This window comes from Pleurodeles waltl, chromosome 3_1 (assembly GCF_031143425.1).
Source record: "Pleurodeles waltl isolate 20211129_DDA chromosome 3_1, aPleWal1.hap1.20221129, whole genome shotgun sequence".
Classification (NCBI taxonomy): Eukaryota; Metazoa; Chordata; class Amphibia; order Caudata; family Salamandridae; genus Pleurodeles; species Pleurodeles waltl.
The window spans coordinates 1,184,065,319-1,184,137,407 of record NC_090440.1 but is presented as its reverse complement, the minus strand read 5'-3'; positions in this window follow the sequence as shown (position 1 = coordinate 1,184,137,407).

The following is a 72,089-nucleotide window of genomic DNA, read 5'->3' as shown; positions in this document are numbered from 1 at the left end:
TCTGTATTGGCTGTCAGTCTAGATTGTGGCCCTCAGTATCGCAGAAACATGGCACGCTCTAGTAAGAGCTACCACTTCTGCTACTTGAGCAGAATATACACCTCAAAGCCAATAAGCTTCTAATGTACCTCTGATTGTGCATACAGCATATCCTGCTCTCAATGTCCCTGTACCATCTCTGAGACATGAGCCATCAATGAAGACAATTTGGTCATTTTCTTCCAATCGAGTATCTCTTATATCAGGCCTTGGTTTTGTACACAGATCAGTTAACTCAAGACAGTCATGCTCAATGTCTTCCTCCTTTTCAATTTCAACAGTATCACTCTGAAGTAATGTTGCCAGGTTCAACACTGTACAACTTTTCAATGTTACATTTGGAGCACCTAGTATGCTCGTCTCATACCTTGTCAGTCTTGCACCAATCAAATACTGTGTTTTCGTCCTTTGCCAGTAAAATCTCAACAGAGTGAGGAACCATTACCGTCAAAGGGTAGCCCATCACTACTCCCTCACATTGTAGAAGGCTTTGACCAACTGTAGCAACAGCGTGCAGACAGCCTGGTAAAGTTGCCGCAACTGGGTCCAAGGTAGCTGAAAAATAAGCTACTGGGCGATAAACACCTCCATGGACCTGTGTCAAGACAGACAAAGAACAAGCATCACGTTCATGACAAAACAATGTGAATGGCTTTGTGTAATCAGACATTCCTAACACTGGAGCTCTGCACAAACTCTCTCTCAACTCAGTGAACGCTTTCATCTGATCCTCATATAAAGATATGGGATCTGTAACATCTTTGTGTGTCAGCTGCTGCAATGGTTTGGCAATCTCAGCAAAATTTGGAATCCACTGTCGACAATAACCTACCATTCCCAGAAACATTCTGACATCTCTCTGTGAAGGCGGAGGACTTCTCTGCAGTATCACTGTAATCCTTTCTCTGGAGATTCTCCTTGACCCTTTTTCAATCTGGTGTCCCAAGTATTTCACTGACTTCTGACAATACTGCAATTTCAAAGGTGACACTTTATGTCCAAATTTTCCCAAATGATTCTTGCACTCGTCCCTTGTCCTGGATGCAATCAACAAATCATCAACGTACTGCACTAGAGTCGATTTGTACAGTAGTTCCAATGACTCCAAGTTCTATTTCAAGATCTGACTGAACAGAGATGGTGACTCCGTATACCCTTGTGGAAGCCTGCACCAGCTGTAGACTCTTTCTAGGAATTTGAAACTAAAAAGAAACTGACTATCCTCATGAAGAGGCACAGAAAAGAAAGCTTGTGACAAGTCAACCCCTGTGAACCACTACAGGCCAACACTTGACCACCATGTCATTCACTTTTCGCAAGTCTTGCACAATGCGTACTTTCCCATGCGGGTTCTTCAAGCCCATTATCGGTGAATTACATGGACTGCTCGACACTTCTTTCAAAACCCCTTGTTTTAGAAAATCTCCAATAATCTGCGCCACTTTCATCAGAACATCCTGTGCCATGTTATACTGTGGAAGCTGCGGGAACACTACATTTGCCATCAAAGTAATCTTAATCGGTTCCACTCCCTTGATCAGGCCCACTTCTTTACCTGTCAGGTCCCACATGTTCTCATGTACTGTTCCCTGCAAGTCTGCATGCAATTCCTTCACAGTAAACATCGGGAAAAACTCAATCAATGGATACTCTTTGTTAACGTTTTCAGTCTCAGTTTCAGGTGCCTGTTCTTCCTCATCATCACTATTCATCTGAACCTCTATTCCTGCAGTCGAACAACTAATTGAATACCTGGTCTTGCACAACAAATCCCTTCCCAGTAGAGATACTGGACTTGAGTGACAGACTACAAACGTATGCAATCCCTGGATTTGCCAATCTCAACCAGTACTAGGTCTGTGATCGGATTTGTCAATTGTCTGTTTGCTACTTCCACAACCTGAACTGTTCTGCCTGAAAGAGGTAAATTCAGAACTTCTGCACTTCTCACTGTAGAGCGTGTAGCTCCTGTGTCCACTAAGAATGAGACTCGGTGACCCATCACCTTTCCCTTCACAAAAGGTCCTCTCTGATCTACGTCTAAGGATGCTGCAAGCATACATGGTTCTTTATCCAAACTAATACTCATCCATTCATCGTTTATTTCATTCTCACTATGTAATGGGAATTGGTGCACTGTGTCATTACTTCTATCTTGTCTCTGAGCTGTGACCTGCGGAGTAAGGATAATCTGTTACTGTTCCATCAGGGCTTGAGGTATCTGTATTTTCTGTCTAGGTATCATAGGAACCTGCTGCTGTATTGGTTGCAACTGTGTCACTTGTGCACGTGGCACTTGCACCTGCTGTATGGGTTGAAAATATTGCACTTGATTTTGCAAGTTCGGATTAAGTGCTCTCATTCTAGGGACTTTCACAGTTTGAAATGTATTGACATCACCACTTTGCTGAATAACACCATCCTGCACCATCAACGGACACTCCCGCTTCCAGTGTCCCACGTTTCCGCACAGATGACACAGTAACATCTTTTTCATCCCTTGCACATCATTCTGAACCACTACAGTACTCAAATCCGGACCGCGATTCATATTGACTCCTCGACCCCTACCTCTAATCTGAGGTTGGAACATGACAGTTCCCTGCTGCTGCGGTATCTGTTGCACTAAAGCTCCTTGCAATCCTGTCTGAGCTGCCTTACCTTGCATCACCATCGCCTTCTCCTTCAACTTTTTCTGCTTCAAGTCAAACTCATCACTACAGTATTTTCCATACTGCAATACCTCATCAATCGGCTTCGCTTGCCAGCAAATCAAATGACTCTTAATCATCTGCCCTATTTCAGGTCTCAATCCTTCGACGAACATAAACACTAAGTGCAACATGTCTTTCGGCTCAATTGCTTCTTTACGACTATACTCTTTGAATGCTTTCAGCAATCTCTCATAGTAGGTATGTATCGACTCTCATCTCCTGCACTGTCCTGTCAATCCGCTGCCAGTCAATGTTTTTAGGCAAGATTCTCGTCTTCGGGAACTCAATCACCTCATAATAATGTTTCATCACTTCAGGTGAGGGTGCACCTGTAACTCTATCCCTTTCCGGTTCACTCGTCGGCCAATCCACTGCTCTCTTACTTTCAACCCACAAGTCAGCTGGAACCACTATTTCCAACAAGGTATTCAAGTCTTCCCACAGACATTTAGGAAGCTTCACAAATCTATCTGTCTGCTGGTACCACTCAACCGGTTTCTCTCTCAGTTTTGGGTAATCATTGGTGAATAACAGAATATCACTCCTGTGCCAGGGAACATGAACAAACTGCCCTCCTGGAATTTCCCTCATCGGTAAAAGTTTTACTGGATCCTTTTCTTTCAGAACATTTTCAGACCCTTCTTGTGAATCTCATTTCCGTTTATCCTTCTTCTTTGCCCATGTGCCTTCCCACTTCTCTAATGCTCTCCAAATCTGAGCACTCTTGAATAATTCTTTAAGGCGCGTCTTCATCTCTGCTGGCCTCATGTGTTCAAAATCTTTTGCCTCGAAGTCTAACCTGTAGCTTCGTTTCAAGTGCTTTGTTTTCTCAATTTCTATGTCATGTTTATCTGCTAGATCTGCCAATTTCTGATGTATCTTGCCCACTTCTCTCGTGATTCTCAGACACAAGTATCTCAGCTCTTCTTCCATATAGGATTCTAACCTATTCACTCCCATTGTTCCCTCGACTAGCTCGGTTATTTCGGTACCCAGCCTTACACGATTTATCTGCTCTACGCCCTTGGAAGTGTTTCGAGGAGTGTTCTAACTAACCAACCACTCGTTCAATTGCTGTGCTGTCAATCCCTGTAATGAGATGTTACTCACATTCGGCAAAGTCACCTGCTGTACTACTGCACCTGGAGTCTGCGGTGTCAAAAGCTTCAAGCTCTGACTTGCACTCGCGCCATTTAACGCATCTGGAAGCGCAACAAGTGGACTCAGATCCATTAATGGTCTAGGTCCAACAAAGGTCTGCCCCATAGATGATATCACCTGCCGATGATCACTCACCCCCCTCCTCACAAGGCTCTTTGACATTTCACCCTGTTCTCCTGCAATCATTTTCTTTTGCGCAAACAATGGTACCACTGGACCAACAGTAATTGGCAGCAATGTTGCATCTGGTGCTGCTCTGACACTCTCATTTTGTGGAAGAGTTACTCCCATAGTCTGATTCCTCACTGGTGTCACATCTGACTGTGTCCCTGTCATTGGTGTGAACTTCGGCAAACCTTGTGGCTGTAACTGAGGCAACGATATTGTAGTCGGCTCAGTCTGAACTAAAATTGGCCTCGGAACTGCTTGCTCCAAAGGCACTACTAAGTTCGAAGTTGTCTCAAGAACTGGTACCTCTGAATAAATCCTCTGTATCAATGGTGGGTGCATCTGCGCTTAAACCACCAAAGTAGTCACTGCATTAGGAGTACTCTGCACTACCCCTTGTACCTTCCCATTATTTGTCTGCACTGGTCCCACTGTTTCCGTTACTTGTGCAGGAGTAGTCAGAACAGAACTAGTACTTGGACCCCCGGAGGTTGGTCCCTCAATATCTGTGTGATAAGATCCTCAACATCTGAATCTTCTCCGTCGACATAAGTATTTTTCTTCTTCTTATCTCCTGAACCCTTATCCCTCTTGTCATCATCCTCTTTTTCTTCTCACTCATCTTCCTCTGCAACAGCAGGAAACAGCCTAACACCCTGCAACGTTGTCATTCTCCAATTCTTCTGTTCCCAATCCCACCTTGCTTCTGCCATGGAATTTTCTACCTTCCTTATCCTCCTTTGGAACTTCATTTCTTGCTGTTGTCTGGCTACCAGTTTCCAAACCGCTAAGGCCTCAAACTCTGCTGGTCTTGGAAGTGGCTTTGTTTCATATAATATCATTCGCAACTGACCAAAAATTCTCAACTTAAAAGTTCCATGCTCTGGAAATGCTAAGGCTCCCTGTTTCTCTGTCAACTTGCACCACTGCTTTAACCAAAGACATGGCGCAACACCACGCTCCTCCATCACAATAAATCCCAGTGAATTTTCCGGTGGGGTAGGTTCCCCACCGGTCGCCTTAATGTAGGACACACCGTTCATGGCACTTCTGGACGCTTTGAAAAACTTAATCTTGCTATCTTTTGTGTATTTGATTCAATAAGGAAATTACTTTTACTCCCAAGATTCCTTTCACCCGCTTACTCAATCAATTGCCTCTTACGGACGGCTGCCAATCCACTTGTGACTCTTCTTACTAACCAACCTATCCCAGCGCGGCTAACTCTGACGTCACACTCATACACTGCAGCTGACAAAGTCTTGCAGCTTGTCCTCCTAATCTTCAATTCACACGAAACTAATGCAAAAATATTGTGAGCACTAACCATAAACCAATAAGCAAAAACAAATCTGCTGGTTTACTACAGGGAAGGTACACAATCGCTTCAGAGACCTTACGGATTTTCACTGGTGGCCCTTTCGCTCATGCAGCTATTCTTCTTTCTCAGTCTCCCACATTCGCAAGCAAAATTCGACCCATGAATTTCACTCTCAACTGATCAATGGGTCTGTCCTGGTGCACATAGGACTCGCCAAATCTCACTCCAAAAATGTATTTTACTCGCTTAACTCACACATCGACTTGTTGACCACACCCGATCAACCTACTAAACCAGGCAGATTACAACATATAACCAAGTGTCTCCTGCACTTAATATATTCTGGAGTCTTTAGACCATGCAGGGTCCGTACACCACCAACAACCACGTGGACAATTGTTTAGCACAAAGCGCCACACGTATATGAAGTTCAATGACTTCCCTACTTTCATACTGTGGAGTATGCACACACCTACTAAACCTCAACTGGAGTGCGCAAACTCCGTACTTCCCTCACATACGTCACAATTCACCTTCGATTTGAATAAGCCTTTGCAAGCACAACCTACCGCTTTCACACTATCACAAAAATGCCGAGAACATACCCATCTTTCCTAGCGGTATCCAGGATCTGGGAAAGTCACTTCTGGGCTTAAGGGGACATCATCTTTGCTACCATTGCCATTTCAGAAAAACAAAATTCAAACCTCATAAAAATGAACAACTAACCCTAACTTAAACTACAACCATAACCATTTATCACCACATAACTAGTTCTCTAAGGGAACTAACCATCAAGCTGCTACCAAAAACTGATAGCGCGCCTGGTCCTTAGTAAGTAAACGTACAAGGGGACGCGCCTAGGCCGATGAACTTTTTGGATCCATGGAGTATCCTAGCTATGTAGTAATCGATGAACATCAATTATCAATGTAATTAATTAACAACCACTAAGAGAATCTTTAAGCATGAGACAATATATCAACATTTCTTGAATAACCACAGCTGAATTATGGGTTTTATCAATTGTATTCCCTATTAGATACAATACTAAGGCATGAGGTTAATTCAAACTTTATTCAATCAGCTCAGAATTAGTTCATTAATGACCACCAATAACATAACCTAATAAGAACTTGAGAAAACATATGCTCTAATGCTTCAGCATAAGCTAACAAGGATGAATATAACAGCATTAATAGCAGAGTTCAGCAATCAATTCGTCAAACATTTGTCACTGTCAACGTCACCAAAGGAAAACCCTACCTAACCCAAATTAGCATTTAGCATGTGGGACTTAATGCGAAAAAAAAATTGAAAATGAATTTGGAAAATATCTAGCTAAGAGGAAAATTATTAAACAGTGCAGTTGGTACCTAGAAAGAAAAGGCACAAAAGTTAATCAGTCACATTGTCATAGCTATCTATCGACGAAATGGATCAGCAACCAAGTCAGTCTTCCTCTTCAGGTGTCAGCAGCGCATCAGGCTCTCAAGAGCATGAGCCCAAATGACAGATTCTCAAATCGCGTCTTCTGGCATTAGCGTTTCACCCCTCACATCTGAAGTTTTAGCCCCTTGTCATGACTTTTGATTAGAGTTTTCCAGTCCATCCCCCTAATTCCTAAGTGGTCAGTCAATCAGCACTTGTGACTCTAACCTATAATATTAATTTTACAAATCTATGAATTCTAATATTTTCCCATCCCCAATTCGTTGATTGGTTCACTGTACGATTTCCTCATCATCTGGCTCATCAGGTATCAAAAATGTTGCATCTTCTCCAGTCAGTGCTTCTATTGTTCGAGCCCTGGGAAAGTACATTGATTCTGCCTTACACCAAACTTGTTACATATCCTAGTCCCTCATCTCCTGTTCCTCGGTACATTGCAGAAAATTCTAGCTAAGCAGATTTTATTAACGTATGCAGTTCAGGGAGAGTTCAACGCACCATCTTCTCTGCAGTGCTCCAGAAATTCAACCTCTGTATGAGGCCTGGAAAACTAGGCCACAAGTTTGGCTAAGTTAACTCTACAATATAATGCAAAACAGATTATACATCTTAATATGACATACTACTACATTATTAATATCCATTTTCATTATTTCACACATTTTTTGTCCTTTTAGTATAAGTTCGTATAAGTGGCTTCCATTCCCCGTGGGCACACTTTCAAACATGCACATTAATTTTTCTCTATGATTAATTTCTCTAAGAACTTTTATAAACCATAACATATAAGCATTTATTACTAATTTCTAGTTAGCAAATCTGGATCAACATGTGTGTGATGTTTTTGTTGGCTGCTGCTGAGGCTGCATTTCTGTGTGTGGTGGAAGCTTGCATGCCTTCTGCCGGTCTTTAGGTAGAGACACTGCATTTGAATGGGGGTGCAGTAGGGGCTAGAGGACCAGTAGATCATTTAAATATGGCCCCACGCTTCAGTTCACAACAAGTGTATCAGGGATTCATTCATAGAGTATCATCAGGCAGAGTTGAGGTGCACTGGCAGAGCTGAATGAAGGTTTTATTAATGGATTAGGAAATTATGCTTAAAGTGAGGGGTGGGGTGCACAGAGAGTGTTTGGGTCAAAGTACTATATTTGCTGGATTGCTCGTTTGAGCGGTTCCTGCATTTCCTGGTCAAAGCACAGAAAGATCATGGTGAGGAGTGATGGAAGTCAGACCTGAGATGAATCGGTATGGCTGTCTCCTAGACCAAGACGTGTTAGCAATGGTGCCACATGTTGGGATTGGAGAGCAGTGACAGCCAGCTATGTAGCTTAGCTGTGTTTCATTGCATGAAGCTGCCTGCCTCATCGACCACCATCCATTGCAAGAAGAGCCTGACAATTTACATACATGGCCTAAGAATGGTCTTTCTGCTAGGGGGAAAGGGAGCACCCAAAAGGCAAAAATCATACAACAGAGCTGCTGGGGTCTTTGCTGACTGTGACTAATATTTTGTTTCATACTGAAAAGGAACGAATCATTTGGCAGTCAGGTGACTAATGTGTGGAAAAAGGTAAGGCACAATGTTTGATACGTGAGTGCGAGCGATTTGTGGAAGAACAGCTGTGTAGGGGACTTAGCGAGTTGGCTGTCAGGTGTGCTGGAAATAAACGAGTGCAGTGGAGAGATTTGGTAATGTGGAGAAAGAATGGGGACATGGGATTTGGGGTATTTATAGGGAGTATGTTCAGTAAGGTAGAAGCTAAAAGATATCCTTATTACTTTTGACAATCAGTGTCTGTGTCAGCTCTAGGTTCAGAACTGCAGGGATATAAGGCGTCAGAGAGGTAGAGCATCACATTTTTCAGGCACGGATTTTTAAAAATCTCACAGCGATCAGTGATTATTTTGTATCCGGACAGTGACTCGCAGTACATTCTCTGATACGCGTTGCTAAGTATGAAACATGTTGGCTACAAAAGCAACATGAAACTGCGTAAAGAATGAGACCTTTGTTCTGCCGCGCATTCCTAGCGCTGCACCTCTCCATACTGTAAAAACTTCAGACGAGCCTTTCGGTACTTTGCGCCCCTGCCAAAAGCAGACAACAGAGTGCGATTTTGACACCAAGCACAGGCAGCGCTGCCAGAGGAAAAAATATCCAGGCAACTCCAAACCTGTTCTTGTTGCTGCTAAAAAAAACGGCCTCACTACCCTGAAGCAAACACTTGTGCTTCTATCTCTTGTTATAAAAGTCACAGTTTTTCAATTTGTTGGATTTTTTTCTGAGGCTGGGACTAGAAGAGAAGATCAGTCGTAGGGAAAATTCAGTTTTCTACCAAATGCATTAGATTCTTGAAGGTTTCCAGCTTCAATGTCTTTTAAACCCGTTCCCGATTCACCTTTACCATCTCGATATGTGAACATACGCTTATATTTGAGTGGCCTCTATCTTCTTTCAGTTCGTCTGGCAGATGGACTCGTTTGGGGTTGCTTATGTTCATGTTTGGAGGCGACTTGCCCTCAGAGCCCGGCTAGGGAACCAAAAGCTGCTTAGCCAAAATGCTCAAACTTCCGCACGCCCTTCGCCTCTTCGGGCAACCTCTCTTTCCATCCCTTCTTACATACACTCCCTCTCTTCTCCTCTCTGTGCTTCTTCATCTTTGATCACTTTCTCTGTATCTTCCCCTCCCTCCCTCTCTTTCTTTTGAAGCCTCCCCAGGTTCTGCTGTAATTAACCTCAGGGAGCTGGGAAAAGTGTCAGAGGCACCAGAAGGCGATCATGGCTTTCAAAACCGGCCTTCAAGGGCTCCAACCGATCTGGGAAAGAACCATGGAATAAAATGCCCGCCGAGCCCTGCAATTTAGGCTGTACTGTTTATATTGGAGCAGGTCAAGACTAATTTGTATATAGCTGGTCGATGTTTAGAGTGGAATAGTAGGTGGAAAAATGATGGGCTGGAAAGCAGTCCCATGTGATCATCAGTTGCTGAGATAATTCAAGCGTTACTCTTATCACTTTGTTGCAATTGGCACCATATGTGTGACAGGTATGCCCATTTGTGGGTCTTGTTCTCACAGTGCCACAGGCCTCAACCTATGCCTCTCTGACAAGGCCTATGTAGGCTGAAACCTTTCTTTTTCTGCTCCTGTCTGCAAGGGGAGCAGACCTAAGAGTTAAGGGTGGACTGTTTCTTCTAAAGCAGTGCCAAGGCAGATTTGCATATGGTGGGTCTCTGTCTACTGTGGCACAGTGGGTGAAAAAATGAGAACTAAAAAGTGGCCCGAGGTGACAGTCATTGGCTGACATAATTCCTTGCATCACTTTGTTATTTGTTGCAGCGGGTGCCTAAGTGTGACAGCTATTTCCAGAGATAGGTCCGTGCTCACTGTGACATAGGACTCAAGCTGCACCTTATTGACAAGGTCTAAGTAGGCTTAAACCAATCTCGGGGTTGCTGGGGATTACTTGTGTTCATGTCTGGAGGGGTCCTGACCTGTCATTGCAAACTGGGCTAAGACTTTATCGAGAGACAAAGTGGATGAAAAACAATGTAATGAAATGCAGCACTAACTGGCTGGCAACTGAGATTAGTTAAAGCATTACAAATTGATTTCTGAGCTAGTTCCTTGATTGCTTTATAATTGAAGAAATAATATCTCAAATGGCAGGTAATATTCACAAAGATGACATGGTATGCTACAGGGGAGGAACCTTTTTTTCTGGCTTTCTTTCAGTGTAGATAATATCGTCATTAGGATACTGTCAGAATCGGCCATTGGGGTGTAGACAAGGACTGGTGGCAGGGAAGACAAAGCAGTCTGGAGCTCCAAATGGTAGGACTGAAGCTCAGTAAGCTACTCACCCACAGTTGCTGTTACAGATTCTGACTGCTAATACCCATATATTGGATATACATGCAAAGGCAGGGTCTATAGAGCTATCCCCTATGATGATGTTATAAAAGCAGGGAGTGCACTGTGACTGCTGATTTTGTAAATGATGCCATTGTTCAAGGGAAACAAGGCTGGTGAGATCTTATAACCCAAACATTAGGGAAACATGAAGGCCACTATTTGAAAGAGCTGTGTGTGTTAAAACCCTCTTGGACCTGACATCCTTGGCATGGTTTTCCCCCAACTGTTTGCCTTAAAGTCTACCTGTTTTTGCTGAGGTCGTTTTTGCTAGCCTTAGGACTTTGCACACTTTACCACTGCTAACCAGTGCAAAAGTGCTCGTGCTCTCTTCTTTAAACATGGTAGGATTGGGTTACACCCAATTGGCATATTTCATGTACTTGTAAGTCCCCGATAAAATGGTATTACTCATACCCAGGGCCTATAAATTAAATGCTACTGGTGCGCCTGCAGCACTGAATGTGCCACCCACTTACACAGCCATTTTAAACATGACTAAAGCCTACCATTTCAGTCCTTGTGTGCACTTTTAACATATCATTTTGACCTGGAGAAATGGACCTTTTGCCAGGCCAAATCCTTTCATTTAATACATATCTCACCCCTAGAGTAGACTCTAAACAACCCACAGGGCAAGGTGCAGTGTATTTAAAAGGTTTGAAACGTAGTTTTCACTTCAAAAATATGAATTTGATACACTGCTCACATGATCCGACATCTGCTGTACTTTGCAGGTTTTAATAAAACAAGATCAATAATGAGGAAAGTTGATATGCATGGTGTCCAGTGCCATACCAGAACACCTTATAAAAGTTAACTTTACATTGAGGTGTTCATTGTTGTAATTAACCATTAATAGATGTAACAATGTGGCCGAAATAGAATAAAAATACTAACAGGTGTGCACAATTTGTGTAATTTACTTTGGCCTAATTCCTGGAAATTTTAGAAAAAATATGGAAAAGATACATAATCAAGCAAAATTGGCAATTGACACTATATTTTAGCACAAAATCAGGTGTGGCATTAAAGTGGCGCAATGGGGAGAAAGAGCAAAACGTCTTTAACAATTCTTTATGTGCAGGGAGATATCCCTTCCTGCACATAAACCATCATCCCTGCAACGCAGACACCCTTGCACCATGGTGCAAGAGTAACTGCATTGGGCCTAGGCAGCAGTTTGTGGGCCAGCGCAGAAGAAAGTACAGGGATGCTTCACATTTCTGTAAATACAACTCATACCTGCACAGCTCGTCTCAGCAAGCTGGCTTGTTATGCCACGCTGCGTCATTTCCTTGTGCCCTAAATGCTTAGATGTAATTTTAATAGGTTGGATAGAATGATTACTTTTTTGACAGAAGACAAATTAATTTACATGTGATAGTCAGTCTTTTCAAAGCTGCAGCTATTTCAACAAGACTGTCAGATTTTAGAATAATTACATAGATTTTGCGTCTGCTTTATGGTCTCCTGTATTGTTACTACAGTACTTACTAGTGCAACACATAGCTAACGAATGTGAACTGTATTAAATTATTCCTCAGGGCTGTTTTTAATTAAAAAAACAGCTGCATATTTGCCGAAGCATCTGCTTTTCCGTGCCACGCAATCTAGTCGACATTACCACATAATTTGGTTATCCACTGCTGTGTAATCCTAGTGGCCCTGCCCACACCACACCCAAACATCGTAGAAAAGAAACTGGAAGTGAAAGTAATCTATCCAAAATGATAACTTGCGGTTTTCACTATAGCATTAATTCTCTGTGTTTTTCTCATCGACATCCATCATATGTGGCTGCTCCTAGGTCTCTTAAGCCTCTCCTGCCTCGCAATGTGACTTTTGTTATGTGTCTAACATTTCCCCTGAACATGTGTAGTTCACAACAATCCCTGTGCCACGCTATTCGATTTCAGTTGCTCCAGCTTGATTGGCACTCCAAAGAGCAGGCTTTTGCTCACTTTTGTGAGCATTGTGTCAGATTTCTACTTTGTGTCATTGTTTAGCCATCTCATCCAAAGTCGAATAGTCCTGTCCAATTGTTGTCAGGGAGGAAGGCATCCTGCCACCACGTAGGTCGCCCTACATCCCTCATCTGGGATGGACAGGGATCAGGATAATTGCCTGCTGGTTATTTCCCGAAGCTCTCCTCCACCTGCAGCTTATCTCTGTCCAGGGGCGTAGCTTTGTCAGTAAGGTTAGCGGGAGTGTGAGCTTCAGAGTTTCCACAATTACACTGGCATATACTTTAAAAATACATTATATGGGGCATGGGACATGGGGCATGGCGCATGAGAGGGGCTTAAGATCAGCGGAAAGGGAGAGGGATGCACATTGATAGGGATACCAAGTGAGAGAAAACATTATTTGGAAACTTACCAACACTTTTGAAGATTTTCAAAACAGGGAAATGGAGAGTGTGTGTGTGCTTTTTTGTTTGTGTGTTTGTACAAATTCGTGGTGAAATCCGACAGACACCTCATCATACCGATTTAAATCACCTGTATTCAACTATTTATCAGAAAAAAATATATATATTTCGGTGGAGTGCAACATCCCTAACATCCCCTAGAAACTACGCCCCTGTCTCTCTCTTTTGAGAGGGTTCAGGCCCACTGCACCTTAAGTGTGTTTTTGGGGATAGTTTGCATCTTCTCCATTAACCATGTCCTGGGCTCATAAGTCTCCCTTCACACTCGTGACATGGTAGGGGTTTTGATCACCTTGAAATACAATGCCAAATATAGCAAGTTTTCATTATTTGTAGGGCTTCAGTAACTGGTTTCATAATTTTTCACTTCAGTAGTGTCCCTTGCCTGAGGTCCTTTAATAAGATTACTCTTCCCTTTGGAAGACAACTGGTACCATGCTTCGCTCAATATTTCCTACATATGGCAGCATGAAGGCGTTAGTCAAATGCCCATGGGTCGTTTATCATGTAAGGGCCTTCTGGAACCCAGGCTGTCTGCCCTTTCAATATGAACCACCTCTCCATACTACAAGTGAAGGATTTTGCACATAAAAATTGTGAATATTCAACCACATTGCTTTCCTCTGATCACATTAATGTTGTTCTTTATTATGCGAGATGCACAAGGAGAGCAACATTTTTGAGGTTTTTGAGGTTTTTATTCCTTGGCTTGGTCCTGCCCCCTTTCTGTTCCCTGACAGGTATTAGTGATTAGTGAGGAGATAACATCTGTATATCTTTTCCTTACGTTGTCCAGTTCTGTTTACCGGTCCTAGCGCTGCTCCTTTTACAGAGTGGTTTCAACAAGGGTTTCAGATCCACTTTAGACAGAAGAGTATCCTTTTTCTTGGCTGCATTATTATTATAAAGTCCAATACACAGTACTTATCTTTAAGTTCCAGACTTTATTTTCATCTCCACTGCTCTGCCCTTCATACAGCCTTCTTGTTCACCTTCACCTCAGAACTCCTCTGGTCAATCAGCATTCTATTCCACCCTCCAGTCTCCAACTGTCTGAATGTTCCATGTTCCATCTCCCACACAGGGGAGCAGAGCATACCAATTCTAAAATCTAAATTACTTATACCTTCTACATTCCACTACTATTTTAAATGCCAACTACCTTACATTATAATTTCCTAATTGTTGGACCTGGCTTTTTGACAGGGTCATCCCCAAACTTTTTGCCTTCCTCCTTTTCTTTTTCTGACCTCATTTTTGCTGGTTTTTAGACTCTGCACACTTTACCACTGCTAACCAGTGCTAAAGTGCATATGCTCTCTCCCTTAAAACATGGTAACCTTGAATCATACCTGATTGGACTATTAATTTACTTATAAGTCCCTAGTAAGGTGCACTTTATGTGCATAGGGCTGGTAAATTAAATGCTACTAGTGGGCCAGCAGCACTGGTTGTGCCACCCACTTAAGTAGCCCCTTTTCATTATCTCAGGCCTGCCATTGCAAGGCCTGTGTGTGCAGTTTCACTGCCACCTCGACTTGGCATTTAACAGTACTTGCCAAGCCTAGAACTCCCCTTTTTCTACATATAAGTCACCCTTAATGTGTGCCCTAGGTAACCCCTAGAGCAGGGTGCTGTGTAGGTAAAAGGCAGGACATGTACCTGGGTAGTTATATGTCCTGGTAGTGTAAAACTCCTAAATTCGTTTTTACACTACTGTGAGGCCTGCTCCCTTCATAGGCTAACATTGGGGCTGCCCTCATACACTGTTGAAGTGGCAGCTGCTGATCTGAAAGGAGCAGGAAGGTCATATTTAGTATGGCCAGAATGGTAATACAAAATCCTGCTGACTGGTGAAGTCGGATTTAATATTACTATTCTAGAAATGCCACTTTTAGAAAGTGAGCATTTCTTTGCACTTAAATCCTTATGTGCCTTACAATCCACGTCTGGCTGGGCTTGGTTGACAGCTCCTTGTGCATTCACTCAGACACACCCCAAACACAGGGTACTCAGCCTCACTTGCATACATCTGCATTTTGAATGGGTCTTCCTGGGCTGGGAGGGTGGAGGGCCTGCTCTCACACAAAGGACTGCCACACCCCCTACTGGGACCCTGGCAGACAGGATTGAACTGAAAGGGGACCTGGTGCACTTCTTAGCCACTCTTTGAAGTCTTCCCCACTTCAAAGGCACATTTGGGTATAAAACAGGGCCTCTGCCCTACCTCATCAGACACTTGCTGGAGAAGAAACCTGAACCAGAAACTACATCCTGCCAAGAAGAACTGCCTGGCTGCTCAAAGGACTCACCTGTCTGCTTTCTACAAAGGATTGCTGCCTTGCTGTTGCCCTGCTGCCTTGCTGAACTCTTGTCTGGCTGTGAAAGTGCTCTCCAAGGGCTTGGATAGAGCTTGCCTCCTGTTCCTTGAAGTCTCAGGACCAAAAAGACTTCTCTCTTTTACTTGGACTCTCCGTGCGCCGAAAATTTCGACGCACAGCTTGTTTTGCGGCGAGAAAAACGCCGCACTCCGACGCTGACCGACGCGACGCTCTGGGGACGATCGAAAATCCGACGCACGGCTTCGCAAGGATAACGCCGCCCGACCTCTAGAGGAGAAATCGACGCAACGCCTGCCGTGAGGTCGTAATTTCAACGCGCAGCCCCGCAGACCGACGTCTAGAGGAGAAATCGACGCGACGCCCGCCGTGAGATCGTAATTTCGACGCGCAGCCCCGCAGACCGACGCGCAGCCGGAGAACAAGCAGGAAAATCCACGCACAGACCCGGGACATCTGGTAATCCCCGCGATCCACAGAAAGAGACTGTCCGCGTGCCGGAAAACGACGCACGACTTCCCCGCGTGTAAAATAACGACGCGAGTCCGTGTGTGCTGGGGAGAAATCGACGCACACACCCTTTTTCCACACACCTCTTCCTTTGTAGCCCTCTGAGGAGATTTTTCCACGCTGAACCAGGTACTTGTGCTTGAAAGAGACTGTGTTTATATTCTAAAGACTTTAAGACACTTCATATCACTTTTCTGTGATATTTCTACAATTTTCCATTGCAACTTTATACTTTTTGACCTACAATTATCCTGATAAATATTATATATTTTTCTAAACACTGTGTGGTGTATTTTTGTGGTGCTATATGGTGGTATTGTATGATTTATTGCACAAATACTTTACACATTGCCTTCTAAGTTAAGCCTGACTGCTCGTGCCAAGCTACCAGAGGGTGGGCACAGGATAATCTTGGATTGTGTGTGACTTACCCTGACTAGAGTGAGGGCTTTTGCTTGGACAGGGGGTAACCTGACACTAATGTATTATAAAACTATATTACAACAATTATCTTACTTTAAACAATAGTCTTTGGGTGTCATCAAGACTGCTGTGAGTCACTGTTATGCAGAGGGGGTACACAGTCGCCCCGACCAGAGTTTCCCTCTACACACTGTACGAGTGGGCTTCAGATTCTCGGGTCTCCCATGTAGGCAAGAGCAGCGTTATCAACCTTTTCCAAGCAAATCAAGCTCTTCTCATCATTAGTGATACACACTTATATTCTGTTAAAATATTGCAGGTTGGCAAGGTGAAGAGGGCAGGGTGCATGCCTGCTGACCATGTAAAGAATGGTAGATGCTGCCCCTCTGCAGAAGGGAATTCCTCCATCTAGATACACTGGTCTCCTCTGTAGTCCATTTTCATCCACTTTAAAAAAGCTCTCCTACTCTGATTGTTATGTGATCCACTCCTCACGGAGTGGGTGGCCATGGAGGGTGGGGAGGGAGAGGGTTGGGGAATTCCTCTCTGGACTCAGGGAATCATCTTCGCATGCTCCAGATGTCACGTTTAAATGATTTTGGGCAGTCCCTTCTCTTCTGCTGCACAGTTAACCATGGTCAGCATCCTCTGGTGCCCATCAGAATGTTCACCTCTTCCCAGCTTTAATTTCACACCCTGAGGGGTGACACTATTCCACCTTTGTACAGGTGGTCGTCTTCTTTTATGGTGGGAGTTGGCTGGTCGACGTTTTAAAGCATGGGCAAAGTGGGCAATTGATAAGGGCCCCTGCGATTCCAATGATCCCCATGGTAAAGTGATTGGAACAGTCCACGTCCGGCCATAATAACGATTTGTATGGGAAACATTTTTTTTATTTTTATTTACAGCTTGGTATGTATAACAGAAAATTAATCCCTCACTAAAAGTAGCCTTATGGGAGATACATCATTTGTCAATCCTGATTACTACAGATTCCTTGGGAATCCATATTTGTTAGGTAGATAAATAACGCTTATTACATGTTTTCCCAGTTCAAATGTAAATGCATGGTTATGGTGCTTTCAACAGCAAAATTCGCAGGACTACAGGTTTATCAGAAAGGTTTTTTATGTGTTAAATTTTGGCAGATTTCAAAATCTAACTGTTAGGGTAAGACTTTATCATACATGGTAATTGCCAGATGTGGTAAACTTTTGGAAGCTTCCAATTTTGACACCAGCACAAACAGATCTTGGGCAGTAATTTACTGGATTCATTGTAACACTTGCTCGAGAGTGTATACCTGGCCTGGTCAGATTTAATGTTCATGCTCTCAAACAGTTTGTGTTAATTATATTTAAAAAACCTCTCTCTGCATTTCACCTCACTTCTTCTATCTCACTCCTCTAGTTACTTCTGTATCTCACTCCATACCTAGCTCTACATATCAACGTGCTTCTCTTCCTGTCTCAACTCGCCTATGTCTAACTCTATCTCAAAATACTACTCTGTATTCCATCTCTTTGCCTCTTTCATGATCATGACTCCCTCTTTTCCACCTATTTCACATGTAGCTCAACCTCTTCTCATTCTTTAACTCAGCGCTCTACCTCTTTCTTTATCTCGCTGCACCCCTGTCGCCCCTCTCTCTACCTCACCCCTCTTTCATTTACCTCCCCCTTTCTCATTTCTCTACCTCACATCTCTCTTAGTACATCTACGTCTAGCCCACCACTTCCACTTAATACCTAGGCTCTGAATTTAACTTATTACCTGTTTGCCACTTCTCTTCTTCCCCTGCTCATTCTACCTTTGTTCGCTAGTTTTTATGTCTCTAAATACCTTGGCTATTTCTCTCGATCTCTATCTCTTTATCTCTTTTTCTCTTTTATTAACTCTCTCTCTCTTTCTTTCTCTCTCTCCCTCACACACACACACACACATGCAGGCACACACACACCCCCACACCCCCACACACACTCACACACAGTGGTCTCTATAAATCTTTCTCGATGTCAATTCCCATCTCCTCCCCAACATCTTTTTACTTCTCCCTTTGTGTATCTTTCTGTAGCTTGACTCTCAGTCTCTGTCTCCATCTACTTCACAGTCCTCTCTCTATTATACCTTTGTATCACTCTAACTCTGCATCAGCTTCGATTCTTTCTTTACTTCACCTTTGTCACTCCACTTCTTTTCGATCTAAACGTCTTATCTCATCCTACCCTTCACCTCTCTTTCTATGCAGCTCTCTCCCTCATGACTTAACTGACCTTCCTTTCTATACTTTTTCTCATCTTGCCCTCCCTACTTTATAGCTCTCTAACTTGTGTCGCTCTTTTCCTCCCAATACCTTGAGTCTTTCTACTTGTTAACCAATTGCTCTCTTTGCCTTTATCTCGTTTTCTACTCCACCCACTTCCACATTTCATTTTACCTATCCCTGGTTCTTTCTACCTCATTTTAAACCCTTCCTCTCACTACCTATCCCTTTACCTACCTTTCCTCTTTTTACTTAGCTGTATCATTTCTTCATGCTACTTCACCCTTTCTGCCTGTTCCTTATGTCTCTCTACACTTCACCAATCTTGTGATCATACACATTGCTTCCTCCCTTTTCCTTCGATTTTACCTCTCTCTCCATACCATTCTCTCTACACTTCACTTCCATTCCTCTTGCTCAAAAGAGTTGGCTGTATATATCTAGCCAAAGATTTTAAGGCTTAGAAAGCAGAGTAGAGGGACAAGGCCAAGAAAGAGAAATGAAAGAACTATATTAGATTTCACCTAATGTAATGGGTATAATCCTCATAGCAGTACTTTAATATTCACGGATGTAGCAAGAATGTCAGTATTGAAGGGAGATTTATTAATGATTATGAATATTAGTCAACAATTTCAAGCAGCATGTGCTTATGTCTTATTTTAGTAATATGCACTGTACTACTAAACAGCCACTAAGTCACCTTTTCTGAGTCTTTGCTACACTTGGGGAAAGAGGTCCTTTAGACACTGAATTCCACATGAAAGGTTTTTAAACTCTACAAAATCTGGATTAAAGTGTTTCAGTAACCCATTCAGATTGCCATGGTGTTCACAGACCGGTCAGCCACCGGGACAGCCAGGAAAATCAGTCTGTGAACCACTGCTGCTCAGGGGCACCTCACGCATGTCTTTTTGCAATCAGTGCAATGCTTGGATGGCAAGAGTCAGAGTTGCATTGTCCATGTCATTGCCTGGTATAAACGTGCAGCAGGACGCACGATCTTCGTACACACCCCTCCCTCTTTGCGGTCATTAACTCCAACACACATGATGTTGCATCACCATGAGGCGGATGGCTCTCAATTCTTTCTTGATCACATTAAGTCTGAGCTCAGTGCTATTCATCAACTTGAATATTTCCCACCTGGTTATCTTTAGCAAGTGGGCGTTTGGTTTTGTCTGCAAAGTGAAGAAGTGGATGGACCCCAACGTTGATACTTGTGCATCAGAGGATAGTCTGAATTCTTCTGGAATGTCCTACTACTGAGCCACACCAAAATAATCAGCAGTTCTTTTTTCACAAGCCTGATGCAACAGATTTGTCTTCTTCCTTAGCGGTGTTGGCACAGCTCTGACAGGTTTTATCTGAGAATGACCAGGGTTGCGGTGTTATGGAGACAAAGGAGCAGAGGCCACGCCATCTGGGAAGCAAGCTGAATGTAGACAAACTTGCCGCATTGCCAGTAAACATCCATCAGTGTGGAGGTGTCCCATTGCATGTATGGATTGTGCAGGATTGGGCCACAGATTTCATTCATTCCCAGTGGAACTGTTCTTCTGCCTCTGAAACATAAGGAATGCAGTGTGAGTTTCCATATGATTAGGGGTTTTCCCTTCCCTTTTATCCTGGTATATCTATCTCAGAATCCCAGATTTCCTGACAAGGGGTCTCTATGCTGCCATTGAACCCTCTGCTATGAGACTCATTTCTGTTTGTATCATCGAGGTGGATGGCCCTACATTGGAATTCCATGTCAGGGCCCATTTGTTATCAAAGAAGACAGTACCAGATACGTCAAGGGCCACTCTGTGACCACAGATGGAAGTGGGAGCAGACATGTTTGTGCATTGGTTTTCTGGTTTTGCTACCTGTAAAAATCTCTTTCTAGAAAGTCTTGTGGCCAAACTGTATCATCCCCTATTGGGCCCTTCCCTTATATCCGATCTAGCTCGGGTTGGATATCGCTAGACTCGGTGTAAAGGTACAGTGCAGTGGTGTTGGTCTCGTATTGGGTCAGATTTACTTTTGCTCTATGGGGTTCTACTCTGTTGGGTTGTATCTTGGCCCTAATCCTACATAGGTATAGGTGAAGAAGTCATTTCGCTTTGTCAGGGGCTACTTGTTGGGACAAATAAAGCCTGTCTGCACCTATTGCTTGTGGTATCAGCGAGCAGATGTAACATGACCCTGCTGATATCTTGGAAACCACAGCGTCTATGTGCTGATACCATGTGTTTTGTAAAAGGGAACTGTGTAGTGCGTGTGGATTGCTAGTGTAAGGTGTTGTAATTATAGGTGACATGGGAAAGATCCCTACACAAGTGCGGTGACAATTTCGGAATAGATTCCATTAAATGAGGCTACTCTTTGGCAATGAATGGAGGCGGCAGCGCCCCTAGTAAACAGAGAGTACACAAATGCGCAATAATACATAACTCTGTGAACATTGCAGGTCTTGAAATTACTTTAGGGGAGATGCTTGTAGTCCTCTGGTGATGAGAGTTTGGTTATGACAGTTTGAAAAGTTTTTCAGAGCAGTTAGTAGTTCTGGATCCTGTTGGGAGTATTGATGTAGCTACTGAAAAGGTGGTGATCTGCTGTAGAGGTTGTGCACCTGGTGGCTTGATTGCAGACCTGTTGAATAAGGTTTGCTTTGTTATTTGAAAAAGAAACATTGCATCTTTGCATGTATAATCACCAATTATTTTTTAGGGGTTCCTGTGCTTTTCTTGGAGGGGGGGTGTTTCTTCCACACTTCATTCATATCTTTTTTCAGTGGGGCACCGGAGGAAGTTCCCGGAGGAAGGCCCCACTCGGGGTACCTATCTTGGAAAAAAATGGGTTATCGTTCATGAGCATATTAATTTTATGGGTTGTTGGGCCTGACTAGGTGTACTGTGGTAAAGCTTTTCTACATGTCTACTTTTTATGGGGTGATTTTGGAGAATGTGGATGCTTTTAGTCATTAACTAGCCCCCTGTGGACATCGCCAGCTCTCCAGTTTTCTAGTGTGCATGGGATGTCATCAGTGCACCTGGTGTCCTTTGACCCACATGTGCGCCGAGGTTACATGTATACTCCTCTAGTCCCAGCATGTGTTATGCATTGTGACCCTCCCTAGTGGGGGCAGGTGTTGTCACTGTGCCTTTTTTCTGGAGGCCTCTTTTGAACTTCTTTTTTATTTGGTCCCTTCCCTAGATCCTCACATGTTCTTTGATTTGTAATTGTCATGAACTGGACAGGACCGGAGAGTTGTTCTTCAGCCCGCATGTGCGTCTGAATTGCAGTGTCCGATACTGTGACTATTGCTTCCTTCCCACGGTGTGTGTAAGGCCTTGTGTTCACTGATTGCTAGGCCTGATGCGGGGATGGGCATATCTCTGCGTTCTACTCTGCTTGGAGCTGTGACTGGCCTTTTCAGATTCCCCTTTCCCTGGCACCCCCTCTCCTCAGAGGAAAAGGAAGAAGGAAAATATTGCTACATGGGGAGCCCACTGCAAGGCCAAGAACTTGTTAACTTTTGCCCAAATGACGGTAACGGACTGTGACGACTGGTTGTTCTGGTGGACCCTATACCTCTTCTACTGGCTCAGTGGCAAGTGGTGCTTCGCAATCTGTCAGATTTCATGCATGTGCTGTGGAGGTTAGGTTATGGGGTCTTCACAATCCAAAGCAGACAGGATACCTGGCTCCCGACATTGAAGGACAGCTCTGTTTTGGAACTAAAAGGGGGCTTCCTTTTGGCTAGAGGTAGCTAACTTTCTGTGGGCCCTATTGCTCTTGGGACTACACAACAAACAGAAATTTCAGTTCCAGCTGGGTGCCTGAGAATGAGGACCTTCTGGCTTGGTGATTGGAATTTGTCCCATGAACTTGTGGGTGCAAGGACCTGGGGTGCCTGCTTTTAAGCACTGGTTGGGGAGCCGCCTTGCCCCCTCATCAGACCGCTCTCCCCCTGGGGTGTGGCCAGCCAACCCCGCCCTGGAGGATCAGCAGCAGAATGGGGCCTATGCTCCCTCCGGCACCCTGAATGGTGGACTCTAGTGAGGATACCCGATCGACAGAACACGTACAACAGCCCTGAACTTCCTGAATGCAAGTAAAAGTTTGAATCTCTAATGTTGGCTCATTTGTCTTTCTTTTGAGGTTTAGTACACTGAATTTTGAGGTGTGAGTGAAATGGATGCTTCGCCTTGGGGGTTTTAACTTACTGCACATTTGGGTTCTGCATTTGGGTGAAGGCACTACTTCCCCCAAACAGTTAGCCCTTCCTGCCATTGTTGTAGCCCGGGTCCTTGTTGGGCTAGTTTCCCTGCCTGTTGTTGTTATTGCCATTGTTTGTCCAACTCCCTAATACCTGTGTAAGGTACATATGTGTTTCCCTGGGATTGGTATTGTGGATAGGAATTGTGTGGGGCCTGGCCCTGGCTCGTCGACCTCTGTTCATGTTATGCCTTTAACCAGCAACTGTCGGTCATGTGGCCCATTCCGTGGCAAAAGTAACATTCTATAAGGGCTGGCTACTGCCAACCTCCCTGGTTTCTGCCGTTTTTTGCTAGGTTAAAACCCTATGGTGTTTTTTGGTAGACCTCCCTTCAGAAATTGTGACATTTGCATGCTCGATGGCAATGCGGCCTCCTCAAGGGAAGTCTTTTTCAATTGTGTTGGACCAGCTTAGTGGGTGTCTCTCTGTGCTTGCTCCTGTCAGTCCCTGTCCTTCGCTTGTTTTTTTTCTTATAGTGTAATATGTGAGATTGTATCTCCCACCTAGATTTTTATGTCTAGCCCCACTACACTGTCCAGGGTGTGGTGTCTAGCCCCACTACACTATCCAATCCACTTTGTATTCGGTGGGCAGTCCCTTTTTGGGGATTTTGTAAAAGTATGCGACCTGAGAACCTGTACTGGTCCATGGCTGTCCTGTCTCTTGTCCCGTCATTCTCTCATCCTATCCAAAAATCGGTTATGGTCTCCCCAGGTTTCATGGTTTCTGGCATTAGCCCTCCTACATCTGAGCAGTCAAGGAACATTTCCCCCAAAGCCACCCATATTTGGTGTCTCTACGAATCAAATGTGACCCTGTCATGTTTGGTGTTTGTTTGCTTGATTGCTGTGATGCAGGCTTGGGTGAACACCGTGCTAGTCTGTTCTCCAATAGGGCAGACTTTTGACATTGCTTATCACTAGATTTATTCCTGTGGTGTTCTTCTCAAAGCATGAGATCCATTTCCCTGCCCCACCCAACAACGGTGGCAACTTGGTCCTTATCCCTTCTTCATCGATCTGAGCCCATGGCACATGGGTAGTCCATGGCGTTTCTTTCTGCAGTAGCAGGTACATTTTGGCTGTGGGTGTCTCCACTGGTTTCTCCCTAACATAGCATTTGCATCTTCTTAGACATTCCTGCATGTAGTTAAAGTTCCACTTGGGATCTTCCCCTCTGTGCCAGATGCAGTCTTTCGCAACAGCTATGTCCTCTGGTTCGAAGGATTCTTCCTCCAGCCAGGGTCTATCCTACTGGTCACTTCCTTTTGTCCCTTGAACTAGCAGGTGACAGAATGGTTGTGCAAAGATCTCACCTTTCTCTTGGGCTACTCTCTCTCTTGGGGTTAGTTTGTCTGTCCTGAGTGTTGGAGAGGAGCAGCAGACATCTTTGTTGCTGCTCCCCTCGTGCACACACAAAGGTGCTATCTTGGTTCTCCTGAGTGTAAGCTGAGTTTGTACCAGGCCACCCTGGTCTCTTATATCCTGTTTAACCCTTCTCCTACACTGGTGATTTGACAAAGCATGGATACAAGCCCAAAGCCTTTCCCCTAGTTCTGCCTTGGACTGTTCTTGAACAGTGCTTTATGTCTACCCTCCTCAGGTGGTGGGCACACTGCTCTACTTTCTCATTGTGTTTCCAGGGTGTGAGCTCTCTTTCCCTCTCTCCGTAGCTCGCGCCTTTCCTCTAAATGCCACCTAGATTGCCTCCTTCATTCTGAGCTATGCGCTGTTCTGTTTTGTTGGGCTTGCCCTCAAACTTGTTTTCTGTTGTTATTTCAGCTACCTGAGCAAACCCCTTTGCTCTCTACTCGTCATCGGATCCCAGAGAACTGGAAGCTAGTTGTATCACTGTCCAGAACCACTATGAATCTTCCTTTCACTCAGATGTGTTCACCAGAACCAGTGGGAGGGCGTGTTCTCCCTGCTGCTGAGGTTCGGTGGGCTGAACACTACAGATGGGGGTGTCGAACTTAGTGGAGCTAGAGTACTGGCCTGGGGTGGTGCTGGAAATGTTTGGGCCAGTTGGCCTGTCAGTCTGTCATACCTGGATCTAATGATTTGCTGTTCAGTAGGGGATCCTCCAGTTCCCTCGACCAACAGATTGGTGTTACCTAATGTGGGAATAGCAGGCATCGGCGAGAGCACCTCCATTCCTGCATATAGCGGTGGAGGTGTAGACACCTTGCTTGCTGACTGTGGGTTGGGTTTATCGGTCTGGGCCTCTTTGAAGATGGCCCATAATTCTAGTAGTGCTTCTCTTCTGGCCTTCTTTTGCCCTTGGTCCGTATGTGTGTCCTCGTATTCGATTGCATTAGTGGCAATGTGTTGGAAAATGTCCCTCTCTGAAGGGCCACCCCAAACATTTTGCCTTCCTCCTTCTCTTCGTCGGACCTCATTTGTGTTGGCTTTAAGACTCTGGGCACTTAACCACTGCTAAAGTGCATGTGCTCTCTCCTTAAAACATGATTACATTGGCTCATGCCCAATTGGCATATTTAATTTAGTAGTAAGACCATAGTAAAGTGAAGTACATGTGCCCTAGGCCTGTAAATTAAATGCTACTAGGGGGCCTGCAGCAATTATTGTGCCACCCACATAGGTAGCCCCTTAACCATGTCTCAGGTCTGCCATTGCACGGCCTGTGTGTGCAGTTTCACTGCAACTTGGCATTTAAAACTACTTGTCAAGACTTTAACTACTCTTTTATTACATATACGTCACCCCTAAGGTAGGCCCTAGGTAGCCCATAAGACAGGGTGCTATGTAAATAAAAAAGCATGACATGTACTGGTAAGTTTTACATGTCTTGGTAATTAAAAAACTCCCAAAGTCATTGTTCAGTATTGTGAAACCTGCTCCTCTGAAAGGCCAGCATTGGAAATTCCTTTACATACCTTTAAGTGGTAATTTCTGATCTGAGAGGAGCAACATTGTCATGTTTGGTATAGTTGGAATGGTAGTGAGAAATACTGTTTACTGGTGAAGATGGAATTAATGTTACTATTTTTGAAATGCCACTTTTAGAAAGTAGGTGTTTCTCTGCACTTACTGTCCTCTGTGCCTTACAGCCTGTCTCCTATCCACATCTGGTCTGTGCTGGTTGACAGCTCCCCTCCCTTTGTCCATTCCACCCAGACAGCCATAAACACAGGACGCTCAGCTGCATCTGCAATCATTTGCATACTGATGGGTCTTCTTGGGCAAGAAAGGTGGAGGGGACTCTCACTTACACTTCAAATTCTACTAGCCTGACTTCACACAAAGGACTGATAACCCCCCACATATCTCCTGGCAGGCAGGACTGGGTAGAAAGGGAAACTGGTGCACTTCAAAACCACCCTTTAAAGTTTCCTCCATTTGAAAGTCACATTTGGGTATATATACTGGGTCTGTGGCCCCCTCAAATCAGACATTTCTTGACCTACAACTGGACTCTGCCAGAGGGACTACTATGCTGCCCAAAGAACTCATCTGGACTGCTTTGCTGGTAGGACTGCTCTCCTGCTTGTTGCCCTGCCGCCTACTGGTCCCTCACTCTGCTGGAAGGATTCTGCCTTCCCCCACAACTGTTCTCTAGGGCCTTGGACTGAGCTTGCCTCCTGTTGTGAAGTCTCAGGGCCATCAAAGACTTCACCAAAGAGAGAAAATCCAGTGCATTGGAAAGTCGACGCAACGCCTGCAAAAAGTGGCACAGCACCTGCCTTGCGCCGGACAAACTGATGCATCACCTACTGGATCGACGCAGCGCCTGCTTCATCCTACCAGCACATTTTAGATGTGCCACGCAACGTCCCTGGGTGTCAAAATATCCCTGCATCGCAGTGAGGAGTCAAGGCTGTGCTCCCGGATATAGACACATCACCTTGCAGCATGAAATAAACAAGGCATCGCCTTTGCTGTGAACCGATGCATTGCTTTATTTTTCGACACATCTCCTCTTCTGCGGCCCCTCAGCATTGTTCTGTTTGATGCATTCCAGGTACTATGGGGGTCATTTTGACCTTGGCGGACGGCGGAGGCCGTCCGCCAAGGTACCGCCGCTGAATGACCGCACCGCGGTCAAAAGACCGCAGCGGCCATTCAGACATTTCCTCTGGGCCGGCGGGCGCTCTCCAAAAGAGCGCCCGCCGGCCCAGAGGAAATGCCCCTGCAACGAGGACGCCGGCTCAGAATTGAGCCGGCGTAGTTGCAGGGGTGCGACGGGTGCAGTTGCACCCGTCGCGTATTTCAGTGTCTGCTTAGCAGACACTGAAATACTTTGCGGGGCCCTCTTACGGGGCCCCGCGGCACCCCCTACCGCCATCCTGTTCCTGGCGGGAGACCCGCCAGGAACAGGATGGCGGTAGGGGGTGTCAGAATCCCCATGGCTGCGGAGCGCGCTCCACAGCCATGGAGGATTCACAAGGGCAGTGGTAAACCGGCGGGAGACCGCCGGTTTACCCTTTCTGGCCGCGGCTGAACCGCCGCAGTCAGAATGCCCTCGGGAGCACCGCCAGCCTGTTGGCGGTGCTCCCGTGGTCGGTGACCCTGGCGGTCACCGGCCGCCAGGGTCAGAATGACCCCCTATGTGTTAAAAGAATACAATAATTGATTCTAGTGGGATAAGACTCATTTAAACCTCTAAAAAGTGATATCTTGACTTGACATTTTTGTTACTTTTAGTCTAATTATATTCAGATAATTATTATGTATTTTCCTACACTGGTGTGGAGTATGTTTTGTGGTGGTTTCACTGTATTACTGTATAAGTTACTGTACACATATGTTACACATTGCCTTCTAAGCTAGGTCTGCCTGCTCTGTGCCAAGCTACCACAGGGTGAGCACAGAATAAGTTGGGTTGTGTTGTGACTAGGGTGGGGGCCCCTACTTGCACAGGGTTCGTATCTCTGCCAACTAGAGACCCAATTTCTAACACAAAGGATCCCTCCTTTGGGCAGGGAAATGTGTGTGCCTTAGTGTGTGTGTGCAATTCGTGACTAAGCTGGTTAAATTTTTTAGCCTGTGTGGGGAACCTGTTTTGTATGTGCTTTAGTGGCGAATCCATGATTGGTTGCGGCAGTCTTTTAGGAGATTGATACACGTCTTAGCTTTTTTGGTTCTAGAAAATCTTAAGTTATAAATGTCTAGCTTTCTCTGGCTTTAGGCAATCGTTCGCTTTACTCTGGTAGTGGGGAAATATATACATGGGGATTGTTAATTCTTTTCTAGTAGTGGGGAAATATATACATACACAGGGAATGATAATTCTAAGTAATTTACTATGAGCTCAAAGTTACTTATAGATGCATCAACAGGAACATTTCACAAAAACAAAATAGCAATGTATATAAAGGGTCACAACCTGGAAGGAAGTGCAATTGATAATTTCAAATGTCATGAAATTTGGCATTAAAATGGCAAACTTTACATTGGTATTAAACAGCGATTGTGAGAAATAGCAACACCTTCATATAACGTTTGAGTCATCGACAAAACAGAACACTTAAGACGAAACACATTTGAATTAAAATTACCAGCTCTGGATATCACAAAATACGTACATTTTCAATTATTATAAAGAAAAAAAAACTGGCAGCCTTATCTTTTACCTAACGTTCGATGGAACTGAGAAATCCTTTTAGACTAGAAAATAAGATTGAGATGTCGCCGTATATCACACCCAGAGCCCATGCAAACCATCTGTGTCAAGGTCAGTGATCCAAGCAATAGTCACCTCTCAAAAACTTTGGCCGTATATCTCACCCAGGGCTATGCGTTCCATCTGTGTCATGCCCAGGGGGTCCAAGCGAGAAAACAATATTCAAAACAACATTCACCTTTCCTAGCGTGCTATTGAAAAAAGGTGACATCCGTGGATTACGTTTTTTCCTAGCTTTCCACAAGCCAAATGCTGGGACTAAGGCTCTGATGTAGTCTCTTACCCTTCTGATGGTAGCTTAAGGAAGAATCTTTGCCCGAAGAGTCAGTAGAACTTCCAATCAATTGCAGTGTCTGCTCACCTTTCTTTGTTACACAAATGTGAATCCATCTAGGCAGGGTCCCCTTCCTTTGGTCACAGTCGGGTTCAAGGAACCAATCAGCTACTGGCGAGCTCGCCAAAATGTTGTTGAAATATGAATTTATCTTGAAAAAATTAAAGACAAGAGGTGTTTGGCAAAACAGAAACCGTTTGTTTAATTAGACATTATGGCTGGGAGAGCAGTTACAGAAACGGGGTCCGAGTACTGTCTCTCAATGTACAAGTGTTCTGAGCGGTGTTTTGTATATTTCTCTGAGTACCATAAAACAATTTAAACGTTCCTTTCTTGGTCAAGGATGTGAGCAGTTGATTTGGCATTAGAAATAAGGTCCTGATAACAAATGCAGGTGGGCCCTGCCCTTGCCTGGACAATAAGGGTCAGAGGTAACATATCCAGATGTCTGGCCTGAGGGGCACGTGATCACGGTATGTTACTGTGCATGCTGTGTTCTGATTGGCTGAGTGTTCCTAACTGCATGTGGCATCTGACTATATGGTGTCTGGGAATGTGCGCACCCCTCCAGCCATGTTGGCTTTATTGGGGCCAATTTCCTGGGACCATTGTTTTGTTGCTTTGCCTATCTGTGGGACTGATCTTAAGTTTCCTGTTCACACCATTTTGCAGTGTTACCAGTAGTTTTTCCCCGCTCATTCTTTAAGTCCCTACAGTGTATACTGACTGATTTACTATGGGGAAGGGACCGACGTCACATGGCGTTGACCACGACACAATACACACAGACAAAGGGGGCTTAGGTATGCCTAACTTCGAATTGTATTACGCTGCCGCCCAGTTGCAGTGGCCCATTAGCTGGATAGGGGAACATTCTACAGCAGGGAAGAAAGTGCTGATGGATACACTTGCCCCGACACTACTGTTGGCCTGGTTATTGGAAAGAGCATGCTTCACACCCCGGGGTAACATTATACTAGATACTGCTAAAACATGCTGGCTGCATTACGTACACGGTAAGGGCCCTAATATGCCATACTCGCCTTCAATTCCACTATAACACCTGCCTAGAGCCCGTGACCTGATGGTGCACCACAACATGGCCCCCTGGGGGGAGGTGGGTCTTGAGAAAGTGGGCGACTTCTACTCAGAAGCTACACTACTGACATTTAACGAACTAGTAGGAACTACAGGGATACATGCAGGCACCTTCCTGACATACTGTATGATACAACACTTACTGCGTCTTACTTGGGCCTCAGGGGATGATGAACCGCAAACGTCACAGATTCTCATGCTGATCTTATCCATTAAGGGCACCAAAAAAGTGATTACACAGATATACAACATGCTAGTATCGGAGGCCTGTCTGACTCTGGAATACACACGATCTCGCAGGAATGCAGTGCTCCCTACTACCCTGTCGCAGACAGCCTGGAAAGCTGCACTTTCCTCCGTTAAATGTGTCTCACGTAACTCTAGACTCCTCTACACCCAATTCAATTACTTACACCACACTTTCTTATCTCCCTCCCGCATAAAACGCATGTTCACCACATCGGACCCCACATGTCCTCGATGCGCGAAACCGCTAGCAGACTTTTACCATTTGGTTTGGGATTGCCCACTGTTGGTGGAGGCATGGCGACACATCACCGGTACAATCGTGGAAATTATCGATCATGCCCTGACGCGGTGCCCAGAGTCCTGCCTGCTGGGACTGCGTTTTCGCGCCAAGGGAGACAAACAACTCCATAGATTTATTGATCTGGCTTTCATAATGTTTAAACACCTTATAGCAACTCATTGGAAGGCCTCACACCCTCCAACACATACCAAGTGGCTACGTGACCTGCTCCAGTGGTCCCAGGTGGAGGCACAAACCCTACGGCTCCTACAATCTAGGGGGCTGTCAGACGGAGGATATGAAATTTGGGACGCTTTCATTGTACACATTGAAGCCAAAAATGATACACGCCCTCCCTGAATGCTTCGAGGTCACTACCACCTCCTCTGGAATAGGCACGTGGCCCCCCCCTGCACCAAGGACCACCATGCACTGCTGGAGTGACTGAGCTTGCTTCCGCGGTGGTACTCCACCGTAGCTGGCGCGCCCACGTATATGTTGCCACCTGGTTTCCCACACTGGCCCTGGTCGCATTCGCTGAGTGCTGCATCGCCCCATTAGTTTTGATCTCTGGCGCGGCTGGGCCCCTCTGAGGCTTAAGGACATACACGCTAACCCACTATAGCACATCAGATTCTGTTATTTGGGATGGTGCCCCACCTATGTACTTTGTAGTCTGTAATTTCTACCGGACTACTAACTCTTGATATGTGGCATGGTTAAATGTTGTATTCGTTTTGCTTTTGCTTGAAATTTTCTTTATCTTTTTGTCTTTGTTTCACATCTATTGAAGTCTATGGTTATCTCAATTTGCTTGATTGCACCAAAATTAATAAAGAGATATCTGAAAAAAAAAGTTTCCTGTTCACACGTTTGTTTGCTGGCTATGTTCTGCCCTACCTGTGACCTGTCATTCGATAATCTCAGATCTAGGTCTCAGAGTCTGCCTGACCACATACTTTGGAGTCGGTTTGATGGAATGTTCATGACAGATGAATTCGCTAATAGCAATGCAATTTTGTTCTTATCTGCGAACGTATCATGGTGTACATCAACATGCTTCTCCGAGGGAAGGTAGACACAGGAGGGTGAATGCAGGTTCAGAACTCAAAATATGTTCAGCAGCAGCAATAAATAAGTATCAGGTCAAATACTTGCTTTTCTGAAAAAAATATATTTATATATAAACACCAAGTAAAATACAACATTAACAAACAATACACACCGTGCCCTGAGGTCAGGGCCCCGATGTTTCATAGAGGGGTCCTTCAGTCCCCACTTCCTTCTCTCTAGCTGCAGCGGTTACTCCCCATTCACTATACGTGACAATTAGGTTAAGCCCCTTTTGTAGTCCGAGTCTCAGGAGTGTCACTTTGACTCTTTATAAAGCTCAAAAGTGTTCCAGAGTCAAAGCGCTATCAATCAATCAATCTTACCTGCACCAGCAGGATCTGAGCGTCAGGAATCTCTGAGCATGCCCCCCTTTGCGGACGCTGCAGCTCCTCTCCTCATGTTACTTCAGGGATCCCTGGGTTTCCCATATGGAACCAATTGTCTTCCATGTTTAGTGCCCTTTACAGACACACATAAACCTAGCACTCACATTGTGAAAAACACCATCTTTCTTGTACTGTACTATTCACAGGCACACATACACCCAGCTGATGCATATAATATACTCACACTTCACAGCACTGCATTATTTGTGTATTGTACCACACAAATGCACGCGTACACCCAGCACGCATACTACACATGCACTGTCCAGCACACTGCACAAAACTGATGTAGGCTAGATGTGAGGCCTCAGTTTAATGACACAGACATAAAGGACTGATTCACTCCTACTGATCACTACACGGTATGTTGCAACCAGCTTAACTCCCTGAAAACACAGTAGCCTTTTTCAGCTAGGAGGATAGCAATTTGGGTGTCCCTAACGGTCCAAAATGACCACAATATGTGAGACAGGCCTATGTCATGCTGCACATGCATGGTCCGTATCCACCTGAGGCAATAAAAACCAGCAGCAGGGATCCAGACATCATTCTAGTCAATCAGAGCAGGGGTGCACGTCAAGGGATCTCTTCATCCCAACAAAGTGCAAAATGAAATGGCGTTGTCAGTGCTGTTTTAAGCCTTCACATGTTAGTAGTATAAGGGGGTACCTTCCATCAAACCCTTTGACAGGTGCCACACCCCATGATGACATAGGCAATGACGTGGGTGCCCTGCCCTGAGGTTGTCAATCAATCACCATGCCTGTCATGTGTCTGTGAGATTGATAGCCCTAAGAGCCTGCGCCTGGTGTTTGTGTGTGCCCCGACATGTTCAGGCTGTCAAAGGGTTGTGAAAAATTACAACCCTAACAGCTTGCGCAGTGTGTGGATCTATCAAGGTAAGGCTGGCTGTTTTAAGGTGTGTGTAAAATTAAAGTCCTAATGTTTTGCGCACTGTGTGAGTCTAACAGTGGCTTGTTGGGGCATGTTCTGGGCTGTGCTGTCTGTCTCAGCTGAGCAAAGGATATGTGTGATTAGGCAGGGTGTCTCATGGCTGCCTAACATGGAGGTGGGGACTGGCTATGGGAGTTTAAAAAAACAGAAGTGGGCAGTTTAAAAGGACCCAAGAAAACAAAATGCACAAACCTGTCAAAGCTTCCAGCCATGTGTCGTAGAATGAGTGAAACAGAGTTAGGAAAGGGCAGTCATAAACAATTGTGCATTGTCAAATCACCCTGCAAACAGCTGCAACAAACAGAATGCAGGAGGAATTTGTAAATCAGACCCTACATGTCAGAGACATTCTGAAGCTGTCAAGCTGGCAACTTTTAAAATGAATGGTCCCCTTTGAAAGCCTAGTGTAAACAGATGCAACCAACACAATGCCAGAGGGAGCTTTAAATTGGAGACTATGGCCCTCATTGCGACCCTGGCTGTCGGTGATAAAGTGGCGGTAATACCGCCAACAGGCTGACAGTAACTACCGCCAAACTATGACCATGGCAGCATGATCTCCAAAAGACAGCCAATGTATCACATGACCACCATGGTGGAAACAAAAGGCACCACGGTGGTAGCCGCCAAAGTCAAAGTTCCGCCCACCATATTATGACTACACAATCCGCCACCTTTTCCGGGATGGTACCAACGACATAAAAAGCCTAGCGGAAACACTGCATAGAAGTGAAAGGACTAACCATTGGAGACACAGGGAAGAACCACGCCGCCATGGAACCAGAACTGCAAGTGTTCCCGATGATATCTGCTCCACCACGAACACCAACTCCGGCGAAGACGACGACGGTGGGTACAGTCACCTAGCACACAAGGGAGGGGGGAGGAAAACGAGAGTGACACACTCACGTACCATGCACACCTCAGACACACACACCATACACACAACCAGCTGCCCAAGAAAACAAGTTAATCCCTGTAAATCAGCTGAATAATGCAAGGACAACAGGAATCTACTAAAGTGACTGCAATACACAGTATAAATAATAATGTTGCCAATGTTACAGATATGTGCAAATTTACAAAAAAGGGACACTGCCCAGTCCTCAGTTCGCATGGGCCACATGGCCACGGGGCAAAGTCCAAGGCCCCACTTGTTACCTGCATCAATACAGAGAGAACACTGCAGGGGCATCAGTTGGCAAATAGGCAGACACCTCGGGGGCGGGGGGCTCCTCAGCCGGAGGCAGAAACAAAACCACTGGTCCTGGAGGGAGCAACATGCCCTGTGCTTTGTCCTGAGGAGTGATAGGCCACAGTCTCTCGAGTGGGTGTCTTCTCTACTGGTTCTGGAGGGGGCAACATGCCCTGTGCTTTTTCCTGGGAAGTGATAGGCCACAGTCTCTCGAGTGGGTGTCTTCCACACTGGTTCTGGAGGGGGCAACATGACCTCTACTTGGTCCTGGGGATTGATAGGCCACGGTCTCTTGAGTGGGTGTCTTCCTCACTGGTTCTGGAGGGGGCAACATGACCTGTGCTTTGTCCTGGGGAGTGATAGGTCACAGTCTCTCAAGTGGGTGCCTTCCCTACTGGTTTTGGAGGGGACAGGCCACACAGCAGCTCATGGAGGTAGGATCACATTGCGTCCGCTGTGGGTTCCAGCTGCACTGTGGTGGTGGTGGTGGTAGTGGGAGGCTCCTGCACAGCTCCTGCACCCTCCGATGGCTGCACTGTAGTGGTGGTGGTGGTGGGAGGCTCTTGCTCAGCCCCTGCACCCTCCGATGGCTGCACTGTGGTGATGGTGGTGGTGGTAGTGGAAGGCCCCTGCACAGCCCCTGCACCTTGCGATGTCTGCACAACCACGATTGGTGGTGGGGGTGTAGGAAGTTGGGGTCCCTCCTGAGGTGTTGGATCTCCACCAGCCGAGTCGGGGTCGCCGGGTGCAGTGTTGCAAGTCTCACGCTTCTTGCGGGGAGCTTGCAGGGTTCTTTAAAGCTGCTGGAAACAAAGTTGCAGCTTTTCTTGGAGCAGGTCCGCTGTCCTCGGGAGTTTCTTGTCTTTTCGAAGCAGGGGCAGTCCTCAGAGGATGTCGAGGTCGCTGGTCCCTTTTGGAAGGCGTCGCTGGAGCAGGATCTTTGGAAGGCAGGAGACAGGCCGGTGAGTTTCTGGAGCCAAGGCAGTTGTCGTCTTCTGGTCTTCCGCTGCAGGGGTGTTCAGCTGGGCAGTCCTTCTTCTTGTAGTTGCAGGAATCTAATTTTCTAGGGTTCAGGGTAGCCCTTAAATACTAAATTTAAGGGCGTGTTTAGGTCTGGGGGGTTAGTAGCCAATGGCTACTAGCCCTGAGGGTGGGTACACCCTCTTTGTGCCTCCTCCCAAGGGGAGGGGGTCACAATCCTAACCCTATTGGGGGAATCCTCCATCTGCAAGATGGAGGATCTCTAAAAGTCAGAGTCACCTCAGCTCAGGACACCTTAGGGGCTGTCCTGACTGGCCAGTGACTCCTCCTTGTTTTTCTCATTATTTTCTCCGGCCTTGCCGCCAAAAGTGGGGCCTGGCCGGAGGGGGCGGGCAACTCCACTAGCTGGAGTGTCCTGCTGGGTTGGCACAAAGGAGGTGAGCCTTTGAGGCTCACCGCCAGGTGTGACAATTCCTGCCTGGGGGAGGTGTTAGCATCTTCACCCAGTGCAGGCTTTGTTACTGGCCTCAGAGTGACAAAGGCACTCTCCCCATGGGGCCAGCAACATGTCTCGGTTTGTGGCAGGCTGCTAAAACTAGTCAGCCTACACAGATAGTCGGTTAAGTTTCAGGAGGCACCTCTAAGGTGCCCTCTGGGGTGTATTTTACAATAAAATGTACACTGGCATCAGTGTGCATTTATTGTGCTGAGAAGTTTGATACCAAACTTCCCAGTTTTCAGTGTAGCCATTATGGTGCTGTGGAGTTCGTGCTTGACAAACTCCCAGACCATATACTCTTAGGGCTACCCTGCACTTACAATGTCTAAGGTTTTGTTTAGACACTGTAGGGGTACCATGCTCATGCACTGGTACCCTCACCTATGGTATAGTGCACCCTGCCTTAGGGCTGTAAGGCCTGCTAGAGGGGTGTCTTACCTATACTGCATAGGCAGTGAGAGGCTGGCATGGCACCCTGAGGGGAGTGCCATGTCGACTTACTCGTTTTGTCCTCACTAGCACACACAGGCTGGCAAGCAGGGTGTCTGTGCTGAGTGAGAGGTCTCCAGGGTGGCATAAGACATGCTGCAGCCCTTAGAGACCTTCCTTGGCATCAGGGCCCTTGGTACTAGAAGTACCAGTTACAAGGGACTTATCTGGATGCCAGGGTCTGCCAATTGTGGATACAAAAGTACAGGTTAGGGAAAGAACACTGGTGCTGGGGCCTGGTTAGCAGGCCTCAGCACACTTTCAATTGTAAACATAGCATCAGCAAAGGCAAAAAGTCAGGGGGCAACCATGCCAAGGAGGCATTTCCTTACACAACCCCCCCCCCAAACGAAAGAGGATGAGACTAACCTTTCCCAAGAGAGTCTTCATTTTCTAAGTGGAAGAACCTGGAAAGGCCATCTGCATTGGCATGGGCAGTCCCAGGTCTGTGTTCCACTATAAAGTCCATTCCCTGTAGGGAGATGGACCACCTCAACAGTTTAGGATTTTCACCTTTCATATGCATCAGCCATTTGAGAGGTCTGTGGTCAGTTTGAACTAGGAAGTGAGTCCCAAAGAGGTATGGTCTCAGCTTCTTCAGGGACCAAACCACAGCAAAGGCCTCCCTCTCAATGGCACTCCAACGCTGCTCCCTGGGGAGTAACCTCCTGCTAATGAAAGCAACAGGCTGGTCAAGGCCATCATCATTTGTTTGGGACAAAACTGCCCCTATCCCATGTTCAGAGGCATCAGTCTGCACAATGAACTGCTTAGAATAATCTGGAGCTTTTAGAACTGGTGCTGAGCACATTGCTTGTTTCAGGGTGTCAAAGGCCTGTTGGCATTCCACAGTCCAGTTCACTTTCTTGGGCATTTTCTTGGAGGTGAGTTCAGTGAGGGCTGTCACAATGGATCCATATCCCTTCACAAACCTCCTGTAATACCCAGTCAAGCCAAGGAATGCCCTGACTTGAGTCTGGGTTTTTGGAGCTACCCAGTCCAGAATAGTCTGGATCTTGGGTTGGAGTGGCTGAACTTGGCCTCCACCTACAAGGTGTCCCAAGTAAACCACAGTTCCCTGCCCTATCTGGCATTTGGATGCCTTGATAGAGAGGCCTGCAGATTGCAGAGCCTTCAAAACCTTCTTCAGGTGGACCAGGTGATCCTGCCAGGTGGAGCTAAAGACAGCAATATCATCAAGATAAGCTGTGCTAAAGGACTCCAAGCCAGCAAGGACTTGATTCACCAACCTTTGGAAGGTGGCAGGGGCATTCTTTAAACCAAAGGGCATAACAGTAAACTGATAATGCCCATCAGGTGTGGAGAATGCTGTTTTCTCTTTTGCTCCAGGTGCCATTTTTATTTGCCAGTACCCTGCTGTCAAGTCAAAGGTACTTAAGAATTTGGCAGCACCTAATTTGTCTATGAGCTCATCAGCTCTTGGAATTGGATGAGCATCTGTCTTGGTGACAGAATTGAGCCCTCTGTAGTCCACACAAAACCTCATCTCTTTCTTTCCATCTTTGGTGTGAGGTTTGGGGACTAAGACCACTGGGCTAGCCCAGGGGCTGTCAGAGCGCTCAATTACTCCCAATTCCAGCATCTTGTGGACTTCCACCTTGATGCTTTCTTTAACATGGTCAGATTGTCTAAAGATTTTGTTCTTGACAGGCATGCTGTCTCCTGTGTCCACATCATGGGTACACAGGTGTGTCTGACCAGGGGTTAAGGAGAAGAGTTCAGGAAACTGTTGTAGGACTCTCCTACAATCAGCTTGCTGTTGGCCAGAGAGGGTGTCTGAGTAGATCACTCCATCTACTGTGCCATCTTTTGGGTCTGATGACAGAAGATCAGGGAGAGGTTCACTCTCTGCCTCCTGATCCTCATCTGTTACCATCAACAGATTGACATCAGCCCGGTCATGGAAGAGCTTAAGGCGGTTCACATGGATCACCCTCTTGGGGCTCCTGCTTGTGCCCAGGTCCACCAGGTAGGTGACCTGACTCTTCCTTTCTAGTACTGGGTAAGGGCCACTCCATTTGTCCTGGAGTGCCCTGGGAGCCACAGGCTCCAGAACCCAGACTTTCTGCCCTGGTTGGAACTCAACCAGTGCAGCCTTTTGGTCATACCAAAACTTCTGGAGCTGTTGGCTGGCCTCAAGGTTTTTGGTTGCCTTTTCCATGTACTCTGCCATTCTAGAGCGAAGGCCAAGTACATAGTCCACTATGTCCTGTTTAGGCTCATGGAGAGGTCTCTCCCAGCCTTCTTTAACAAGGGCAAGTGGTCCCCTTACAGGATGACCAAACAGAAGTTCAAAGGGTGAGAATCCTACTCCCTTCTGTGGCACCTCTCTGTAAGCGAAAAGCAGGCATGGCAAGAGGACATCCCATCTCCTTTTGAGTTTTTCTGGGAGCCCCATGATCATGCCCTTTAATGTCTTGTTGAATCTCTCAACTAAGCCATTAGTTTGTGGATGGTATGGTGTAGTGAATTTATAAGTCACCCCACACTCATTCCACATGTGCTTTAGGTATGCTGACATGAAGTTGGTACCTCTGTCAGACACCACCTCCTTAGGGAAACCCACTCTGGTAAAGATACCAATGAGGGCCTTGGCTACTGCAGGGGCAGTAGTCGACCTAAGGGGAATAGCTTCAGGATACCTGGTAGCATGATCCACTACTACCAGGATATACATATTTCCTGAGGCGGTGGGAGGTTCTAGTGGACCAACTATGTCCACACCCACTCTTTCAAAGGGGACCCCCACCACTGGAAGTGGAATGAGGGGGGCCTTTGGATGCCCACCTGTCTTACCACTGGCTTGACAGGTGGGGCAGGAGAGGCAAAACTCCTTAACCATGTTGGACATATTGGGCCAGTAGAAGTGGTTGACTAACCTCTCCCACGTCTTGGTTTGTCCCAAATGTCCAGCAAGGGGAATGTCATGGGCCAATGTTAGGATGAACTTCCTGAACAGCTGAGGCACTACCACTCTCCTAGTGGCACCAGGTTTGGGGTCTCTGGCCTCAGTGTACAGGAGTCCATCTTCCCAATAGACCCTATGCGTTCCATTTTTCTTGCCTTTGGACTCTTCAGCAGCTTGCTGCCTAAGGCCTTCAAGAGAGGGACAGGTTTCTTGTCCCTTACACAGCTCCTCCCTTGAGGGTCCCCCTGGGCCTAAGAGCTCAACCTGATAAGGTTCAAGCTCCAAAGGCTCAGTTCCCTCAGAGGGCAGAACTTCTTCCTGAGAAGAGAGGTTCCCTTTCTTTTGCTGTGTTGTAGTTGGTTTCCCAACTGACTTTCCTGTTCTCTTGGTAGGCTGGGCCATTCTTCCAGACTCCAGCTCTACTTGTTCACCCTGTGCCTTGCATTGTGCTCTTGTTTTCACACACACCAGTTCAGGGATACCCAGCATTGCTGCATGGGTTTTTAGTTCTACCTCAGCCCATGCTGAGGACTCCAGGTCATTTCCAAGCAGACAGTCCACTGGGATATTTGAGGAGACCACCACCTGTTTCAGGCCATTGACCCCTCCCCATTCTAAAGTAACCATTGCCATGGGATGTACTTTTCTCTGATTGTCAGCGTTGGTGACTGTGTACGTTTTTCCAGTCAGGTATTGGCCAGGGGAAACCAGTTTCTCTGTCACCATGGTGACACTGGCACCTGTATCCCTCAGGCCCTCTATTCTAGTCCCATTAATTAAGAGTTGCTGTCTGTATTTTTGCATGTTAGGCGGCCAGACAGCTAGTGTGGCTAAATCCACCCCACCCTCAGAAACTAGAATAGCTTCAGTGTGGACCCTGATTTGCTCTGGGCACACTGTTGATCCCACTTGGAGACTAGCCATACCAGTGTTACCTGGATGGGAGTTTGGAGTGGAACCTTTCTTGGGACAGGCCTTGTCTCCAGTTTGGTGTCCATGCTGTTTACAGCTGTGACACCAGGCCTTTTTGGGATCAAAGTTTTTACCCTTGTACCCATTGTTTTGTGAAGAGGCTCTGGGCCCACCCTCCTGTGCAGGTTTTTGGGGGCCTGTAGAAGACTCTTTACTATTTTTAGTTTTGGTTGTCTCATCACCCTTCCCCTGGGGAGTCTTTGTGACCCCTTTCTTTTGGTCACCCCCTGTTGAAGTCTTGGACACCCTTGTCTTGACCCAATGGTCCGCCTTCTTTCCCAATTCTTGGGGAGAAATTGGTCCTAGGTCTACCAGATGCTGATGCAGTTTATCATTGAAACAATTACTTAACAGGTGTTCTTTCACAAATAAATTGTACAGCCCATCATAATTACTTACACCACTGCCTTGAATCCAACCATCTAGTGTTTTCACTGAGTAGTCAACAAAGTCAACCCAGGTCTGGCTCGAGGATTTTTGAGCCCCCCTGAACCTAATCCTGTACTCCTCAGTGGAGAATCCAAAGCCCTCAATCAGGGTACCCTTCATGAGGTCATAAGATTCTGCATCTTTTCCAGAGAGTGTGAGGAGTCTATCCCTACACTTTCCAGTGAACATTTCCCAAAGGAGAGCACCCCAGTGAGATCTGTTCACTTTTCTGGTTACACAAGCCCTCTCAAAAGCTGTGAACCACTTGGTGATGTCATCACCATCTTCAAATTTTGTCACAATCCCTTTGGGGATTTTTAACATGTCAGGAGAATCTCTGACCCTATTTATATTGCTGCCACCATTGATGGGTCCTAGGCCCATCTCTTGTCTTTCCCTTTCTATGGCTAGGAGCTGTCTCTCTAAAGCCAATCTTTTGGCCATCCTGGCTAACAGGAGGTCATCTTCACTGAGAGCATCCTCAGTGATTTCAGAAATGTGGGACCCTCCTGTGAGGGACTCACTATTTCTGACTAACACAGTTGGAGACAGGACTTGAGGGGTCCTGTTCTCCCTATTTAGGACTGGAGGAGGGACATTGGCCTCCAAGTCACTAATTTCTTCCTCTGTGAGGTCATCATCAGAGGGGTTGGCTTTTTCAAACTCTGCCAACAGCTCCTGGAGCTGAATTTTGGTAGGTCTGGAGCCAATGGTTATTTTTTTGATATTACAGAGAGACCTTAGCTCCCTCATCTTAAGATGGAGGTAAGGTGTGGTGTCGAGTTCCACCACATTCATCTCTGTATCAGACATTATTTTGCTAAGAGTTGGAAGACTTTTTAAAGAATCTAAAACTGTTTCTAGAATCTAATTTCAAACTTTTAAACTCTAAAAAGACAATGCTAAACAGGGACTTAACACACAAGGCCCTAGCAGGACTTTTAAGAATTTAGAAAAATTTCAAATTGCAAAAATGAATTTCTAATGACAATTTTGGAATTTGTCGTGTGATCAGGTATTGGCTGAGTAGTCCAGCAAATGCAAAGTCTTGTACCCCACCGCTGATCCACCAATGTAGGAAGTTGGCTCTGTATGTGCTATTTCAAAGTAAGGAATAGCATGCACAGAGTCCAAGGGTTCCCCTTAGAGGTAAGATAGTGGCAAAAAGAGATAATACTAATGCTCTATTTTGTGGTAGTGTGGTCGAGCAGTAGGCTTATCCAAGGAGTAGTGTTAAGCATTTGTTGTACATACACATAGACAATAAATGAGGTACACACACTCAGAGACAAATCCAGCCAATAGGTTTTTGTATAGAAAAATATCTTTTCTTAGTTTATTTTAAGAACCACAGGTTCAAATTCTACATGTAATATCTCATTCGAAAGGTATTGCAGGTAAGTACTTTAGGAACTTCAAATCATCAAAATTGCATGTATACTTTTCAAGTTATTCACAAATAGCTGTTTTGAAAGTGTACACTTAGTGCAATTTTCACAGTTCCTAGGGGAGGTAAGTATTTGTTAGGTTAACCAGGTAAGTAAGACACTTACAGGGCTTAGTTCTTGGTCCAAGGTAGCCCACCGTTGGGGGTTCAGAGCAACCCCAAAGTCACCACACCAGCAGCTCAGGGCCGGTCAGGTGCAGAGTTCAAAGTGGTGCCCAAAACACATAGGCTAGAATGGAGAGAAGGGGGTGCCCCGGTTCCGGTCTGCTTGCAGGTAAGTACCCGCGTCTTCGGAGGGCAGACCAGAGGGGTTTTGTAGGGCACCGGGGGGGACACAAGCCCACACAGAAATTTCACCCTCAGCAGCGCGGGGGCGGCCGGGTGCAGTGTAGAAACAAGCGTCGGGTTTGTAATGGAAGTCAATGGGAGATCTAGGGATCTCTTCAGCGCTGCAGGCAGGCAAGGGGGGGTTCCTCGGGGAAACCTCCACTTGGTCAAGGGAGAGGGACTCCTGGGGGTCACTCCTCCAGTGAAAGTCCGGTCCTTCAGGTCCTGGGGGCTGCGGGTGCAGGGTCTCTCCCAGGTGTCGGGACTTAGGATTCAAAGAGTCGCGGTCAGGGGAAGCCTCGGGATTCCCTCTGCAGGCGGCGCTGTGGGGGCTCAGGGGGGACAGGTTTTTGTACTCACAGTCTTAGAGTAGTCCTGGGGTCCCTCCTGAGGTGTTGGATCTCCACCAGCCGAGTCGGGGTCGCCGGGTGCAGTGTTGCAAGTCTCACGCTTCTTGCGGGGAGCTTGCAGGGTTCTTTAAAGCTGCTGGAAACAAAGTTGCAGCTTTTCTTGGAGCAGGTCCGCTGTCCTCGGGAGTTTCTTGACTTTTCGAAGCAGGGGCAGTCCTCAGAGGATGTCGAGGTCGCTGGTCCCTTTTGGAAGGCGTCGCTGGAGCAGGATCTTTGGAAGGCAGGAGACAGGCCGGTGAGTTTCTGGAGCCAAGGCAGTTGTCGTCTTCTGGTCTTCCGCTGCAGGGGTGTTCAGCTGGGCAGTCCTTCTTCTTGTAGTTGCAGGAATCTAATTTTCTAGGGTTCAGGGTAGCCCTTAAATACTAAATTTAAGGGCGTGTTTAGGTCTGGGGGGTTAGTAGCCAATGGCTTACTAGCCCTGAGGGTGGGTACACCCTCTTTGTGCCTCCTCCCAAGGGGAGGGGGTCACAATCCTAACCCTATTGGGGGAATCCTCCATCTGCAAGATGGAGGATCTCTAAAAGTCAGAGTCACCTCAGCTCAGGACACCTTAGGGGCTGTCCTGACTGGCCAGTGACTCCTCCTTGTTTTTCTCATTATTTTCTCCGGCCTTGCCGCCAAAAGTGGGGCCTGGCCGGAGGGGGCGGGCAACTCCACTAGCTGGAGTGTCCTGCTGGGTTGGCACAAAGGAGGTGAGCCTTTGAGGCTCACCGCCAGGTGTGACAATTCCTGCCTGGGGGAGGTGTTAGCATCTTCACCCAGTGCAGGCTTTGTTACTGGCCTCAGAGTGACAAAGGCACTCTCCCCATGGGGCCAGCAACATGTCTCGGTTTGTGGCAGGCTGCTAAAACTAGTCAGCCTACACAGATAGTCGGTTAAGTTTCAGGGGGCACCTCTAAGGTGCCCTCTGGGGTGTATTTTACAATAAAATGTACACTGGCATCAGTGTGCATTTATTGTGCTGAGAAGTTTGATACCAAACTTCCCAGTTTTCAGTGTAGCCATTATGGTGCTGTGGAGTTCGTGCTTGACAAACTCCCAGACCATATACTCTTAGGGCTACCCTGCACTTACAATGTCTAAGGTTTTGTTTAGACACTGTAGGGGTACCATGCTCATGCACTGGTACCCTCACCTATGGTATAGTGCACCCTGCCTTAGGGCTGTAAGGCCTGCTAGAGGGGTGTCTTACCTATACTGCATAGGCAGTGAGAGGCTGGCATGGCACCCTGAGGGGAGTGCCATGTCGACTTACTCGTTTTGTCCTCACTAGCACACACAGGCTGGCAAGCAGGGTGTCTGTGCTGAGTGAGAGGTCTCCAGGGTGGCATAAGACATGCTGCAGCCCTTAGAGACCTTCCTTGGCATCAGGGCCCTTGGTACTAGAAGTACCAGTTACAAGGGACTTATCTGGATGCCAGGGTCTGCCAATTGTGGATACAAAAGTACAGGTTAGGGAAAGAACACTGGTGCTGGGGCCTGGTTAGCAGGCCTCAGCACACTTTCAATTGTAAACATAGCATCAGCAAAGGCAAAAAGTCAGGGGGCAACCATGCCAAGGAGGCATTTCCTTACAGGGGGGCTCTGTGACAACTGCTGGTGCAGGCTCCTTCCCCTTCTTGCCTGCTGGTGCAGGCTCCTTCCCCTTTCGGATGGCAGGTGCAGGCTCCTTCCCCTTCTTGCCAGCAGGTGCAGGCTCCTTCCCCTTCTTGCCTGCTGGTGCAGGCTCCTTCCACTTTCAGATGGCAGGTGCAGGCGTTTTCCCCTTCTTGCCTGCTGGTGCAAGCTCCTTCCCCTTTTGGCTGGCTGGTGCAGGCTCCTTCCCCTTCAGTATTTGTGGCCTAGAATCCTTTCCACCAGGAGTAGGTGTGGATGGAACTGGGCCCATGGACTGTGTGGCTGAGGTGCTTGGCTGGGTTCTTGATACCCTGGCCATATGTGCGGGACGGGGTTGGGGTAGGGAAGAGGTAAATGGTGGAAAGGAAAAGCTTTTTAGAGACATTGGGGCTGGAAGAGGGAGAAGTAATGGGAGTGGAGGATGAGGGAGTGGTTGTTGGAGGTGTCTGTCTGCTGGATTTGGGTGCAGGTGCTTGGGCTGTATGCTGTTGTGAGGTGGATGGTTGTTGGGTGTCTGAGTGCTAGCGTTTGTGTACTTTAGGGGGGGCAGACACAGTGGGAGAGGACACAGGGGACGTGTGCATGGATGTTGTTGGAGGTGTCTGCCAGGGAGGTGTGTGTTCTTTTTGGTGTGGTAATGATGCAGGATGGACGTAGCTAGATGGGAGGTGGAGGATGAGGAAGAGGGGAAGACAGTGGAAACAGTGGATGTTGTTGTGTCTGCAACAGGATGGTGTTTGTGTGAGTGCCTGTGGGATGAAATGTGCTGCTTGTGTTTGCCTGTGACACTCTTGGGTGTTGTCCTGTGTGCATGCTCGTCTGGCTGTGTGCTTGGGATGGGTTGGGGTTGAGGAGAATGGGACTGGGAAGTGGAAGTTGGAGGGGGGACGGTAGAAATAGGGACAATGGCTGCAATCAGAGAGGAGGCTAGAGCCTGGATCGATCTCTGTTGGGCCACCAATCCAGTGTGAATGCCCTCCAGGAATGCATTATATTGTTGCATCTGGGCTGCCAGAGCCTGGATGGCATTCACAATGGTTGTTTGCCCTACAGAGATGGATCTCAGGAGGTCAATAGCCTCCTCACTCAGGGCAGCAGGGCTCACTGGGGCAGGGCCTGAGGTGTCTGGGGCAAAGGAGATGTCCACCCTGGGTGAGTGGGGATGGGTAACTCGCTGATGGGCTGCTGGGAAGGCGTGCTGCACAGGGTGTCAGCTGTACCTGTAGCTGGGGAGGAGGAGGTATATGAGTCTGTATTGTCCCCTCCAGTCTCCGCTGTGGTGCTCCCCTCGCCTTCCGTCCCAATGGTGCCCTCAGCATCGGAGGACTCTGCCTCCAGGGTCCAGGGGGATGCAGCTCCCTCTGTCGCCTGTGCCTCTGCTCCTCTGCCAGATGATGCTAATGCACATAAGGACAGGATGACAAAGCAAGAAAGGGGGGAGAGAGACAAAGGATACACTGGGTCAATGACTGCACTAACACCACAGTTGGCGTACACAGTACCCTCACACACAGGCAACAGGCCTACGCACTATGCATTGCACCACCACTGATATTACTAGCCACCAAGGCATGAAGAGGGGCACACACTGCCAACTGCAGCACACCTGGGACCCACGCAGCCATGGCCAGTTGTGGCCAGTTGTGGATGCTAACAAGCTAGGTAGGCAGTATTATCCCTTCAGACCCCTAGCCACCAGAGGACCTAAGCTGCTATGTCTGGCCTGGCATAGGGGCACACAAGAACACACAACCACCACCCGGATACCACCCCGCCAGGCGTAAGTTGTAATGATAGCCACTGTAGTCACCCCCTTGTGGCTGCTGTGATGCCGTCAAGCGCCCATCCAGCTCTGGATAGGCCACTGCCAGTATGCGGGCTATCAGGGGGCTCAGGGTTCGATGGGCACCCCTTCCTCATTGGGAGGGCATCCCCAGCTGGGCCTCCGCTGTCTTCCGTGCCCAGCGTCTCAGGTCCTCCCACCGTTTGCGACAGTGGGTGCTCTGCTTGCCATAGACCCTCAGGGTCCGCACATCCTTGGCGATGGCACACCATATACCCTTCATTTGATGGGTGCTGACCTGCAGAGGCAATACACACAGGAAAACACCATTAGACAAACACATATAGCCCACCATATCCGTTTATAGCACTATTGGAACACACATAGCCCAGCACTCAATGTGTACCCAGCCGGAAGGACATCCCTCCCCCTTTACACGGAGCCATCACACACACCTACATACATGCATGGCACATACATCGTGCCCACAGTGTACTCGCCTGTTGGTCTGGACGCCCATACAGCAGTCCGTACTGGGGTAAGGCTCCATTCACCAGTCTCTCCAACTCCTCCGAAGTGAAGGCTGGGGCCCTTTCCCAGGTCACATGGGCCATGGTAGGTTCCAGACACAGGTCACAGCAGCACATGCAGTGTAGGTCATCTCCTATGGAAGGTCAGGTAACAAGTGAGGAATCAGATAGAAAACGCTGGTCACGTCTGCGGCAGTGCATACCGTCACTGCCGTCATAGATCACTATTGGCCACTGTACCACATAGGGCCCAATTTTAACAAATGAGGAATTGCACGGCGGTTCCCGACCGCCTCCCGCCATGTTGCACAACGTCAGTGGAATTACCTCACTTCCACCTGTCTCTCCACACAGGACAGGCAGACGCCATTTTAGGGGTGCGGCAGCCCTATGGAATAATGCTGCATCACAAGAGAAATAGGCACATATTGGACAAATCACACTGACCTATTACATGTTTACAAAATGCAAACTACTGTTGTGGCTCCATTGTTCAGTTTGTGACAACCTCCTCACTCTTTTGTCCCATAGATTCCTACCGCTGCGGGTGAATAGGAGATGGAGACATACCCCCTTGTACAGACCCCTGGTGGACTTGGCTAAAGTGGAGGATAGGCACATAATACTCATATATAGACTGGACAGGGCCACAATCACAGAGCTGTGTGCTCAATTGAACCTGACCTGATATCTGCTATCCGTCAGCCCACTGGGATCCCCCCTCTAGTGCAAGTGCTATCTGTACTCCATTTCCTGGCAACTGGTTCTTTCCAAGTGACATTGGGCTTGGCAGCAGGAATGTCACAGCCAATGTTCTCAATAGTGCTGACAAGAGTTTTGTCTGCCTTGATAAAACACATGTGCAGCTACATTGCTTTCCCCCAGGTTGAGGATTTGGCCACTGTGAAGGCTGAATTTTATGCAATGGGACACATCCCCAATACAATAAAGGTGACTGATGGAATACATATAGCATTTGTCCCCCCCCGCCAGAATGAACAGGTGTTCAGGAATCATAAGAGTTTCCACTCCATGAATGTGCAGATGGTGTGCTTGGCGGACCAGAACATCTCCCACGCCATTGCTAAGTATCCTGGGTCGGTGCATGATGCATTTGTCCTAAGGAATAGCAGCATCCCAAATGTGATGGGCCAACTACAGAGGCACAGGGTGTGGCTAATAGGTGAGCCCTGGTTCCCACCTAGTATATGTTGGTGTATGCCTATGCTCTTGGCCATATGGGATAGTGTGTGGCTAAATGTTGTCCCTAAATATTTGCAGGTGACTCTGGTTACCCAAACCTATCATGGCTGCTGACCCCTGTGAGGAATGCCAGGACAAGGGCAGAAGAACGTTATAATGAGGCACATGGATGAACCAGAAGGATAATTGAGAGAACCTTTGGCCTCCTGAAGACCAGGTTCTGGTGCCTCCATCTAACAGGTGGATCCCTGTGCTACTCACCCAAGAAGGTCTGCCAGATAGTAGTGGCATGCTGCATGTTGCACGACCTGGCCCTCAGATGACATGTACCTTTTCTGCAGGAGGAGGAGACTGGAGATGCCCCCGTGGCAGCAGTAGACCCTGTGAACAGTAAGGATGAGGAGGCAGAGGATGAGGACAACAGAACATCTGTGATCCGTCAATACTTCCAATGACACACAGGTAAGACAGTGTAACTTTACATTTCAATGACTTTGGTTGTAATCTGTGTGGCAATGGCATGCTGATATTTCCCTCTTCTTTGCCCACTTACTGTTCCCTCTGGCAATTCATTTTGCAGATGTTGTGCCAAGGAGACCAGATCCTCGGGGCTTGTGCATGTTCCCAACATGTCCACCTCTTGGCAGCTCCAAACTCCACTAGTTATATAGCACAGAGGTAAAGAATGGCCAAGTGGGGGAATGGGTTTTGGGTTGGGAACAGCGGGGAAGGAGACCTGTGGAAGCAAGAGTTAAACAACACAATTGCAAGATTAATCACAATGACTTTCAATACGTTTTGTTTCAAATAAACACTTATGTTGCAAACATGAATGGCCTAAGGCTTCACTATAACTAGGCCACAAGAATCTAGGTAGCTGGAAATCAAGAAAGTTTATCCAAGGTTTTCTCATGAACATTCCAGAATTAGCATATTATGTTTTAAACAATAAACTCTCTCCAAAATACTTCTTAGAACAATCTCTGCATTGTGGCAAGAATCAAAGAGCACATGGTTTTTTCTCTGCTTGAATGAACTGTACAAATACTGTCGCGTAGGCTCTCATTATTCTAATGAGACTACTGGATTTTGAGCAGCAAGATCGTCCACAGTGTGGGAAACTGAGTCTGACCCACGGTGGGTGACACCTGTCACTCCAAATCCGGGCTTTGCTCCGGCTAACTAGCAGTGCCTCATCTTTCCCGAAAGGTAGAGATGATTGGGAAGCTGAGCGCATGACATATCGTACTTCTCAGGGACGTCATGGTCACTCAGGCCGCATCCGGTTCTCTCATTCACAATTCGGTCTCCTATATAAATGACAATAAGAGCAGTGTAAGTTTTAAAGATTGGTTTCATAAAACAACTGCAATTTAGATAGCAAAGCGTGAGCTGCAATAACCAGAACGACATAACACAACAATATTAAAATGGTGACGATGAGAGTGAAGCATAAGAATAATGCTATCATACTGCCACTAGAATCGATGGACTATTTTCTATCTAATCATATTTTGAGCACGGCATGTTAAGCTCTGATCCTGCCTTTCAGGTTCCCCTGGGAGGACATCAACCCTCATACCTGAGCAAAGGCCTGTAATCTGCGTCAGCATCTGCAGCGAAGAATTCAGCATACAGTTGTGGTTCCCTGGCTGGAATCTCCAACTTTACGTGTAATGGGACTCGAAAGTGTTTTTATAATTAACAGAGCTGATGTTCTAAGAAAATGTCCCTACGTAAGGATGTGTATTTTCTACGAATGTTGGAGACTAAACTTCTACCACGTTTACCGGCAATGTACCAGACTGTAGCCTTGACTGAAGCACAGAGTGATCAAGAATGTGTTGTTTGAGAACACAGTGCTGGGCTAAGCAAAAACAGTTAGATAGAAGAAAATAAAACAAGACCGTAAAACTGGTTATTGTAAAAATAACAAAGCGAAGCTGAATAAAATATATCTAGGTCAAGATGCACCGCGGCCTAAAACATTAAACTAACGTGCATGAAGCTATAAGTAAAATGGCTGCACAACAATACCATGAATAACACTTCTACGTCACTCTCTGATTAAGAGTTTCAAGACTCAAATGTTCAGGGAATATTATGCACATAAATCAAAACTGCACATCTAGGTTTTAATGTCTAGAAATGATCGCGCACTCCGCCGATCTGTATTTCAAAAGTTACACACCAGGAAAGAATTGCGCACTCTGTTGCTGATTCGAACATCTAGATGTACATGCAATGAAACGATCGCGCACGAAACCGATCCATGATTGAAGAGTTAAATGCAGGGAAAGAATTGCGCACACTGTTGCCGATTCAGAATTCACGATACAAATGTCATGAAATGATCTTGCACACTGCAGATCTGAATGCCAAGAAATAAATGCCTGGAATGAGTCACGCACACTGTTGCGGATTCGGAATTCACGATACAAATGCCATGAAATTATCGCGCACACTGCCGATCTGAATGCCAAGAAGTAAATGCTTGGAATTAATCGTGCACACTGTTGCCTATTCGGAATTCACAATGTAAATGCCATGAAATGATCGCGCGCACTGCCGATCTGAATGCCAAGAAGTAAAGGCCTGGAATGAATTGTGCACACTGTTGCCGATTCGGAATTCATTATTCAAATGCCATGAAAACAATCGCACATGCGATTTCAAGTTTAGGCCCAAAACTCGAGTGTCACTGGAAAACGGAGTTGGGGGCCTAACCCGACCTCCGCCTTACCGCCCTGCTTGAAGATCACCAAATAAGCAAGTGCGGGCCTCAAAATGACTGGATAGGCCTCTGGGACAGGAGCTCTGCAAAATGCTGCTGCTCTGCACCGGGACCTCTGAATACTGAGCACGTGGAGCTGGGCCGGCTCCCTTATATAGAGACGAGCCCCGCCCATGAGCCACACCCAACCATGCTGCAAGAAAGGCTTCTAGAAAGTCTTAGAATAAAGGATCACACCCTGTAATCCTGCAAACAAGCCTTGCAAATGAACAATGAATTACAAACAACATTAATGACTTTTCAAGGGGAAAGCTCTGCAGTGCAAAAGGTTAACATACTGCATAGAAACACAATGCATGAAATATGCCTCTCCATAAGGGCTGGGTTTTTGCATTTACGTCGCCCGTAGAGCGCGCACTGTGATGTTGACAGTACTACCCCCTCCCAAACGTGCTCTAGGGCCTGGTTTGTCTGGATGTAGGTGATGAAAACGCTTCACTAGTCATGGAGCATGAATGTCATATGCGGAGACCCATGAGTTGCTCTCGGGACTGTATCCTTTCCAGGATATTAAATACCAGAGATTACGACCTCTAAATTTTGAATCCAGCACCTGTTTAACTTCATATTCCAATTCTCCCTGTACTAGAACTGGAGCTGATTGGGAGCTGACTTTTTGGACAGCTCTTTTCCGGACTGAAGTATGAAATACTGGATGAATACGTAGTGACCTTGGTAACTGCAGTTTATAGGTCACTGGATTAATTTGTTGAAGAATCATGTAAGGACCTATGAATTTGGGATTAAACATATGCTTTTTCTTGAAGTCAATATGACGTGTGGAAAGCCACACTCTATCACCTGGCTTATATTGTGGTCCTTCACAATGTTTCTTGTCATAGCGCTTTCTATACTTTTGTTTAGCTTTATCTAGGTGTTGCTGGATTTGTTTCTGGGTTTGACGGAGGTGTTGAAACGTCTCTGACACGACTGGTGTAGGTGTACTTTCTTGAGGAATCGTGATTGGCAGGGTAGCAGGATGATAGCCAAACAGACCAAAAAAGGGGTGACACCAATGGAAGTATGATATGAGTTATTATAGGCTAGTTCAGCTAACCAAAGCATCGATGTTCAAGAATGAAGTGCTTTCTCCGCATAAGCACGTAGGTATTGTTTCAATGTCTGATTTAATCGCTTCGTTTGGCCATCCGTTTGAGGATGATGACTGGTAGACAGCGTAGAAGTGATTTGAAGTGTTTTGCACCACGTTTTCCAGACGTTAGAGGCAAATTGTGATCCTCGGTTGGAGAGAATCACTTTTGGTAATCCGTGATATCGGACCACTTTATTTAAAAGGATTATTGCCAGTTCACTGGAGGTGGGCAATTTCTTGCAAGCAATGAAATGTGCATATTTCGTGAGACTATCTACCACCACAAGGATTGCTGAGTGATGTTGAACCATGAGTAGACCAGTACTAAAGTCTAATGAGATGTTCTCCCAAGGTCGAAGTGGAGTTGGGAGAGGATGTAACAAACCTCTAGGCTTTGAATGACTTGACTTGATGCGAGCACAAACTTCACAGTTAGCTACCATCTGTTTGACGTCTTTTATCAAAGTAGACCACCAAAAGTAGCGTTGAACTAATTCAAGAGTTTTAGGAATAGCTGGATGACCTACTGTAGGTATAATATGCAACCAATGAAATACCAACTTACGCAATGTGGTAGTAGGAACAAATAAACGGGCATCATGGAAAGGTAGTCCTTGTTTGATTGATCTTTTGGGATCTGCTTGAGACCATTTTTGCCATTTCTCAATGGTGAAGGAATTACGGATTTCTTCAAAAAAGTCTTCAGTTTTTATGATGCAAAGAACTTTATCTGGAGCAATGATAGAACTAGGAGACTGAATCGCGGGTAACATAGTAGAATCTTGACGGGACAAAGCATCTGCTTTGCGATTATCCTTTCCAGGGCGGAAGGTTACCACAAAATCAAACTCGACAAAAAACAGCATCCATCGGAGTTGCAGAGGAGTCAAAAGACTAGCTGAACTCATGAACTGGAGATTGCAGTGATCTGTATATACTGTGATAGTGTATTTGGCGCCTAGCAAATGCTGTCTCTATTCTTTGAAGGCATTACGGCTTGCCAGAAGCTCTTTCTCAGCAAGAACATAATTTCGTTCTGCTTCATTCAGTTTTCGAGACATGTAGGCTACAGGATGTAGTTGACCAGTATCTTTACTGCGTTGTGATAACACTGCACCAATAGCTACATCTGAAGGATCTGCTTCTACTATGAATGGACGCTCAACGTCTGGATGAGTCAAGACTGGGGCAGTGGAGAAAGCTTCCTTTAAGGTTGAAAAGGCTCTGTCAGCTTCAGGGGACCACACACATGGTTCTTTCTTTCTCAACAACTTGGTGATTGGCGCCACTGTCTGAGAGAAATGATTTATGAACCTGCAATAGAAGTTTGCAAAACCTAGGAAGCACTGAACATCTCGAACAGTCTTTGGAGTGGGCCAATCAGTTACTGCTTGTACTTTTCTTTCTGCCATGACCATACCTTGAGGAGTCTATAGTCCATGCAAGTTCGAAGATCCCCATTAGCCTTTGGGACAAAAAAAAGAGGAGACGTTGCAGGAGACTTGGAAGGACGAATAAAGCCATTAGCTATAAATTGATCCAAGTATTTTCTTAGGTGTTGATTTTCGTTTTCTGACAAGGCGTACACACGACAACTAGGGAGTATAGCACCAGGAGTTGGATCAATTTGACAGTCATATGGTCTGTGAGGTGGCAAGGTTTCTGCTTCTCTTTCATCAAAAACATCTAGATAGGACGAATACTGGCCAGGGCAGCGTTACATCTTTTTCAGCAGCTGTTGCTACGTGAGCTTTGCAAGGTTTTGTGACTCTTGATGTCTGGAGACATTTTTCCTTACACAAGATAGAGGAGAATACGATTTTCCGTTCTGACCAGTTGATTTCAGGGTTATAATAGCTGAACCATGGCAGTCCAAGAATGATTCCATACTGAGGAGCATGTATGACGTCAAAGATGATTTTCTCTTCATGTTTGATATTCTGATTTCCCCCATTACAGGTCACCGACAAGGGGACAGTCTGCAGAGTCACTGGGCCTCCAGTTAAAAGTTTTCCATCTATGGGTTGTATGATCTCTGTGGTTTTCTTTTTGGTGCATGGAATCCCCCATGTTTGAACCAATTGTGCATCCACAAAGTTACCAGTAGCCCCAGAATCCACTAAGGCTTTCTTAAGATATTTCTTCTTCTTTACTTGTACTTCGATGTCTAACTTTAGATGCCTTGAATGTGAAGGGTCCATGGTGACACCCAAGAGCAACCCTTCTTTACATCTTGGATGATCTAGTTTTCCTGCTCGGTTTGTGCATTTGTGGCTATTTTCTTGATTGGACCTTGTTTGTTGTTCCGTTTTATTGGACACTCTTTGGCGAAGTGGCCCTTGCGCCCACAGTAAAGACATTGTCCGTTCTTTCTACGTAGGTCTTTTTCGTCTTTTGTCAAAGGCCGCCTGATAGTTCCAATTTCCATTGGTTCATGACTACTCTTTCGGAGTTCTTGATTCTCTACGTTTGTGAACACGTCAGGAATATTTCTCAGTCTTTTTGCGTGTTCCTTGTCGTTCTGCAAGACGATGGTCTATTCTCAAAACAAGGTTTATCAGATCTTGACAATCTGTAGCTTGAGGATCGATCTGGGCAAGAATGTCTTTTAGCTCATCTCTGAGTCCTTGGTAGAACAGGGCTGCTTGCTTTTCTTCAGGCCAGGATGTCTCTGCTATCAGCTGATTAAAACTAGCCAAGTAGGTAACTAAATCTTTATTGCCTTGTCGCAATTCTAACAGTTCTCAGTCTGCTGATAGAGTCACTGTTCTTCGATCAAACACTCTCTCAAATTCACAGACAAAGTTTCTCCAATTGTAAAGCAGGAGACTTTCTTTACGCACAAGAGGAATTGCCCAAGTGATAGATATATGGCATTGGAAAGGGGGTGAAGGAGATAGATACACATTTTACAATAAAAAATATGGGCATAGATCTAGAATAGATTTTTTCTTAATACATAAAAGTCTATGATCAGAGGTGATAAAGGTAGCCCACAACCCAGCACACCTTTCGGACCACTCAGCTGTAAAACTACATTTGGATATCAGGGTCGTAAGTAAGGGTATTAGGAGTATAATCAATCGCTCTTTATTTTTAGATGACTCAATAGTAGAGGTGTTAAAAAAAGATACAAGAGATTTTTTCTGTTTAAATCGAGGAACAGCAAGTTTATGGTGTGTTTGGGACGCGTATAAGGCTTATATTAGAGGGAGGCTTGTGAGCCTGGCAATATATAAGCGTCGTGAAGAAATGGAAAAGTTGGGGGATATGGAATCATCCTTAAAAACTTTTCAAGTTTTAATTCATAAAGCTCGATTAGAAGGGAAGGAAGAACTATTAGAGGAGCTGATACGCCAAGAGGAAAAGGTTCAGATCGACTTAGATGCTTTTTTGGAGAAGCGCAATAGGTTAAAGTGGGAAAGTAGTCGATATGTACACTATGAATATGGAGAAGGTTGTAGTAAACTGTTAGCTTGGAAGGTTAAGTTGGACCTCTCTAAAAGGCATATTTTATCGGTTAAATCAGACCTTACGAATCAGATTTGTGTGGAGCAAGAATAGATTGAGGGGGCATTTGTATCTTTTTTTCAAGATATGTATTCAGAAAGTTTGGTAAATTCAGAGGAGTCGATCAGAGCATTCTTGGAAAAAGCGCATCTTCCAGTCTTAGAGGAATCAGCAAAGCTGTCATTGAATTGTAAGATAAGTGGGGCTGAGCTTGATGAAGGCATAAAAGCCTTGAAAAAAGGGAAGGCAGTTGGCCCAGACAATTTACCTAATGAGTTATATAAGGTTTTGGGGGAAGAACTTATTCCATTTTTATTGGAATTATTCAATTCTATGCTGGTAGAAGGGGCACAGGTACCTAAATCCTGGAGAGAAGCTATAATTTGTTTATTGTTAAAGCCAGGTAAGAACTCAATGTCTTGTTCATCCTATAGACCCATTTCCTTGTTGAATTCGGATTACAAATTGTACACAGGGATTTTATCTAGGAGATTGGGGAAAGCTATAGGTAACCTGAATCACTTGGATCAAAAGGGATTTATGAAGGGTAGACAACTCCATGAGGTAACTCACAAGTTATTCGCTGCAGTAGACCTGGCGGAAGAAGAAAAGGCTCCATTAGTGATTTTGACTTTTGATGCAGCAAAAGCTTTTGATCGTGTTAATTGGTCTTTCTTGGGGGTCGTGTTGGAAATAGGGGGCTTGGGAATTCCTTTAATTAGGGCTGTTAGGGAACTGTATAGATGCCCTTCTGCAAGAGTCTTGGTTAATGGCCAACTATCACAGGAATTCAGGATCTGTCGGGGCACGCGACAGGGGTGTTCTTTATCTCCCTTGCTTTTTAATTTATATATTGAACCTTTGGCAATTTTATTACGGGCTTGTAAGGACATTCCCCCGTTTCGGATTGGGGGCTGGGAAAAGAAAGTAGCGTTATACGCGGACGATCTTATGCTATATACTAGCGATGTGATGACTACTTTACCTATGGTCAATACATTGATGGATCAATTCGGTAGATTTTCTGGTTATAGTATAAATACAGAAAAGACGGAAATTATGTGTTGGAACTTGGCTTATGTTTCTCCCTTAGTTAAACAAGAGATCAAATATTTGGGGATCCGGTTAACAACTGATCTTAATGATGTAGCTAAGTTAAATTTTGACATAACTTATAGAGAAACTAAAAAACTGCTAAAGGTGTGGGCTGCTCTTCCACTCTCTATAAGCGGAAGATCTAATATCTTGAAGATGTGTATTTTTCCAAAATGTACCTTTTTATTTAATACAATCCCATTGGAGTTTAAGGGGAGCTGGTTTAAAAAATTACAGGGAGATTTATCCTCGTTTGTTTGGGCCTCCAAGGGAGTAAGGATTTCTTGGAAAAATATGAGTAGAAAGAAAGAGTGGGGGGGTATTGCGTCTCCAGATTTTTTTAGGTACTATCTGGCTTTTCAACTAAAAAATACCAGATTGTTATTGAATAAGAAGTCAGAGTATGAACTGGTCTGGAGAGCTCTGACGGCACATCTTGAGGAAGGAGCAGATCAGTTCTTATATAAATTTGGACACCCAAAGTACTTCAAGAAGGTGCGTTTGAAGCTCCCCAGACAGGCATGTAATGTTTGGATTTAGTTTCGGAAGGTGCTAGGGATACCTTATTATTGTAGTTCTGCTCCTATCTGGGATTCACCCGGTACTCCTGAATGTCTTATCGACAAATTATCAATTCCTCTGAGAACAAGTGGGATGGTAAAATGGGGTCAGATTATAGAAGGATCTGAATTGTTAAGCTGGTCTGCATTTCAGGAGGGTACTAGAGGGACAGTTTCTAAATTCAAGTATTTTCAGTTATCTAGTTGGGTGAAATCTCGACAAGCAGGAGAAATAGGGAGGAGCTTATGGGAAGGGAAATTAAACCAGATAGCCATTAAAAAAGAAGTTGCTTTGTGGTATCATGCTTTGTTGGAAAAAGTAGAGGATGGTGCATCCCTTCCCTTGTTGAAGTGGGGGGGGATCTTTCCAACCCTAGAAGTGACAGCATTGTGGCAAAAGTCTTGTTCAGAACTGTGGTTTACTACTAAACCTGCAGGGTTGAAGAAAAACCATTTGTTTACACTACATAGGGTTTACTGGACACCTGCTAGATTAACAGCTATTGGGAAAGTTAAGAAAAACTGTCCGCGGTGTGGGGAAGACAATGCAGATGATGTTGATATGTTTTGGCAATGTTCAAGGTTGATTAAATATTGGGAGGAGATAGGAAGTATTCTGAAGGTAATTTTTGATGTAAACTTAAGAATAAACCTTCTAATGGTGGTGTTTGGGGTTTGTGAACCGGGTATAAATTATCAGAAAATATCAGTACATCAGGAGCACTTGTTGTTTGTACTAATGCTTTTAGCCAGACGAGAAATATGGCGTAAATGGGTGGATCCTCTGCCCCCCCCTTGTTCAGGATTGGCAAACATCTGTAAATCAACTGTGCAAAATGGAACAACGAGATTCTTTCACTAGAAGAGACACCTTTTGGGTGGATTGGGAAAATGTTTATCAGTAGCTTATCAAATTTGTGTTTTGTAGTTTCTTTGTTTGGTCTCCTCCTCTTGAAATTTAAGTCCAATGATTAGAACTCCCTTCACCTTATTGGGTGCTGCTTTGGTTATGATCAGGTCTTGAAGAAAATAATAAGACTTGGTCGATGGCAGTCGATTGGGAAAAGTGCAATAAGTAGAACAGGTGGGGCGGCCCAATAGGGTTGCGGACTGCACCCCTGGAGCCATACTATTATCTGCCTTGGCCATTGCCTTTTTCCTCTTAACCAAAGCGTGGGTGGCGAAATGAGGACAAAAAAAAAAAAAGAGGAATTGCCCAAGTGGCCACGTCTCCAGTCAGGTAAGATAACATGAAGGCCACTCTGGATTGGGCGTCAGGGAAAGTGTGTGGTCTACAGGTAAAATGCAATTCTACGTGAGTCAAAAAAGATTGCGCTTTCAGAGGATCACCTGAAAACCGTTCTGGAAGAGCCAGAGGAATGGCTGAGGGAACGTTGAGGGAAATTTTATTTGGAGGATTACCTCCTGAACCTTGAGGAGGAGTACCAAAGCAACCCGCACCCAGAGGACCTTGTTCCTTCTTTTCTACTCGTTCTTGTAACTGACTCACTCTCTCAACTAAACTGGTTGCTATATCTTTGGATGCTACCACATCCGATTGGAGCTGCGTGATAACTTTAACTAACTCATCCAATGTGGCCATATTGAGAACCTAGCACAAACCAGGAGGATTAAAAATTTGCGGGCTCACTATTCTGTCAAGGAGACCAGATCCTCGGGGCTTGCGCATGTTTCCAACATGTCCACCTCTTGGCAGCTCCAAACTCCACTAGTTATATAGCACAGAGTTAAAGAATGGCCAAGTGGGGGAATGGGTTTTGGGTTGGGAACAGCGGGGAAGGAGACCTGTGGAAGCAAGAGTTAAACAACACAATTGCAAGATTAATCACAATGACTTAAAATAAGTTTTGTTTCAAATAAACACTTTTGTTGAAAACATGAATGGCCTAAGGCTTCACTATAACTAGGCCTCAAGAATCTAGGTACCTGGAAATCAAGAAAGGTTATGCAAGGCTTTCTCATGAACATTCCAGAATTAGCATATTATGTTTTAAACAATAAACTCTCTCCAAAATACTTCTTAGAACAATCTCTGCATTGTAGCAAGAATCAAAGAGCACACGTTTTTTTTCTCTGCATGAATGAATTGTACAAATACCATGAGTAACACTTCTACGTCACTCTCTGATTGAGAGTTTCAAGACTCAAATGTTCAGGGAATATTATGCAGTTAAATCAAAACTGCACATTTAGGTTTCAATTTCTAGAAATGATTGCGCACTCTGCTGATCTGTATTTCAAAAGTTACACACCAGGAAAGAATCGCGCACTCTGTTGCTGATTCAAACATCTAGATTTACATGCAATCAAACAATCGCGCACAACGCCGATCCATGATTCAAGAGTTAAATGCAGGGAAAGAATCACGAACCAAATGTCAAGAAATGATCGTGCACACTTCCGATCTGAATGCCAAGAAATAAATGCCTGGAAGGAATCACGCACACTGTTGCCGATACGGAATTCACAATGTAAATGCCATGAAATGATTGCGCGCACTGCCGATCTGAATGCCAAGAAATAAATGCCTGGAAGGAATCGCGCACACTGTTGCCGATTGGGAATTCACAATGTAAATGCCATGAAATTATCGTGCGCATTGCTGATCTGAATGCCAAGAAATAAATGCCTGGAAAGAATGGCACACACTGTTGCCGATTCGGATTTCACAATGCAAATGTCTTGAAATGATCACGCACACTGCTGATCTGGATGCCAAGAAGTAAATGCCTGGAAAGAATGGCGCACACTGTTGTCGATTTGGAATTCACAATGTAAATGCCATGAAATGATTGCGCGTAATGCCGATCTGAATGCCAAGAAGTAAATGCCTGGAATGAATCGCGCACACTGTTGACGATTTGGAATTCACTATACAAATGCCATGAAAACAATCGCACATGCGATTTCAAGTTTAGGCCCAAAACTCGAGTGTCACTGGAAAACGGAGTTGGGGGCCTAACCCGACCTCCGCCTTACCGCCCTGCTTGAAGATCACCAAATAAGCAAGTGCAGGCCTGGAATTGACTGGATAGGCCTCCGGGACAGGAGCTCTGGAAAATGCTGCTGCTCTGCACCGGGACCTCTGAATAGTGAACACGTGGAGCTGGGCTGGCTCCCTTATATAGAGTGATTGATCTATGCCCATTCTATGTACAGTGCATTTGCAATGTTTGTACCTTTTTCAAAAAATACATATTTGATATACATGACATACTCCAAATAGATTTATTTCAAAGGGTGTTTATTGAAGTGCTAACATATAGGGGGAAGGTGCAATGGGATGGGGTGATTATGGAGGGAAGTACAGGGTATTGTTCCTGTCTGTTTGTAGCACAGGTGCATTGTCCAAGGGGACATATGAAGGGGAGCAATGGCAGTTCAAGGTGGACAGAGTGACTGAGTGGGACACAAGGGGGACAATCAGGAGAGTCTCAATTCCTGGCGGGGGTCCTGACATGTGTCACTGGCTTCTGTCTGGATAGCAGGAAACGTCTGTGGGGTGGTTCACCTTCTGCCGGGGGAGGAGTGCTGGTGGCCTGTGAGTCCTGTGGCGGGGTCTCCTGGCCACTAGCGGCAATGGAAGTGGAAGGCTGTTCAGATGTATGGCTAGTAGCAGGGTCCTGCTGTGTGAGACTGCCTCCCTCATAATGTTGCCCATGTCTGCCAGCACCCCTGCTATGGAGATCAGGGTGTTGTTGATGGCCTGCAAGTCCTCACTGATCCCCTGGTACTGTCCCTCCTGCAGCCGCCTGTTCTCCTGCACGTTGTCCAGGATCTGGCCCATTGTGTCCTGGGAATGTTTGTAGGCTCCAAGTATCTCGGAGAGTGCCTCCTGGAGAGTCGGTTCCTGGGCCTGTCCTCCCCCTGGCACACAGCACTCTGCCCAGTTTCTCTGTTGGCCTGTGCCTCGGTCCCCTGAACCGTGTGCCCACTGCCACTGACCCCAGGTCCCTGATTGTCTTGTGTGCGAGGTGTGGTCTGGAGTCCCTGTATAGGTGAACATACTGCTGATTGACGTGTCCTGGGGACAGAGGTGTGGGTACACTAGGTGGATGCTGTGGTAATGGATCCTGATGGGGAGGCTCTGTGGTGGTGTGTGACTGGGCTTTGGTAATGACTGTCCAGTGGTCCCTGATGGGCCAGGTAGATCGTCCAGATCCTGAAGAGTTACTGTCATCACTGTGGGCCTCTTCAGTTGAGGGACCGGATAGTGCTGGCACCTCCTCTCCAGTGACATTGTCTGGGGTACCTGTGGGGATGTAATGATGTGTTATGGTTGATGTGTATGACATATTGTACATCCCTGGCTTCCCCTCTATGGTTGGGTTTGCCCTGCCAGCTTTCACTTTTGTATGTTAGTGTATGGTGGGACTGTTAGTTCTCTTTGCTGTCCCTGCTTTAGTGATGGGTGTCCATGCAGGGCTGTGAGGGGTGTGCGTACATTGGTACAACTTGCAGGGCTTGGCATTGGGATTAGTGAGATGTGATGGTGGAGTGTGTGGGATGTAGTGGAGTGATGGGAGTGAGGGTGAGGGTATGTGATGGCACTCAGGTAGAGGGGTGATACTAATAGAGAGTTGACTTACCAATGTCCAGTCCTCCTCCGACTCCGGCCAGGCTCTCAGAATACAGTATTGCCAATACTTGCTCCTCCCACGCTGTGAGTTGTGGGGGAGGATGTGGGGGTCTACCGCCAGTCCTGTGGATGGCGAGCTGGTGTCTTGCTGCTATGGAATGTACCTTCCCCGGTAGGTAGTTCCACCTCTTCCTGATGTCATCCCTTGTTCTGGGGCGCTGTCCCACGGCATTGACCCTGTCCACAATTTTCTGCCATAGCTCCATCTTTCTTGCAATGGATAGTTGCTGCACCTGTGCTCCAAATAGCTGTGGCTCTACCCTGACAATTTCCTCCACCGTGACCCTTAGCTCCTCCTCTGTGAAACAGGGGTGTCTTTGTGTTGCCATGGGTGTTATGTTAAGTGTTGGTGAGGGTGTGTTGGGTAATGTGTTGTGGTGTGCGATGTGGAGTGCATGAATGGTGTATGGGTGTGAGTACTTTGTGGCTCAAGTTGTCTCAGTTTTCTTGGTGTCTCTGTGATTGCAAGGATTTGTAATCATATAGGGTTGTGGGTAATGTGGGTGTGTGTTTTATAGTGGTGTGGGTGTGTGGATGTGGTGTGTGTATGGGTGTCAGGTGTGTGTTGTTTGAATTGGCCAATGTGGAGTTGTTTTGTCTGTGGGTGTCCATTGTGAGCGCAGCAGTATGTACAGCCAATGGTTTACCGCCATTGAATGTCCGCCGTGGTGGTTCGTGGGTCATAATGTGGTGGGCGTTGTTTTATTGGCGTAACGGTGTGGGTTTTGACACTGCCAACTTACCATTGACCTTTGGACTGGCGGATTTGTGAATGTGGCTGAATTTTGTCGGATTGGTGTGTGTCATAATATGGTGAACGCATATCTGCCGCCGCCGCGGTAAGTAGGCGGCCGTCAGTGTGGCGGTAAGCGGGATTTACCACCAATGTCATAATGAGGGCCTATATGTCAAAGCATCAAGCCTACACAAATTAATCTGAAGGGTCCCAGAGCTGTCAAAATGCCAAGGAAGGTTGAAATTTATGACCAGAGACTGTGAGGGCTGTGTCACAAAACACCATTTGATCTGTTGACAACATCTGACAGACATCACTATTCCCATAGTATCGTTAGCAGGGCCCGGTGCACATAAGGACTATAAAACACAATGTGAACACAAACCATTGTTCTCTAAAGCAATATATGCATATAATTTACAGTTGTCACCTGTGTAGAAAAACCCTCAGTAACCTTGTACACAGACCCATCTTAGACAATTTTAAGTCCCTATCAATTTGGAGTTGTGCACAACGAAGAGTTATTCTAGGACCCTACCCCAAGACATCTAACACGGCCCAGAAGGACGCAGCCCAGAATGCAGGGGGAGACAAACAACTACTTCAGGTAAGTAACTAATATTTACATTTTATATTTAAGTTTAGCGCAGACATTGAGCATGTAGATACTATAACTAGACCCCAAACGTGAGACATAGTGGGGGTTAAGGTCTGATACAGCGAGCATTCTGCTATGGTGAAATCATAACCAGCCTAAAACAATATGAACCACCATGGAAAATACGTGGTTAATACTCCACAGTACTTTAAAGTTCTATGGACTTGCACCATTCATTTTGACTCTGAACAGATGCGTTTTGCTTGGCCATTATGCAGCTTTTATTTTGTGGTTTCTTTCATTATCAACATGGAGCACAAGGTTGGCAACTGACGTCTGCTCTAAAACGAAACTAAACATATGGGGCAACCTGTTTATGGCATGACATTTGTCTGTTCATACCTGGGCAAGGAGGCTTCTGGATTCACACACAACTGATGTGTATTATACACCAAGACATTGTGGTTTCAGGCGAGGTTAGTGCTTTACATACCGGACTCAGTAGAAACAAGGAGGCTTCTGGATTCACACACAACTGATGTGTATTATACACCAAGACATACTGGACTAAGTAGAAATGCGTGGCAACGTGTAGTTCTCTTACAGGGCCAGTGCACACATTGCCAGCATAGTGTTACATGTACCAAGATGAAAGTATAATATCCGAGGCATATGTCGGTACAATAAGTATCTAGCCGTAGTCTTAGACCTTGGCATATATGTGCAGTGCCATGACGCAATGACCCGACAACGAACAGTGCAGACACTACACATTGATTATCAAATTGAGACATATTCGAGTACCACTCGTGGCAAGTCTTGACATTTATTGACACAGAGTTTTGGCGGACTTGGCTGGCACAGGCACTATTTGGGACAGGCGTCTCACCCATACATGGCGACGGTACCCATGCACTTTAAAAGTATTGATAAGAGCCGTCGCTACAGCCACGTGGCGCCGGCTCTGATCAATGTTTTTAAAGTGCATGGGAATCGGAGCCCGAGTGATGCAGGTCCCCTCAGAAATATTGGTTGATATGGGAGCTGGCGTCTCACCAGCATGGCACCAACTTCCTTAGGGTATTTTTAAATAAAAATAAAAAGAGCAGTGGGACTGCGATGGTCCCGCTGTGCATGGAGCCACCGTCTCTCTTCAGACTGAGACGGCGGCCTCCTACCTCGGGTGTTGTTGTGGGTGTTGCAAGGGTGTGGTGGAGCCGTGACGAGGCACCGTTCTCCGTAGGCTGAAGTATGGCTGGAGGCTACACGGAGACCCCGAGGAGGGCTCCATACGCCATCCAGGGCGGCGGCAAGCTCTGAAACATGGCCGTCGCCCAGGAAAAAGTTTCCAGCCCAGTTTGGGCTAGTTTGGGCTGGCTGCTGGTTTGGGGACTGTCCCGACCCTCGCTACACAGCAGCGCGAGGGGCTGGGTCATGCCGCGCACAGTGTAGACCTTGAACAGGGGCAAACACCGGTACACAGTCCCTGTGATGCCTATACCACCGAGGCCTTGGGTTACTACGATCACCAATTAAGATTCCCAGACCCGTTGTCACCTCGTACACCCCCTGGAGCATATGACCCTACCAGCCCCATGTAAAGGGTAATAATAATGTCACCGGACTCAAAATACCCCGACAGTAGCTTAAGGTGGTGCGACGGTCAAAACCATATTTCTGAAATGCCTTTTAGCGACTCTCAGGCCTCCAAAAGCCCTAGGATGTTCACACTGGGGCACTGTTTTTTGGAGCCCCCAGAGTCCCGAACTACACAAAGGTGCTGTTGACGCTGACACAGCAGACGCCCCTAAACTAGATATTTTAGACCCTAGGAATCTGCTAGAGACTTATATTAAAGACATCAAGGGTGCTGTCAGAAAGCTAAAAGTGTTGCTTAGCTCTAAGACATTAAAACTGGGGAAGGCTGGAAAAGTGAAGCGGCCCCTGAGGGTCATTCCAAAGGAGGTAATTGAGAGGCTGGAGTGGTGTAGAACCAAGGTGATCCAGGCCAGTACGGACATAGGGGCAATGCCAGCGTGACTGGGACCGAGTAGCGCCCTAGGGGCGACGGTTCAACATTCACAGGGCCCAAATATAACAAAAAGGTAGGGCCTATAATAATTAAAGCCCTACATTTCTTATGCACCATCAAAACTAAAAATCATATAGAACACCCTCATGTTCCAAAGATATTGTCAGCAGTGTCTAAAGCTGACCCTATCTGTTACCAAAAGATGCATTTCAGTGAGAACCCAGGGAGCACCACAAACTTCAAACTCCCTCTGCGACAAGTAGGGTGACTCAAAGACCCCAAACACCTAAAAGATCTATCTGAGGGACCTGTAGTAGGGTCTTCAGCGGGGTCAGCTCCAGAGTGTGTCACAGAGGTCTTTCAAATAGGAAGTGGGAGACTCCATAAAAGTGGGTGGGCCGGTAAGAAGCAAAAGTGGGCACATAGCGCCAAACAGTGCCAGCTTTTATTAAGTAAATTAAAGAAAGCCAGAATATGCGCTGTACAGAGGTTAAATAATACTGGCCCTAAACAAGGTCAGGCTCCCCAAAATTGTCCTCCCGAGAGTCCACCCTCCAGCATAGATCCTCAACCTGGGGCTTCCGATATAGGCCCTCATTACAAACATGGCGGGTTGGCCCGCCATGCCGGCATTGGAGGCTGAAACCGCCAGCCGGCATGGCGGGCCAACCCGCCATATTCTGAACAAGGTGAGGGCTGCCAACGGCAGCCCTCACTCACCGGCAGGCTTCTGCCGTCAGGCAGCCTGGCAGTGAGTGGAAACACTATCCGCCAGGGTAGCTGCGCTACTCTGTGGATAATGTTCCCATTTCCACCAGCCTTTTCCTGGCAGGTTCACCCGCCAGGGAAAGGCTGGCAGAGGGGGTGCCCCGGGGCACCCCTGGGGGCCACTGCACTGCCCATGCACGTTGCATGGGCAGTGCAGGGGCCCCGGTGTAGTGCCCCATTGCACAGGGCAGAGATCTGCGCGACAGGTGCAACTGCACCTGCCGCACAGAGTCATTGACGGCAGCTTCATGTGGAGCCGCCGTCAATGTCCCGGCCAGTCCTTTCTGTGAGCCGGCCCACAGAAATGTTCATAATGTGGCCGGCGGGGTTCCGGGGTCGCTGGCAGTCAGTGTTTTGACCGCCAGCATGAACACTGCGGTTGTTACCGCCATGTTCATAATGACCACCATAGTGTTTCTAGAGTGCGTGAGATGGTATTGTCGCAACGCAGAGCGGTTTAAAGCTACAGAGCATTATGAGGAGATCAGGTTTGTTAACCTAAACCGTATACCCTCCTCCGATCAGGGTGTTACAGCCATCCACCAGGCCGTACAAACGCTCATAGAGCGATTGTTACATGATGTGGGGCCTAACGATTTTTTACAGCTACGTTTTCAGGGACAGGGTCTCAACAGTCCTTTGTTCACCAGACGGTCGTCTTGAGATGTGTTTGATGCTGTGACATTTCTAGAAAACCTGTCTAAGCTTTTACAGAGCAAGGCTGAATTAATGACGTACGGGACCTTCAAAACCTCACTACTGATGAGTGTGTGAACAAGAAGACCGTTTATGTGCTACATCACGAAAACCACTTGTACGGTGTCTTGAACCCGAAGGGTTTTCTAGGAGCCAAGTACATGTGCGAGCATTGCGACCACATATACAACTGGACCAGACATCAGTGTGAAATGCACTGTAAAATGTGTCAGAGGGACGGGTGCGTCAACGACGACGCTCAGACAGTAATCTACTCGACGTGTAAGATGTTTTGACGGTTGCAAAACTGTTTGAACGTACACATCAGCCTCGCACAGTGCATCAGACTGTCCGACTTGCGGGAGCTACAAGGCTGCCAACCACGATTGTAAAGATATGCAATGTCCCAGGTGTAAAGCGTATTTTATAGCCGGAACAGCACATGAGTGTTACGTGCCCGAAGGCTTTCACCCAGAAAAAAACTGAAGACTATATTGTATTAGATATAGAGTGTAGGCAGGAGACAGGTGTGCACCAGCTTAACTACATTTATGCTCATCATCTAACAGCTGAATTTCTCAACACATTCATGCAGCCGATATACTATGAGTATACCATGCTGGCTCATGATTTGAAAGCGTATGACTCTTTCTTTTTTCTCCTGGACCTGATTCGTGAAAAGATAGATGTAGAGCTCATCACTCAGGGCTCCAAACTAATGCTGTTAAAGGTTGTGCCTTTTGAAATGAGCTTCATAGACACCTTGAATTTTCTGCCCATGAAGTTGAGCAAGTTGCCAAAAGCCTTTGGTTTTAAAGGCTGTAAACGTTATTTCCCGCTCTTTTTTAACATATGGGCTAATCAGAATTACAGCGGTCCTATGCCTCTGCCCTAAAGTTACGGCTTCGAGTACATGATGCCGTCTGAAAAAGAGAGCTTTCTACAATGGTATGATGAAAACCGTGAAAATCGGTTTCATTTTCAAACAGAATTGAAAGCTTTCTGTCAGGCGGATGTCATGATCTTGCAAAAATCATGCAACCTTTTCAGAGAAGTTGTGGTGAAGATGCCGGAACGGGTCAGGATTATCAAAACCAAATCCCATAAGAGGAAAGAAGTTGTGGAATACCTAGACCCATTTAGGAACATTACTCTGACTTCCATGTGCATATCTATTTATCAGCACATGTTTTTAAAACCTGAAACCATAGCTCTAGTACCGCCTGACCTCTATAACGGTAAACAGAAACCTTACTCCACCCTGTCTATTCAGTGGGTCATTCAACACATGTTGCAGGGTGGTGAATACCGCTTGGGCTGCTACTACCTAGATGGATATGCGTTAATTAACGGGGAACCAACTGCCTTTTACCATGGGTGTCCCTGTTGTTACAAACCCAGCGAGTTTAATAGACTGCAGGGCACCATGTTTGAACATCTGCATTGCCTACTCTGGCAAAGTTGCAGTATATTGAAATCAGCAGCTTTGTTCTGAGAACCCTCTGGGAACACGATTGGCTAACCGAGCTAACAAAAGATGTGGAACTACATTAAGAGCTGTCAGTTACCTGCACCGTTGGAACCCGCAACGTCTAATTTGGCGGTCGTATAAACACCATACAGCTGTACGGGGTCGCTGGTGGAGATGAGAAAATACACTACTACGACTTCACCAGTCTGTATCCATTTGTAAACAAGGTGAAGTTGTACCCAGTGGGGCATCCTGGGATCATATCTAGGAACTTTAAGTCTCTAAATGAGTACTTTGGTCAAGTTAAGTGTCAAATCCACCCTTCGTGGAAGCTTTACTTCCCAGTGCTTCCATACAGAGTCGACGGCAAGCTAATGTTCCCCCTATGTCGAACATGCGCTGAAAGTAAACAGATTAGAGAGTGTAGACATAGTGATGAGCAAGGGACATGGTGTACCATCGAGATGCAAACGGCCCTCGAGAAAGGGTTCCGCCTCTGTAAAATACTGGAAATTTTGCACTTTCCATACACCGCAACCCGACTCTTTTCTGAGTACATCAACTTGTTTCTCAGAGACAAACAGGAGGCACTGGGGTATCCCGAATAGTGTGTCGATGAGCCCTTGAAGCAAAAGTACATTGCTGATTACCACGATCACGAGAGTATTACGCTGAGACCGGTGTTCACTAAGGTTAACCCCACCAGACGCCAGTTAACTAAGCTCTGTCTCAATTCCTTATGGGGAAAATTCACACAGTGTACCAACATGTCAAACACATCCATCGACACAGATCCAGACAATCTTTTTAAGTATCTATTTGCCCCGTCTCATGACGTGTCCAGTTGTGAATTTATCGACTATGAGATGGCCGTTCTATGCTGGAAATATGCCAAAGAGTACCCCACAACGTGTAACAATATAAACATCTTCATAGCGTGCATCACCACCTCTCATGCTCGTCTAAAGCTTTACAGGTTGATGGATAAGCTTCAGGACCGTTGTTTGTACCACATCTACTCTGTTATTTTTGTGAGTAAAGAGGGAGATGAAGATTCAGCACTAGGTTATGTATGGGATTTGACCAGCGAGCTCGAAAAGGATAAGTACATACTCAAGTGCACCTCCCCCGGACCCAAGACCTATACTGTAGTTACAAAACCTCTAACAACAAGGTTTGCATGAAAGTCAAAGGTATCACTTTAAACGTCAGCAATACGGTTAAAATAAATGTTGACAGTCTGAAGGGTGTGGTGCACGAGTACTACCCATCGAGCGATTGCGAAAATAACAAAGCAGTAGTCGGTCCAAAAAAAGGTAGGAAATTACAACACAGCCGTTGCATAAAACCCTGCAAGTAGTGTTTGATAAAAGGGTCCTGACGAGGACTACAAAACACTGCCGTACGGTTATTAAAAGACATTAGGGGGTCGAACACCCAACCGCTATGGACACCAGGCTACAACACCCATTCTCCTGCGTTTTAGCAGGTCCCTCAAATAGCGGTAGAAGTTATTTTATAAAGAAACTGTTAGAAAATGCTCACATGTTTTATCTCAGGCCCCTAACAACATCATATGGCTTTATTCCTGTTGGCAAGATCTTTGCACGGAAGTATCCTTAAAATGTTCCTGCACATCAAATTTATAGAAGGCATCCTCAGTAATCTCAACGACAACGACTTGTTACCTACACACCTTGTAAACATGGTCATTGTGGAGGATCTAATGCGCGAAGGCGGGGACCACCCTGAGATCAAGAGGGCTTTAACTCAATATTCACATCATCGTAATCTAAGCATATGCTACATCGTGCAGAACTTGTTTTACAAGGGTAAGAGCAGTTGTTCCATACTCTCAATGCCTAATGTCTGGTCTTATTTAAAACCCCCGTGACAAGCTTCAGATATCAATTATAGCTAAACAGATGTACCCCGGAAACACGCAGTTTTTTCATGGAAGCTTTTAACTACGCTACCGCAAAACCCCACGGTTACTTACTGGTAGATTTAAAACCCAATACTCTAGAAGACTACAGACTACGCTCCAGTATTTTCCCACCTGACTTCCCAGTCGCTTACAGTCCCCAAAGCCTATAAAAAGACCTATTAAAAAGACTTTTATAACATTTACACTCTAAACCTTATAATATAAAGTTGCAAGCATGTCTGCGCAGCTACGGCGTAATTTAGACCTCCTAAAAATGCTGGTCACAGCCAGCCCCCTGAAAAGAAAGGCTATCCTGTTCGCTGCTTCAGACGATTTAGTGGCTGCCATTTCAGAAATCGCACTAAACACCCTAAAAGGCAATGTCCCGATATCAACAAGCCAGTTCCTCATGCTGAAGAAGAAGCGCCACATTATTAAGCAGCTCAGCAGTAAAAGGGCATCTCTCTTTTCTGAAAAGAAACTGGTCACTCGGTCTGGAGGTTTTAGAGGGACACTGCTGGGTATAGCTATATTGCTAATTACAGGTCTCCTGTCAAGGACCTGATGGAGCATGCCCAAAAAATGTACCTTTTGCCTCGCCAACCACTGGAACCGTGTCGGTCCTATTACCACTGACGTCTGGGCCATACACAGAAACGAGACGCAGCGTCTCAATGCTGAGATCAAAGCCATTTTGAACCGAACCGATTTAAAGCCACACGACAAAGCAGGGCTTTACTCAGAAGCCCTTTAAAAGTTTTTACAGTATTACAAACAGTGGAACGCGGAAAAAAACAAACTGACTCTGTATACCCCCGACACGGAACAGCCGATAGCAGACCCGGTAGCACCTCAAGACCCACAACCTCCTCAACACCCAGTACCCCCAGGCCCCGCGAACACCTTTGTTGAAGACCTTTTAAAAAATATAAGTCAGAGGTATAGAGGGGCGGCACAAATGCTGCTTGGTAAAATGACTGCTACTAAAGATTTGACCTCTTGGAAGGACCTGGGTGAATTCGTTTACAAGGGACAACCAGTTGCTGGATCACACATGCACGATCTGGTCAGAGGTCTCACGCACATCAAAACACTATCGACCCAAAACGCTCCTAGAGGATGGGAGCAGTTCCTACGCACCTGTGCGGAACTCAACGTTCCTTCCATGATCGTCGGTAACGCCCACCACCGGTGAAGGCTTGAAAGTCTGAAAGATCTGACCCCTGGTGTTTTTACCATGAGTCCACCGTATCGACATCGCCTTTCTTTCTGCACCTAACACCGTCTAAGATCTTTTTTTAAATGGTTTTAAAATGTGTGGCGGTTGAATTAAAAAAAATGCATAGTCTGAATTCTTGTTTTAAATGTTTTTATTTTATACAGCCATCAGTACAAATAGAGGCGTTACAAGGCCTTACACTTTTGACAAACACCGTATTCTGTTTTAACAACGATCGACATAGTCCCTGAGTTTTCATTCACATATTTCATAACAATACCGTCATTGTTTACTAGATTGGCAGAATGCAGATTAAAAAAAATTCTAAACATCATACCCTGAGACATTTTACTAATATAATATATACAATGTTCCCCGCAGGTGATGGCTAGAGAATCCTGTACACACATCTTGTTATACTCGACTATGGGCAAGGCTTTTTTTACATATTTGAATATTGGTTTTGTATAAATGTTATGCTCTGGGAACTTTGCTAAAATGTCAAACACTATAAACTTGTCTACATCCAGAAACAGGGCCGCCCAATGTGTACCACCCTTGTAATGCGGGTCGGTGTTAAAGACGAGTGTGCGGGTCTTTCTGGGCCTGTCTCCCTCAGTAGCCCGTTGCTAGAAAATACACCTAAAAAGTATTTCTGAGTGTATTTATGCCTGCTTAAGAAGTCATGGATCTGCAGTGTCCATCTTACAGTCTTTTAATGATAGTCAAACATAATCTGTCGGGCGTGATTGACTTGGATGATGCTGTCGAATACAGAGAATACAACCATGATCATGTTGGTAGCCAGCGCCTGTGTAAAGCGTATTTCAGCTTTTAGATTTCCATTTTTGATCAAGTTGTAGTGGTCACCATCTTCCATGTCAGGAGTCAGGTCGAACGCAATCTTTGTGTAGCCGGCCCCATACCCTTCTCTTGAAACAAAGACTCCTGGGTCACGCAGGTGTTTCCCCGTTATCGAGACCAGACAACATATTCCCTGACAAAATTGGATGTTCCAAAACTCGGAGTGAAAGGTTTTGTGGGAATACAGCTCCC